The sequence below is a fragment of the Heterocephalus glaber genome, unplaced genomic scaffold (assembly GCF_053883595.1).
Source record: "Heterocephalus glaber isolate CG9 unplaced genomic scaffold, H.glaber_assembly_v1.0 deba00001504, whole genome shotgun sequence".
Taxonomy (NCBI): Eukaryota; Metazoa; Chordata; class Mammalia; order Rodentia; family Bathyergidae; genus Heterocephalus; species Heterocephalus glaber.
The window spans coordinates 32,970,617-33,036,641 of NW_028258324.1; the positions used below are offsets into that span (position 1 = coordinate 32,970,617).

Sequence of the window (66,025 nt, forward strand, 5' to 3'; positions counted from 1 at the left end):
ATGGGCTTTGGTAGCTGCACTTTAGCACATACTAGCTGTATAATCTCATGTTTTCATTTGTGAAATAAATAAACAAAGAAACAAACAGTCACAAAAGGTGACATACAAGGACAAAATGAGATGCTAAGCTCCCATTATTGTGTGTTTAACAAAAACGTTCCATGTAAGAGCATGAATGTTGTTTTTCCTATTCTTTACCTTATCTTTGATGAATTCTACTACATTTGGAGGATGCAATCACTGTGGCTCTGGTAAAATATGCTATCATCCTGAGGATTTAAAAACATTGGGTACTAGATGCTACCACACAAATCAGGAGCCTCATCAATACTGGATCTAGTTCCTAACCTGGAGGAAGAATGAGGAATGTAAAAATAACCTGTAATATATAAAATAATAGTTTTCAATCATGATTCATAAAACTTAAAATAATCTGTGTTAATGATTTTCATGGTCTGTAGCACAGCATTTCCCCAGAGGTTTAAGACAAATCAGATTTGGTGATAAATATACCTTTGCCAAGGGGTAACCTTGGCAACGAAAGAGCTAATTGCTCAGAAACAGCTGCCTTGTGGTAAAAAGGGAAGATTTAAAAAATGAGAGGAAGTATCCCAAATGGTTCTGAGCAAGGCTATGGACCAAACCCTTACAGGCTGTTAATGAGGAGAGGTATCCCCAGAGCATCATTTTCTTTGGATAAAGCCGAACTATGAAACACATCTAGGACAAGATTTCCCCAAGAATCAGTTTCTTCTTTAAGTCTTGTCAGAAACATTTTGAAATAGGAGGTGGACTCATCTACACTTTAGAAAATGAAGAGTAGTGAGACATTTGACGGCCTGAAATGTCACTTCTCAGGGCAAGTGTTATCTGCAAGCTCACTTGAGAGGCAGTGCAGGCTGTGGGAAGACTGTGATGTGAGGCTATGATTTTACCAGTGAACTAGAAATGGGAGACTATCTTGACAGCCCCCAGGGTTAGGAGGAGATTATACCTAATCAATGAATTGGAAATCCTTCAGTGGGAATCAGGCAAAGGAAATAACCTTCATGTTGATAGGGAGGTGCCACCCAAGTGTTGACCATTGACCGACTGGTAATGCCGATCATATCAGGGTGGCGTGTGTGTGTGTGTGTGTGTGTGTGTGTGTGTTTGTGTATGTATGTATGAAGTTACAACTGAATAGACATGTGGAGGAATTGTAAGAAAAAAGGAAAAGAATTCTTTTCAGTAGTATTTTTAATTAAAAGAAATGTAAGGAATCATGTGAAAACATAGGAACGTATAAAGAAGAAAATTTAAATCACACATAATCTAACACCAAAAAAGTATTGCATGAGTGTTGATTGGAACTGGAAATGAATCATGGAAACATGAAGATGATTGATTTGTTAAAGTAGTAGGAAAGGAGATTTTTTTCTCTCCCCTTCTTTGGTTGTCTGGTTTGTAGAGGCTTCTTCTTGTCCTTTTTAATGGAAATATATAGGTGAAAGACAGAGAGGAAATATTGGTAAATTTAAGAAATTTAGATGGAAGTTTTCTTTTTTAAAATTTTATTTATTTATTTTTTCATTAAGCTTATTGGTACATTTTAGGTATACAATACAATTACATTCATTATTGGGATCTTGTACCTTTACATGATGTTCTTATTTTTCCCTCATTCCCCTGCTCTCCCTTCACCCCCTCCTCCCTTTCCTATTTACAAAGACTTTGTTTCCACTTTTTTCCTTTTCTCATATTTTTTCTTTTCCCTTCTTTTCTTGCCTCTACCTAGATGGAAGTTTTCTATGTTGCTTTGTTATTTGTTATCTTTGCCTTAAGCATATTGTAAGCTTTTCCCTTGTGAATAAATGTTTTTTAGAACATGATTTAAATAGCTCCTTTGTATTCCACCATGTGAATAGATCATAATTGATTAAAAATTCCCTATTGTATACTTTTAGTTTATTCTATTTTTTTAGTATTATAAATAACTCTGAACTTAACATCCTTATACATCAAGTTTTCTTGGATCTCTGTTGTTTCCTTGATGTAAATACTTTGGAATAAAATTACATGATCAAGTGTCCACATATTTTTCTTGCTCCTGATTCTTTTTCTGGGTTGCACTTTGGATATATTCTATAAATTGTACTCCAAGGGGAAATGTTTGAGAAGGGGCAGAAAAGGAGAGTAAGAGTGAGGGGAAAATGACTTCTAGAAAGAGATGTGGGTGTCTCTGAAAAAGGCCTAGAAAGGAAAGGCGGTGAGAGGATTCTCAGGAAAGACCCCAGGGATAGGATCCTGGACCAGCAATGTGAGCAGAGTGTAGTACTTTATCTAGAAGGGCAGGTTAAAGAAAATAATGCATATGAAAAATATTCATTGAATTATTACAGGGTTTACAAAATTTTCCTAAGATAGCTTATTATCATTCTAGTCAATGATGAGGAAATTAAGTGACTTTGTCACCATCACACTAATAAAAATGGCAGAACACAGAGTCAAAAGGATATCTTCTATTCCAAATCCCATGTTTTTCCAGTCAACTTTTTCTATACCCTTAAGTAAGGAAAGAGCTTGGCCTAATGTTACCTCTTTTGGTACTTTGTGATGAAGTGGGATGTCCTACTTCATCTTTAGGGCATGAGAAGATCTCACAAGGGTGGCTGAAATGAGAATGAATGAAGCTGATAATGATGAACAAAAAAGGGACAATTTCTGCAAAATAAAATAGCTCTTTTAACCATTTTATATGTTGCTGCTATAAGCATAAAAGAGATTTTTACAAGGCTTTTTTCAAAAGGATTACTCAGCTCCCAATCCAGATCCATAAATTCCAAGTGATTGTGAGGTGCTGTGACTGAGACTCGACAATTATGTAGCAAGTAGCAACAAGCCAAGTCCATCGGGACGAGCCATACACGCACATACAGTGCAATGCTCTGTTGAAGTGCTTAATTAAAACTTGCATTATTTCAACACGAGACATTTTTCCCAAGCTCACCTTATTAAAATGGCCAACAGAAAGAAATGTTTGGTTATAGGATTTCTTGTATTTTTATGGACTGACTTAGACGCTCAAGTTGAAGAAAAGAAAGAAGAACAGACCTGCAGGTTGCTGGGCAAGTTTGATTTGAATGGCTATGTAGATGCCAAAAACCATACAATTGTTATTGGAGGACTGTTTCCTATACACTCCAGGACTATCCCAGCAAATGAGTCTATTTTGGAGCCAGTATCAGCAAAATGTGAAGGGTAAGCCATTCTTTTAGTCTTCTTTCTATACCAATTGTAGGTAGTGAGGGAGGTGTGGTAAGTATGGGGCCAGAACCCAGAACTGGAGCAGGATGCTAACTCTGACTCTGACACACTCTGTTTGACACAGAAGATGTTTCTAGGCCTCAGTTTCTCCAAGGTGGAAATTATAAAAGTGATTAGAAACTGGAAAAGTTTGATGCCAAGTGCATCTTTTTCCACTTCTATATTTCAGACCGAATCAAGAAGGGCTCTGTATGGTGTAGGATGGTGCTCCTCAAAGGGTGGTCAGTAGGCCAGTAGGATCGCCATCACCCGAGAGCCTGTTAGAGATGTAAAATCAGGGTCTCTATCCTTATGAATCTACATCTTGATAAGACTTCCTATTGACTTATGAGCACATTAGGGTTTGAGAACAGTGGCACAGCGCTGTGCAGTGTTGTAGCTTTATTATTAACTGTTATAGACTAAAACTTTCTTCAACTGAAACACTCCATGTGGGAACACTGATTTATTTCTAAGCTAATGTTGATGGCAAGAACCCTTCAGCTGCCAAAAGGCTTCTGCTTCTTCTCTCACCTCCAAGTTGTCGCATCAGATTATCAGGATCCATATCTGATAATCTGACTTTGCTAGTAATCTATTGTAAGAAAAGCAAAGATAGGTTAGGTGGGCATCACACACACACACACACACACACACACACACACACACACACACCCCATATGCAAACATGCCTGAAATTAAAAGAAAGAAAAACAATTATTCACTATTTTACTGCCATAACAGAGCAGCTTTTTTTCATTTTTCTGCATCTTTTCTTGACCCTTTTTCAAATGCATCTGTACTAAATAATTGTGACCACAGCAAAGACACAATTCAATATTGTGTGTTTTACATTGTATCATAAGCTATGACGCCGCAAATAATTATAGTTGTTAATTTATGTTGAGAAAATTTTAACAGCTTCTTACACCATTACATCTTTACTGATCACAACTTCTTTTCTTTGATCATATTTCACGCTCCATATTTGAGATGTCACTAAAGAGAGAAATCAATCGCAACGTCTTTGGCAAAGGGAAAAGATTGCCATGAGTCACTACTTATATTTTTCATGGACTTTTAACTGCCATTTTACAGTGAAGTGCAGGGAAGGAGAAGGGCTTTTGCTTATAGCTACATGACAGAGTCAGTTCATTATCTCAGAAGTTCTCAGTTCTCTTTTTTTTTTGGTACAGGCAATCGAGCTCGGGACCTTGCACTTGCGAGGCAGGTGGCAGAACCACTGAGCTAGATCCCTGGCCCAGTTCTTTAATTCTTAATGACAAAATGAAGACAGTTTTCCATAATGCAACACACTACTGTTTCATACATGGAAGCATTTAATTTGTTCTTTACTCTTCACTGGAACTTCTAAAGGTTATTTTCTAGAAAAGTTAGATGGGAAATCCAATATACATATTTTAAAATATAAATTCTTTTTCCCTTAAAAATAATTTGGCAGAACTACTGTGGCTGAAACAGCAGTGAGAAATAAGTACATCTCATTTGAAAAATAATTCCCTTATTAGGTAATTTTGGGATTTGTCTAATCATTGCAATCAGAGTTTGAGTGACTACTAGTTTTATAAATTTTTAAAAATGTATTTTTTCAAAAATTAGAATTATATATTTCATTTCACCAGTAACAGCCAACAATTCCTCCAATATTCTCCAGGACTCCATGTAACCTTGCCTCTTTTTCATCCTCCTAGGAGGCCTGGCCCATTTGTGATTCAGAAGCTGGCCCAAGCCTAATCTGATAGTAATTTAATTTTGGCATCATTAACTTGGAACTTATTCAGAAATTCAATTTTTAGTGGACGAAATCTCATTCTCCACAATTTTAACAAGATGATAGTTTTTGTTGGCCATCAGATAAGGTATATGAAAGAGGAAATCTTTCTGTTATTTTATAAATGTTACTTAAGCCAGAGAAATACAATGAAGTGGAATAGAAAGCTGGTATTTTAATTTTTATTTTGGTTGATTTATACAAAGGTAAGTTTAGAGAAATTTTTCCTTCATTGGTTATAGATTTTTTAAAAAAATTAATTTTATCAGTACATTTTAGATATACATAATGATCACATTAATCATAGGGAATTTGTACCTGTACAAGCTATATCTTGATTCTTCCTTTTTCCCCAACTGCCTCTCCTTCCTGCAACCCATCTTCCCCTCCTTATTTACAAAAGTTTTATTTCCTTTTTTTTCTATTCTTTTTCATTTTCCCTTCTTTTCTCTTCCCCTTTCCCCTCCCTGTTCCCATTCCCATTTAAATATTTTCTTCCTATTTCCCAATATCTATTATGCATTTTGGTCTTTATCTATCCTTTTGGTTTCTCACACCAGAGAAAGAATGCAAAATTTAAACATGTGTGTTCGATTTATTACACTTGAGTATGGTCTCACAGTGCATCCATTTAAGTAGAGATGTCTCAAGTTTATCCTTTTTTATGGCAGAGTATTACTCCATTGTATAAAAAAATCCCACTTCTTTTTTTTTTTTTTGGTACGGGGGATCGAGATCAGCACCTCACGTTTGTGAGGCAGGTGGCGGAACCACTTAGCTAAATCCCCAGCCCCCCACATCTTCTTTATCTGCTCATTATTTGATGGGCATTTGGACTGTTTCCAAGATTTAGCTATTACAAACTGTGCTGCTATAAACATGAGTGTGCATATATCACTGAAGTTTGATGCTTTTAATTTTTTTAGAGAAATTTTTTGAGGAAAAAGGGTATACAGTGTATAATGATATTGGAAAATCATGATGAATGAAAAAAATTATCCCAAATTCTATCCTTCCAGTAATTATCCTCTGCCATTTGAAAACATTTCCTTATTCAGCCTTATCCTAACATTCATATGATTAACATATAGTTTTAATTGTAGAAACAACTTTGCATACTGTTTCATTTAATATTATATTCATACTACTGTTTAATTTTAAAAATTTATTTTGTAATGAAGGGAAAATGTTTCTACACAGTCAATGTATTATCACTAGATATGTAAATTCCTTCCAATTTTTCAGTATCAGAAGTCTATAATGAAGAATTTGGGGCAGACAGCTTTTTCCTTTGGGAAGAGCTGTCTTTAGATAACTTCTCAGGGGTGGAATGTCTAGCTCTTGAAATGTACTGTTATGTTACTTTAAAAAGGTATTTTTTTCCCTCTCTCTCTATATATACATATATATATTTCAAAAATTTATATTGCCACCAGTATAAATTTGGAATCCAAGTATCTTAGGATGGATAAGACTCTCTGTATTCTCGAAACTTCTAGTTTTCCACTTTCTTCTTTCATGGTGCTGCACTCACTTTCACTCTGTCTCCTCCAAACACACTGATCTTTCCATTCTTTCAATGTTACATGATCTCCTGTTGTGATGTATTTACACATGGGTTGCTTCTGCCTGTAGTCTTGTCTGCTGTTTATATGTCATCTGTGTCAGTCAGCTTTCTGTCGCTGTGACAAAACACCTGAAAAGAATGACTTAAAAGAGGAAAGGTTTGTTTAGACTCACAGTTTCAGAGGTTTCAGTCCATAGTCACCTGGCTCCATTGTTTCTGGGTCCCTAGTGAGGCAGAACATCGTGGCATGAAACAAATGTTGGAGAAGAATGGCTCACTTTATGTCAGACAAGAGGTAGATGAAGGAGAGCCTGAGAGGAAAGGGCTAGGGGCAAAATATATCCTTCAAAGCCATCCCCACAGTGATCTTCTTCATCCAAGTAGGCGCTAACTCCTAATAAATCCAATCAGCTAATGAACTCATGAGATTACTCCACTTGATGAAATTAGAGTTCTTATGGTCCAATCACTTCCTAAAGTCCATCAGCGGGCAACCAAGTCTTCAACATAATGAGCCTTCTGGGGGGACATGTTGTGTCCCAACCACAACATCATCCTTCAAACCTTATCATGGCTATTAATTGATCCAAGGCTGGGTGCTCCTGCTTTGTATTTCATAGAACCTACACTGACCTTCCCCTTTAATTATTTTGTGCTATAATTTTCTGACTACATTTCTATTTCTTTGCCTAGATAATACTGTGTCTGTTTTGTTCACTGTTGTATTTACAGTGTCTTGGAGGAATTAAAAAACTACATATTAAATTAAAAATTAAAAAAACTAAATAAAAAATCCAGGTAGCAGGGCTATTTGCTATTAGATATTTAATTCAAAAATACTTATTAAGCAAAAGATATGGAATTAAATACTACACCTACAGAAGCTATTAAAAGAAAAAAATCATTTGGGGGTACTTGCTGTCAAGTAGGATAAAATTTGGTTAAAACTCAAGAAAGAAAGAAGGGAATAAAATAGTTATTGTTTTAATGGAGAAGGAATTGAAAAAAATGGTGGCAGACTGAAAGAGAAATACTTCCTCTTTCACAGTTGGGGAATAGAGAGGAGGAGGCATTGTGTTTATGGTTATTTAGCAGAACAGGAAGAAGTAGCCATTTTCAATTGAACATCTCTCAACATTAATAATCAAATCGTGAAAAAAATTATGTACTTGAAGTCATAGCCTATAACTGTGACTTCTTTACATAATATAATTCTATATACTAACATAAGCATTTTCATGTATTTAGATAATTTTTATAATTATAATTAATGTTCAAAAAAATAAGAGAAGGAAAAGAGGAGAGAAAGGAGAATTATTTGGCATCAGGGGCTTTCAGTGAATGGGGAAAACATGTATGCAGGGGTTATTTGGTACTTGGTTTGGTGGAGGGAATTATGAAAGAAAAGTGTTTTTGTGAAAACATTGCAGTTAGGAAGAAAGGATGTGTAATACATATACAGGGCAAGAAAATATTCAAAAATTGCTCCTCAAGATAAACAATGAACAATGACTGTGAATTTGAATCTTGAAATTTGAATTTTTCAAGTTTGTAATATCATTTATAAAAACTAACATGCTTAGACAAGTGAGTTGCCTCTGATATTTTGGTAAAATATTGTTATTCTCCCCAACTAAAGGCTCCTTTTCCTTCCAAGGACCTTCCAACTGATTAAGGCCTTACAAAAACTATTTTCTTTTCAGGTTTAACTTTCGAGGATTCCGCTGGATGAAAACCATGATTCACACGATCAGAGAAATTAATGAGAGGAAGGATATTTTGCCCAATACAACTCTGGGCTATCAGATCTTTGATACCTGTTTCACCATCTCCAAAGCAATGGAGTCAGCTTTGGTTTTCCTTACAGGGCAGGAAGAAAACAAACCCAATATTAGAAATAGTACTGGAGCGTATCTGGCAGGAATTATTGGATCAGGTGGATCGTCCTTATCAATTGCTGCTTCAAGAATTCTAGGGTTGTATTATTTACCTCAGGTATCTCAGAATATTATGCTGTGCATTAACTTATAAAGAAATACAAATTGTGTTTATAGAAGTTGCAGCAATTAACAGGGTGCTCAGGGGAGGTTAGTCTAAGTTCCAGAGTCTAACAGGGGTGGTGATGCTGCTCCCCTGTGTTCAGTCAGGCAAGTGTGAACTGATGCCTACATTGGGGCAATTTGAGACTCGCTGTATCCCAGTTACCCTGCTTTGATTTTTTTTTTTTTTAGTATTGGGGATCGAACTCAGGACCTTGCACTTGAGAGGCAGGCAATGGAACCACTGAGCTAAATCCCTGGCCCCTCCTGCTTTGATTTTTGACTGGGATTGTGATCAGTGATTTTCATGTTGACATCTCACTAAGCATATTATTTTAGCATTGTCTGGAGCACAATGTAGGGCATCAATAATTACTGGTAGGTTGACTGGTAGGTGGAACACACAGGTATTCATTTTGATTTTTGTTCTATTAATGACTATTATTCATTAGAAACTTTTCTTTTTTTTTGGTACTGGGGATCAAACTTGTGTTCTTGCACTTGTGGGACAGGTGGTGGAACCACTGAGCTAAATCTCCGGCCCTATGACTATTATTCATGACCGTGTTAGTTCACACACTAATATACTGAAATGGACCTGGAAATTTCACAAGGTAGATAGAATTTTGAGATGCTCATTTACAGATTATTTTAAATTCAGAGAGAATTCAACAAAAATATTCATTCATCATTTCAATATAAGGATATATATTAGTAGGAAGAATGTAATACTAAGAAAATATAAATAAAGCTCTTTAAGTATTCCTAAGTATGGGTCATTAAAACATCAATAGTTAGGATTTCTTAATGTGAATAATGATTAACATTATTTCTGTTATTAAAGTAATGGGATAATTTGAGATAATTATAAAAAGTATCACTTATATAGTATTATAATGCTACAAGTTCAAATGTAGGAGTACAGTAAAGTACCGAGAAACATCTAAGAGGAAATGTTAGGAGACTCACCACATTAGCTATGGGCTTCATGTAGTTTAGACAAACTGCTGGTATCATAAATTCTATCTTCCACCAGGCACCATCAGTAATCCAGACATAGGCTAGACACCTCTGGATAGATTTTCTTCTTAAAGCCTTGTAGTAATTCTGCAAAGAAAGTAAAGGAAATCTACCACTTTCACATTTTGTTATTTCATTTACTAAATCGAGCAAACTTAAAGATCTAGATTTTCATTATCTTAATTTCACCAATGAGGAAACCAGTGTTCAGAAGGTTTAAGTAACTTGTCTAAGGTCTTATACATCTGATCAGTTATCTAGCCAGAATTAGAAATGAGATGTCTTTGCTTTTTAAATGAGATTCTTTCCTACGTATGGCTTCCATGTTGTTGCTGGTTAGGTGGTTCTAAAGAGGAATGCCAACTTTAGCCAGCGGAGTAAGAATAAAACAAAAGGTAAAGGAAAAAGAACATAGGGATAGTCTAGTGCTCGTGAAAGAGAAGTATGGAATTGTAATGTGGAGGATCCTACCAGAGATGATGTGTTAATCACATGAGAGGGGATGTGAGAATATGATGTGTGTTCTTAACTGTAGAGTGAGTGAGGCTGAGGGTGAGCTACAGCAAAAATGTATGTAAAATGGTCAGGAATTCCTGATCATCTGATCACTATTCTTCAGGTCGTACTGATGGGAAGTACCTACAAGGATTACTGAAAAATGAGGGAAAAAGTACTTCTTCATTTATCTAGACATGTGTATATAATATGAGGGTGTATAAAATGAAAGTAACTTTGTGAACAATAAAGCTTAGACCTGAGGTTTTGAGCTAAGTCTTTGAACCCGCATCCTGCATCTTAAAAGTTCTGGCAGAGGGAGAGAAAGAGAAGAGATAAAGAGAGAAAGTAATGGACAAGGAGGGAGATGAGAGGGATAAAGAAGTAAAGAAAGGAGAAAGGGAGGGGAAGAAAGAGGGAGAAGGGGCGGGAGAGGGAGAGGGAAGAAAGAGGGAGAGGAAGAGGAAAAAGAAGGGAGAGAGAGAGGGAGGAGAGGACAGGGGGAGGAGAGGAGAAGAGAGAGAGGACTGTATGAATGAGATGTTAGACTTGAAAAACTAGGGGAGTCACTTTGTCTCATTCAGTGCTATGACTCCACCTGTGAAAAGTACTGCATTAAATGTAATCATTTTAATAATTAGTTCTCTAACCCTCTTAGGGTGGGGTAGGAAAAGAATTGCCAGGGAAGACAAAAGTGATCCCTTAATAGTTCTCACCCACTGAATAGGTAGAGGAGAAAAATGTCCTTCTGTCTATGAAAAGATGTAAGAATAAGGGAAGAAGAACTGCTACATTACCTCCCTCTCCAATAAGCATGTTCTCAAATTGTGTAATTTAAGTTTTGGCTATTGTTTTCTAATAATTGCACAAATATTTTCAATTGTAGGTGGGCTACTTCTCTACTTGTTCAAGTCTTAGTGACAAATTCCAGTTTCCATCTTATATTCGCACAATAGCCAGTGATAAGTACCAGTCCAGAGCCATGGTACAACTTATCCAACACTTTGGTTGGGTCTGGGTAGGCGCTATTGCAGCTGATGATGATTATGGTAAATATGGAGTAAAAGCTTTTAAAGAACACATGGAGGAGGTTAATCTCTGTATTGCATTCTCTGAAACCATACCCAAAGTCTATTCCAATGAGAAAATGCAAAAAGCTGTTAAAGCTATAAGGAGTTCTACCGCCAGAGTCATTGTGCTTTATGCATCTGATATTGACCTCAGTCCTTTTGTGCTAGAAATGGTTTACCATAACATAACTGACAGAACATGGATCGCGAGTGAAGCATGGATTACCTCAGCCCTCATTGCAAAGCCTGAATATTTCCCATATTTTGGAGGAAGTATTGGATTTGCAATACCAAGAACTGATATACCAGGATTAAAAGAATTTCTTTATGATGTCCATCCTAGCAAGGATCCAAATGATGTCCTGACCATTGAATTCTGGCAAACTGCATTTAACTGTACTTGGCCAAATAGTAGTGTTCCCTACAATGTTGACCACAGAGTGAATATGACTGGTAAAGAAGACAGATTATATGCCATGTCTGATAAATTCTGTACTGGAGAGGAGAAGTTGGAAGACCTTAACAATACCTATTTGGATGTGTCTCAGCTCAGAATTACAAACAATGTCAAACAAGCTGTGTATGCTATGGCTCATGCCCTGGATCAACTAAGTAGATGTGAAGAGAGAAGGGGGCCATTCTCACCGGACTCGAGTTGTGCATATTTACCTGACTTTGAGCCTTGGCAAGTAAGTTTTTTTAATTCAACCTGACATTATAAGATATAGCTTAATGAAATGACATGCCTTGAGAATCTATGCTATTAAAACTATTGATTTGCCTAAATCAATTGATTTGCCACATGTTCACCTAAAATAATGGGTTGCTTGTGTAGCATAAGTGCACATTATTTTAGTTTTCATCCGTTAACAATTATTATTAGGTTTGTGTTTAGTGATATGGAACTTTCCAAAACAAGATATTCCTTAAACAAGATATTTTTTCCTTCACATACATTAAATGGGAAGATACATATTCTAGGACTGAAAGAGTAGCACAGAGAGCCAGATTTCTCCTATCTTGTTATTCTACCATCTACAGTATGGGGATATCACCCTGTAATCTAAGGTGGCTATTTTGGCTTCAAACATGTGTCCATGTTTTAACTAGTAAGAAGGAGAAAGGGCAAAGACAAGCACATCCCTCCATTTAAGAATCTTTCCTGGACTACAGTTCTCCTTACATCTTAGTAGTCAGACTTTTGTCATATGGTCATATCTAGCTTCAAGGGAAACTGGAAAATGTAGTCTTTGTGCAGTGTGGAAGAGGACACAAGAGCATGAATGCCAGGAGATATCAGGAGCTATCTTGAAGATTTGCTCCCACATCTCCTGTCTTTGGTCTGATGTTGAACAACTGATATTCGGACATAGTTACCTGAATGGTCTTACCAAGATGCACACCTAACCAGAATGCTTTCCTGAGTACATCCTTCAGTACCTCCTCTGTTATCTTGAAAAGATAGTGTAGGATTATTCCTGGCCCAGCACTGTCACCTCTCCTTAACTCTCTGATTTTGCCTCCTCTCCTTCTCTGATCTCACCACTTTACTCTCTTGCAACACTAATTCTTCATCATGCTCAAGGGTCCACAGTGGCTGGAACCACTGCATCTTTAGTTTTATTTTCAAAGTGATCACATATTGCATTTAGTTTTGTGACTTCTTAGTCTGTCCAAATCTGTAACAGCTTTTCCTTTCCTCATTTTTCAATTTTTCAGCCTACTGGGCACATATTTTTAGAATTTTAAAATTTGGATTTGTGTAATTTTTTTCATAATTAGGTTGAAGTTATGCATTTTTGGCAAAAAGTGGCATAAAAGTAATAATATTGTGTCCTTGTCTATGCCTCATATCAGGAGATATATGATATAATTGTCTTGAGTAATTGATGATATTAACTTTGGCCACTTAATTACAGTGCTATCATTATGTTTTTCTATTGTGAAGTTACTCTTTCTTTGGGACTAGTAATTATTCTGTGGGGCAATATTTTGGGAAAATGCTGTGTTTTCATTATACTTTCCCCCACCAATTTTAGTGTCCACTGATGACTCTTCTTGTCTTAAGCACTTAATTACCACGTTGTTTGAAAAGCAATGATTTTCTTTTTACCTCATTCTTACTACATTTATCAACTAGAATTCTACTCCTCTTTCACTGATTTATTTATATCAATGCAGATTCATAGATATTTATTTCTATTTTGTGAGTAATAATCCATAATTATTATTTATTTTGTTGCTCAATGCTTTTCAGATTTGTCTAGCAGGAGACACTTTGAGTTGGCTCTTGTTTCCTTTTGATGTATTCTTATGATTTCTAAGCACTTCTTTAGTTTTTGGAACCTTAATGTTCCCAGGGTGCTCTTGTACTGTAGTCAGCCATTTCTTCAGAAAGCCCTGTTTACATTTACTGAAGAATGGAATTTAGACACCAAAATCTGAGTGCTAGGTTTATTTATTGGTTCTAAAGGAACTGTAATAAACTCAAAATGAGAAATTAAAGTATATTTTAAATGCCAAACAAGAATCTTTTCTTCTTAAAAGAAGTCCTCTGGGTATGTCTTTTGCAATAGACAAAACCTTTTTGTATGGTGAACAACCATTCTGTGATTGATTATTTGAACATTGCAATATTAAATTTAAATTAGTGTAAAGAGCAACAATTATGTGTTAGAATATTAGAGTGAAGAGCTTTAGGGATGGTTCAGGGAGCACATAATGTCAAGGAGAATGTTAGGTTAGTCTGTAACATGGTTCATTCTCTTCGATATGTTCTTCACAAGTCAGCAAGTCAAGATTGTAAAAAGCAAGACTTCTCATTAGAGAATGTTAATACACCCATTTAAGAAAGCCTCATAGATATATCAAGATTAAAATCATTTATTATTTAAAATAAAAAACTGTATACTTTATACCATTTTCTACCTTACTCCATTAGTAGACTTGGTCAGAAAATATATGTTGGGAAACTCTTTTAATCTCGTGGTAATACTGGACATTTATAAATTATTTTTCTGTACCTGGTGGTAGGGACCTGTGTCCTACCCATCTACTGATGATAAATAGATGGAATAATGGAAAAGTTTTTCTAGGGAGTGTTCAGGGAGGGGAAGCCTCCTTGCTTTACTCTTCTGAAAATGAGGAAAGAGCAAGAAAAGCCCTTCCCCAAACATGTCAGTTTTCTGTCGTTGTGACAAAATACCTAAGGAAAACAACTTAAAGGAGGAAAGTTGTATGCTGGCTCACAGTGTCAGAGATCTCCTTTCCCAGTACTTGTTAGGCAAATTTTTACTCATCTTTTTAAACTCAGCTCAAGTGATCATTTCCAGGAAAGTAAAAAAATTCCAATCTTGCAATTAGCCACCCCTTTGTCTATTCCCTTTCAACACTCTTTCCACTATACCAACATAGACGATATTGAATTTTACTGTTAGTACCTGTTTGTCTAGTGTCACTATATCTCTAGCACCTGACACCCAGAGCAGTGGTAGTGGTGGTGTAAGTAGTCTGGTATGTATAAGTAGAAGAAATCTAGGACAGAGGTAAAAGCATTTTCCTTTCCTATGAAGGTATTAGGACATATTTGGCACCACTATGCTTTAGTATAAACTAGTATTATATCATAAAAATACACAATTTTAATATACCACACAAGTAAGTTAAACTTTTCTAGTGGTCAAATTAAAAAATGAAAAAAAAAGAATTAAATTTAATAATTTATTTAACCTGATATATACAAAATGATTCTTTTAACATGTAATTATAATCTAATATGAAATAATCATATGAAATTATTGAGATAGTTTACATTTTCATTTTAAAAATTAAATCCTTACAATTCAGGGTACATTTTACACTTATAACCTAACTCAATTTGGCCAACCACCTGAATTACCACACATGGCGAGAGTTGTCTTACACAGCAAAGGTGTAGAAGAAAAGAAATACAATTCCATGAAATAAACGAGTTTGAAATTCTTTTCTTTTCTTTTTTTGGGTACTTGGGATCGAACTCAGGACCTTGTGCTTGTGAGGCAGGCGGCAGAACCACTGAGCTAAATCCCCAGCCCTGAAATTATTTTCTTTATAAAACTGTTTCCTAGACAATTGAATTTTACAAATTGCTTTTCTCCCATCTTGCTTTCTAGTTAATGTACTATATGAAGATGGTTAGATTTGAAACCCATGATGGAAAGATAATAAAATTTGATAGTAATGGAGACATGTTTGGACACTACGATATTCTAAACTGGCAACTAGATGATAATGGAGAAGTTGCCTTTGTGAAGATTGGAGAATATAAATTTAAACCAAATAAGATTGAACTTGTTTTGGAAAAGAATTCGACGATATTTTGGAACACCGAATCATCAGGGGTTAGTTGTTCTGACATCTTATTTTGTATATATATATATATATGAATTTGTATATATATATTTATATTTACAATGCTATATTTTTTTTATGCAATGATGGAGTGCAAAACACCTAGAGATGTTTTCAAATTCCAAATCAATTTTCCCAAGTACAGTACATACCTTTTTTATATATGGATTCAGATTTTTTATTTAATTTTTTTGAAACGTTTTCTTGGATTGCAGTATTACATTTTAATTTCCTTATTTTGTTTTGTTTATTCAAGTACTCTGGTGACATTTACTTGACCTCCTTTGTCTGCCTTTCATTTCATCCACTTTTCTTGACTAGTTTTTGTTTTTTTCTCTATGATTTTTATTCTTTGTATTTTCCTGCTTTTATTTGATGACATTTACTATGTTTTCATTGAAATAAATTATTTTTAACCCCTTTTTACCTCTATCTTAATTTCTGAAATGGATTTTTTTTTTCTAAGTAAAATAAACTTTAATTTTATGTCATGTATTTCTTACTTTTTAATTTTTTTTTTTTGGTATCGGGGATCGAACTCGGGTCCTTCCGCTTGTGAGGAAGGCGGGGGAACCACTGAGCTAAATCCCTGGCCCCTTACTTTTTAAACTTTTTCCTTTGCTTTTTTAATATTTAAATTATTTTCAACTCACATATCATGTATTTCTTCCAATTTTAGATCATGTATTTCTTACTTTTTACATTTTTTTCTTTGCTTTTTAATATTTAAATTACTTTCAATTCACATAAAAACATAAAAATTATATGTATTTATGGAGTTCTATGTGATGTTTCCATACATATATATTATGCAATGTTTGGGTCAGGTTAAACATATCTATCTCATCAAACAGTTATCATTTCTTTATGGTTAGAACATTCAAAATCTGTTCTTTTAGCTTTTTGAAAAGTAAAGTACATTATTGTTACTTACAGTCACCCTACTTGCAACAGCACACCAGCGCTTCTTACTCCTGTCTAAATATAACTTAGTACCTGTTGACCAATCTTTCCTCATCCTTCCAACACACGCAGTTGCCCCATCTTCTGATAACCACTGTTCTATGGTCTCCACTTCTAGTGAAATCAACATTTTTAGATTCCATATATGAGTGAGATGTAATACTTGTCTTCTGTGCCTGGCTTATAACATTTAACATAATGATACCCAGTTCCAGCTATGTTGTTGCTGATGACAGGACTTCGCTGTTTTAAAATTTAATTTTATGGGACGGGGATTCAGCTCAGTGGCACTGGGCCTGCCTTGCAAGTGCAAGGTCCTGAGTTCAATCCCTGGTATCAAAAAAATAATTAATTTCATTAGTATATTTTTAAAGTACATGAAGTTTACATTCATCTTAGGGAGTAGTACATGTACTTAACATATCTTGATTCTTTTTATTCCCTTTCTCCTCTCCACCTACCTCCCTCCAGCCACCTCTAGATTTCCTTTCCTCATTTTCATTATTATTGTTATTATTATTATTTTAGTTCATGTTTGCAACAAGTAATGATTACATTCATTGTGGATATTTGGAGCATGTATATGATGCATCTTAAATATTTGTTACTTTTCTCCTCTCCCCTCCCTTCACTCATAGTCTCTTGGATCCCTTCCCATTTGCAAAAGATCTAGCTCCCTGATTCCTTTTATAAGTCTTATTTTGCTCTTTATTTGTACTTTGCATTACTCAAATGAGAGGACCAGATGGTACTTACACTAGCGTGATGTATCTCATTTAACATTGTGTTTTCAAAGTGTTTTCATTTTTTTACAAATGTCTTAAATTTTTCCTTCTTTATAACCAAGTAGTATTCTGTTATACATAATTTAGCTATTATGAATTGTGCTGCTATAAACATTGATGTGCATGTATTTCTGTAATATGATGTCTTTAGCTCTTTTGGAAAGATACCTAGAAGGGGAATAGTTGGGTCAAATGGAATTTCTATTTTTATCTTTTTGAGAAATCTCTGAATTGATTTCCATAATGCTTGGACTAGTTTACATTCCCACCAACAATATGTAAGTGTTCCCTTTTCACTGCAGCCACGGCAGCATTTGTTATTGTTTGATTTTTTGATGATTGCCACTACTTTTGGTATAATATGAAATTTTAGTGTTGTTTTAATTTTCATTTGTCTAATGGCCAGAGATGCTGAATATTTTTTCATATCTTTATTGGCTCTTTGTAATTCTAAGAAGTGTCTATTCATTTTACTTGCCCAGCTTTTGATTGGGTCTTTTATTTTTGGAGGTCTATTTTTTTAGTTTTTATATATTCTAGATATTAGGACTTCATTCTTTTCATGGCCAAATAGTATTTCTTTTTAAAAATTAATTTTATTGGTACATTTAAGGTATACAATATAATGACATTCATCACTGGAAATTTGCACCTTTACATAATCTCTCTTGGTTCTTATTTTATCCCCATTTTCCTGTCCTTCAGCCCCTTCCACCCCTCCCTATCTACAAAGACTTTGTTTCCATTTTTTCTTTTTCTCATATTAATTCCATTCTTTCTTTTTTTCCCCTACTCCTCCCACTTCCCCTTCCCCATTGCACCTTTTCTTCCTATTTCGCATTATCTATCATACTTTTTAGTCCTTATTTACATGTTCAGTTTCTCACACTAGAGAAACTATTCAGTATTTACATATGTGTGTCCTATTTATTTCACTTAAGAGTATTACCTCAATGTGCATCCATTTAGCAATAAATGCCTCTAATTTCTCATTTTTTATGGCTGAGTAGTACTCTATTTCATTAAAAAATACTTTTTCTTTGTCCAGCCTCCAGTTGATGGGCAATTGGGTTGCTTCCAAGTTTTAGCTATCACGAATTGTGCTGCTATGAACATGGATGCACCTATATCTCTCTGGTATAATTCTTTTAATTCTTTTGGGAAGATACCCAGCAGGAGAATAGCTGGGTCAAATGGGACTTTCAATCCTAGTTCTTTGAGGTATCTCCATACCAATTTTCACAGTGGTTACACCAGTCTACACTCCCACCAGCAGTGGAGTAGGGTTCCTCTTTCTCCACAGCCCCACTAGCATTTGTTATTGGTTGTTGTCATGATAGCAGCCATTCTTACTGGGGTGAGATGGAATTTCAGCATTGTTTTCATTTGCATCTCTCGAATGACCAATGATGTTGAACATTTTTTCATATGTTTATTAGCTATTTCTACTTCTTTGTCTGAGAAATGTCTATTCATTTCAGATGTCCATTTTTGGATTGGGTCTTTAAATTTGGTAGGTCTGATTTTAAAAAATTCTTTATAGATTCTAGATAGTAGACCTTTGTCTGAGGGACAGCTGGTGAAAATTTTTTTCCCACATTGTGGGTTGTCTCTTCACACTGCTGGTGGTTTCTCTTGCTGTCAGAAGCTTTTTAGTAAGAAGAGATCCCACATGTTGATTGTTTGTGCTAGTTCATGGGCAACTGAGGTTTTGTTCATAAAATCTTTTCCTATGCCAATGTCTTCCAGAGTTCTACTTAACCCCTGTTCCAGCCGGTTCAGGATTTCTGTTTTAATATTTAGATCTTTAATCCATTTCAATTTTAGTTTAGTGCATGGTGAGGGATATAGGTCTAGTTTTAATATTTGGCAAGTTGAAACCCAATTTTTGCAGCACCATTTATTAAAGAGGCTATGTTTCCTTCAGTGAGGGTGTTTGGCTCCTTTGTTGAAGATGAGATGGCTGAGTGTGTCTGGAGTTGTTTCTTCATGTTCTAATCTGTTCCACTGGTCCTCAGGTCTGCTTCTTTGCTAGTACCATGCTGTTTTTATCACAGTAGCTTTGTAGTATAGTTTCAAGTTGGGGATTGTGATACCTCCTACCTTGTCTTTATTGCCTAGCATTGCTTTTGTTATTCGAGGTCTCTTCTTGTTCCAAATGAATTTTTGGATTGTTTTCTCAAGGTCTGTGAAGTATGGTGCTGGGATTTCAGTTGGGATTGCATTGAATCTATGTAGAAGTTTTGGAAGTAGGCCAAATAGTATTTCATTGTGTATTTGTGGCACATTTTCTTTAATCATTCATCAGTTGATGAACATATAGGTTGTTTCCATTTTGTCACTGTTTTGAATAGTACCACAGTAAACCTGTGAGGGCAGATGTCTCTTTGACATATTAACTTCATTTCCTTAGGGTATATTCTCAATCTCCTAAGTTATGGGATTGCTGGATCCTATGGTGGTTCTATTTTTAATATTCTCAAGGACCTCAATACAGTTTTCCACAGTGATTTTAGGGTGTCTCTTCACCATAGGTTGTTTCTTTTGATATACAGAAAATTTTTAATTTGATGTAATCCCATTTGATCTATTTTTGCTTGTGTTTCCTGTGCTTTTGACTTCTTAGAATAATATCTTGCCTCTGATTAAGGCTATCTATGAAAAACCAACAGCCAACATCATACTAAATGGTCAAAAACTGAAAACTTGAACACTAAAATCAGGAACAAGACAAGGATGCCCACTATCACCACTCCTGTTCAGTATAGTTCTGGAAACATTAGCCACAGCAATTAGAAAAGAGAAAGAAATGAAAGGAATAAAGATAGGAAAGGAAGAAGTTAAACTGTCATTATTTGCTGATGATATGATACTTTACATAGAAGACCCAAAAAACTTTGCCAAAAGACTTCTAGACTTAATTGACAGATTCAGTAGAGTAGCTGGATACACACTGGTCAACACTCAAAAAATAATAGCCTTCTTATACACAATTTCAGACTCACTGAGAGAGAAATTAGGGAAACAATTCCTTTTACAATAGCATAAAAAAAGAAATATCTAGGAATCAATCTAACAAAGGAAGCAAAAGACCTCTACAATGAAAACTACAGCTCTCTGAAAAAGGAGATTGAAGAGGATATAAGAAAATGGAAAGACATCCCTTGTTCCTGGGTAGGAAGAACCAATATAGTGAAAATGGCCACACTTCCAAAACTGGTGTATATATATAATGCAATGCTGATTGAAATTATAGCAAAAGCAAAAATAGCAATTCTAGGCAACAGGAACCTGGCTGGGGGTATCACAATCCCCAACTTGAAACTATACTACAGAGCTACTGTAATAAAAACAGCATGGTACTGGCAAAGAAACAGACCTGAGGATCAGTGTAACAGATTAGAAGATGCAGAAACAACTCCAGACATGCTCAGCCACCTCATCTTTGACAAAGGAGCCAACCACCCTCATTGGAGGAAAGATAGCCTATTTAATAAAAAGTGTTGGAAAAACTGGATTTCAACCTGCCAAAGATTAAAACTAGACCCATATCTATCATCATGCACTAAACTAAGATCGAAGTGGATTAAAGATCTAAATATTAAAACAGAAACACTAATCTTGCTGGAAGATAAGTTAGGTAGAACTCTTGAAGACATCGGCATAGGCAAAGACTTTATGAACAAAAACTCAGTAGCATGGGAACTAGCACAAAGAATCAACAACTGGTATCTCATCTGATTAAAAAGCTTCTGCACAGCAAGAGAAACCACGAACAGAGCTAATAGACAACCTACAATGTGGGAAAAAATTTTTAGCAGCTGTACCTTAGACAAAGGACTACTATCTAGAATATGTAAAGAATTGAAAAAATTCAACCCCCCCAAATTCAAAGACCCAATTAAAAAATGGGCAACTGAAATGAACAGACATTTCTCAGACAAAGAAGTAGAAAGAGCAAATAAACATATGAAAAAATGTTCAACATCACTGGTCATTTGAGAGATGTAGATGAAAACAACACTGAGATTCCACCTCACCCCAGAAAGAATGGCTGCTATGAAGAAATCAACCAATAACAAATGCTGGCAGGGGTGTGGGGAGAAAGGAACCCTTCTCCATTGTTGGTGGGAGTGAAGACTAGTGCAACCACTATGGAAATCAGTATGGAGATACCTCAAAGAACTAGGAGTAAAGGTTCTATTTGACTCAGCTATCACCCTCCTGGGTATCTTCCCCAAAGAATTAAAAGAATCATACCACAGTGATATATGTACACCCATGTTTATAGCGGCACAGTTTGTAATAGCTAAAGCTTGGAAACAATCCAAGTGCCCATTAAGTGGAAACTGGATAAAGATGTGGTCTTTTAATAAAATGGAGTACTACTCAGCCATAAAAATTGAGAAATTAGAGACATTTATGGTAAATGGATACACATTGAGGCGATACTCTTAAGTGAAATAAATAGGACACACATGTGTAAATACTGAATAGTTTCTCTAGTGTGAGAAACTGAAAGTGTAAATAAGGATTAAAATGATTCAAACAAATAATTGATAATTTGAAATAGGAAGAAAAGCTCCAAAGGGGTAGGGAAAGTGGGAGGGGAAGGGGAAAGGAAAGAAGGGAAAGGAAAAATTATGAGATAAGGAAAAAATGGAAACAAAATCTTTGTAAATAGCGAAGGATGCACAGGAAATGGGGAAAAAATAAGAACCAAGATATACCATGTACAGGTACAAGCACCCAATGATAAATGTAAGTGTATTGTATATCTAAAATGTACCAATAAAAGAATTTAAGCAAAAAAACCCCATCTTGCCTATAGAAGCATTTATTCTGTGATTTCTCCCCCTCCCTGGCAGGTTCATTGTTTCAGGTATTAATCCATTTTGAGATGAATTTTTTTGTTTTCCTTTTGTTTTTTGTTACCAGGGATCGAACTCAGGTCCTTGTGCTTGCGAGGCAGGTGGCGGAATCACTGAGCTAAATCCCTGGCCCTGAGCTGAATTTTTTAACTGGGGAGAGATAGTCTAATTTAATTTTTCTGCATGTGGATATCTATTTTTTTCAGCACCATTTATTGAAAAAACTCCCCTTTCTTCAGTCAATGATTTTAGAACCTTTGTCAAAAATAAGTTCATTAAAGGGCCAAGGATTTAACTCAGTGGTTCCGACGCCTACCTCGCAAGTGCAAGGTGTGGAGTTTGATGCCCGGTACCAAAAAAAAAAAATACATTAGTTTGTTATAGATGCTTGGGTTTACCTATAGACTTTCTGTTTTCTTCCATTGGTCTATGTGTCTGTTTTAATGCCAATACCATACTGTTTGATTCCATAGTTTTGTAGTGTATTTTGAAGTCAGATAATATAATGCCTCTGCTTTGCACTTTTTCCTCAAGATTGCTTCGGCTATTTGGGTGTTTTGTGTGTGTGTATGTGTGTGTGTGTGTGTGTGTGTGTGTGTGTGGTTTCATATGACTTTTAGTTCTTTTTTCTAGTTCTGTAAAGAATATTGGTATTTTGATAGGGATTGCATTCTGTAGAATATCTTGGGTAGTATGAATGTATTGATTCTTCCAATTCATGAATGCAGAAGTTTTTCCATTTATTATGCCCTTTTAAATTTCTTTTGTCAATACTTTATGATTTTCATTGTAGAGAACTTTCATATCTTTGGCTAAATTTATACCTTGGTATTTTACTCTTTTGGTAGCTATTATAAATGGGATTGTTTTCTTGATTTCCATTTCAGAGAATTGGCTATTGACTTACAGTTGTGCTGCTATAGATTTTCGTGTATTGATTTTGTGTCCTGCAATTTTGTTGAGTTTGTTAATTAATTGGTGAGGTCTTTAGTGTTTTCTGTGTATAAGATCATGTCATCTGTAGTAACAATTTGATTTCATCTCTTCTAATGAGGATGTTCTTTATTTCTTTCTCTTGTCTGATGGCTCTGATTAGGACTTCTAGTAGTATGTTGAACAAAAGTGGTGAAAGTGAGCATGCTGATCATTCTAGATCTTCAAAGGTGTTTAGTTTTTCACCAAATAGTATTTCATGGCCAATAGCATGCTGTTAGCTGTTTGTTTATTATATATGGCTTGTATTATTTTAAGGTAAGTTTCTTCTATGCATAATTTGTCCAGAGTTTTTGTCATGAAGGGATGTTGAATTTTATTAAATACCTTTCTGGAACTATTGAGATGGTCATATGTTTTTTGTCTTTCATTATGTTGATGTGTTGTTTCATGGTTATGATTTGCATATTTATTGAAACTTGCATCCCCGGGATGAATGCCACTTGATTGTGATGAGTAGCTATTGGATGCACTTTGTTAGTATTTTGTTGAGACTTTGTGTATCTGTGTTTGTCAAGTATATTGGCCTGTACCTTACTTTCTTTGTTGAGTCCTTGTCTGGCTTTGGTATTGGCCAATGCTGGCCCTGTAGAATGAGTTTGGGAGACTTCTTTCCTTTTCATATTTTGGGAATAATTTAAAAAGTATTGGCATTAGTTCTTTAAATGTTTGTATATGTGCTGCCAAAGTGAGCACTAGTTCTTTAAATGTTTGGTATAACTCAGCAGAGAAGCCACTTGGTCCTGAGCTTTTCTTTGTTGGGGGGCTTTTTATTACTGTTTCAATTTCATTACTCATTAGAGACTTATTCAGTTTTTAAATTATTTATGATTCAATCTTGATAAGGTATATATGCGCAAGAATTTACCTATTTCTTGTAGATAATTGAGTTTATTGGAATATAATAGTTTGTAATAATCTTTTATGATCCTTTGCATTTCTGTGGTGGCAGCTGCAATGTCTCCCTCTTCATCTCTGATTTTTTTCAATCTTCTCTGTCTTAGTCTAGCTAAGGGTTTGTGAATTTTCTCTTTTTGAGGAACCACACCTTCATTCTGTTGATCTTTTGAATTCTTTTAGTCTCATTTATTTCTGTTTTGATCTTCATTATTTCTCCTTTTACTAATTTTGGATTTGATTTATTCTTGTTTTTCTAGCTTCTTGAGATTCAGTGATAGGCTGTTTATTTGATATATTTCTGCTTCTTAATGTAGGCATGGCTTGCTGTAGACTTTCTTCTTAGTACAGCATTTGATTGTACCATAATTTCAAAATTTATTTATTTATTTTCTTCTCATTTTTTGTTCTTCTCCCCTCCTCCTCTCCTTCTTCCTATTTTTGTGATGCTGAGAATTGAATTTGCGGTAAATTAGGTAAACATTCTAGGTAAACACTCTATCACTGAGCTCTGTCTTCAACTCCTGATTTTTAAATTTTGAATTTAAGATAATTTTGCATGCTTCAAGTGCTTTTCTGAGCATATTTAATTGTGTTTTAATTACAGTAGCTTTCTATTGCTTAATAGCTGTGCATGTGTTTGCATTGTGTGTGTTTTAGAGGGGAATATTAATCTGCTGGAACGTTTTGATTTTTGTTTTCTGCTTACAGTGCAGTTGTATAGAAGCACAATTCTGTTTTTGATAATTTTTATGGACAAGTATTAGGGTTTTGGGTAGTTTACAAGTTCCTTATTTCAAGATGGCCTTCTATTAGGATAGTGAATATACTTTACTTAAGGAAACTTTTTTGTGGTAAGAGACAACTTAATATATCTTTTGACTTTGTGGTCCATGCTTGTTTCTATAGGATCCTTAACTTCTCCCCCCTACTCTTTCTCTTTCCATCTATCTCAAAGAGAAACTTCTTTATGTGGCTTCTGGTCACCCTGGAGTGGTGCCTTTCTGAAACTCACCTTGAGTCCTTCCCAGTCCTTTCCTGATAGCCAGGGACGTCTCTATAAAGTTTGAGATCTGTTTTAAAGTAGAAGATTTTTTTCCTCCTAGGAATGATTTCATCTGCTCTCCGTCAACCTTAGGTTCTCGGCTCCCCCTTACCTTTTTCTGCATCATTCTTTCTGGATTAGCATTATTTTCCATGCATCCAGGATTGAGGGAGGACTTCCAGAGACATCCTCCTGGAAGTCAATGACTAAGTTTCTACTCTTAAGTACTTTGAAGTTTGTAGCATTCATGGATCATGTGTGACTTCATTTTCTTCTCAGTTCCTTAGTTACATTAATCATGTCCAGTGCTCAACAGCCACACACAGCCAGGGGCTACTACGTAGGGGAACACAGATGTGTAAAGCTTCTATTATTGTGGAAAGAACAGAATTGCTCTAAGCCTAAAGAATAAACTGTCTTCTGTGGTCCAGAGCTCTCTCCTTGGATGGTGAACTACTTAATGGCTTGTTTTGAGACTTCCCGTCTGTATTCCTTGTGGCACGTACATAGCAGGTGTTCAATGCAAGCTTCTACAGAAAAAAAGAAAAATGTTATTGTTTGACTATACAAGATTCACAGAATGCTTATTCTACTAAAAATTGTAAATTTAGTGATAAATGCCTATTTTAATAGTGTTTCAGTAGAGTGTGATAATTTTATTTTTCTTATCTTTGGTATTAAGTTGAGATTATATTTGTATAATGAAACTGCTTCAAATGTAATTTACCACAAACCTATTAAATATTCACTGTAAGTGGTACAAAAAGCTTACTGCCCCCAAATTGCCTACAATCTGAGCCTATAAATATTAATTAATTTACTGAGCAAATATTTATTGAGTACAGTAGTACATGTGCATAGGAACTGGGGATACATCAGTGTACAAAATAGAACAAACCCTTGCCTAAAGTATTTATCATTTCAGTGGGAGGAAATAGGCATAAAACAAATTAAACACATAAGTTACACAGTATCTTAAAGGATAATAATGCTAGAAAAAAATAACAAGGATGAGATAGGAAGTACTAGGGACAGTATTGTACTGTAGTTTCAGTGTTGGTCAGGCTGTGACATTTGAGCAAAAGTCCAAAAGGAAGGAGCTGGACACGGTGGCACACACTTGTAATCCCAGCATCCAAGAGGCTGAGGCAGGAGAAATGCCATGAGTTTGAGGCTAGCCTGAACTACATGGTGAGACCCTGTCTCAAATAAAGCAGAAACAAAAACAAGAACCAACAAAACAAACAAACAACCCCAAAAGGAAGTGAATCCATTCATTATCAAGGGAAACACATTGCATTCAGAGGTTCATCAACTTCTGAACCCTGAGGCATGGGTATAATTAGCATTCTAGAGAGATAGTAAGGGATCAACGTGCCTGAAAGAGTGGAAGAGAGGGAGCATAGGAGAGAGGTGACAGAGGTAAGAGAATACCAGGCCAGGTGGCAGCTTGGTGGCTACTGGAGGTTGGATTTGGCACTGAATAAAAAAGGAAGCCATGGGGAGGGGGATTTAGCTCAGGGGTGCCACCGCCTGCCTGGAAAGTGCAAGGTCCTAAGTTTGATCCCTGGTACCAAAACAAAACCAAACCAAAAAACCAAAAACAAAAAAAAGGAAGCCATGGAAGAGTTTGACAGAAGAGAGTCACAATCTGATTTAGGGATGTTAAGGATCATTCTGTCTGCCATGTTGCAAACAGACAGAAAGCTTGGCAACTGGATGATGGAGAGTAGAACCAGGGATACTGTGAGAAGACTGTAAAATCATCCCTCCAAATTAAGGAAGTTTGAGCCAGAATCTATGTGAGGAAAGTGGTAAAAGTAGTTAGATTTTGGATGTCCTATAGGTACGGGGCAAATTGGACTTGGAAGTGTCATGCACCAAACAGCTGGAAGATAGTATAGGGTGTGATTTAAGCCATGATGATGACCCAAGGCTGGTGTTTGGGGAGAAGATGAGTCTGGGGTTGGGGAGAATACATATAGGCAAGTAATAGAGTAGAAAGCTGGAGATTATAGGTAAGAATGGTGACATGGTAGAAATGATGATGCTCATAACAGAAATGTGGAAGTTGGGAGCAGGAATAGGGTAGTTGGTAATTTCAGTCATGTTGAATTTGTTGTGATGGTGGTCTCAAAGTAGGTTGGAAGTTCAGAATCTAGAATGGAGAGAGGTCAGGGAGAAGAGGATGGTGTTAGAGATCAAGATTTGGGAGTCCTTCTGGAGATGCTGATTGAAGATAAGAGACTGAACAACCTTTTTCAGACCAAGGAACAACAGAGGACCAAGGAACAAAACTAGGGAAATGCCCAGAGTGGTAAGGAAGGTAGAACAAATAGAACCAAGAAAATAAATAAAGGGAGACAATGGAAGAAAAGGGAGCTTTCATTTAAAGGAGTTTATCAAGAATGTCACATAGTTAAAGGAGATGAGGGAGAATATGTCTAGAGATAAAACTATTAGACATGGCAAGTTTTGTAGTGATGAGCAAGTTGGAAGCTAGATTATAAGGTGAGAATGAAAAGGATATGGAGAAATGGAGCAAAAGGCATAATTTCATCATTTATGATGCCTTTAAAAAAAGGGATATGAACTGGGAAATGGTGTTGCATACCTGTAATATCATCACTCTGGAAAGCTGAGGCAGGAGGATTGCATGTTTAAAACCAGCCTAGGTAATTTAGTAAAACTTTGTCTCAGAAATCAATCAATCAAACAAACACAAAAACAAAACAGTACGTAGAGAGCTCTTCCTAGAAGACTGGATTAAGAAAGGAAATCCATTTCATTCAGTGATGATGTCACTATTTATCTTTCAGAATTTGACAAGGCCTTGCTGTCACTTCTTTCTGTGATAGCTACTCCCCAAAGTACTTTGAAATATTCTCTCTTTCTCTCTCTCATTTATAGGAAGAAGCCTATGTGATGAGCATATGATTTCTGTAATGTTATATACCATAACCTTCTCAGAGATTTCTAATATCTTCTTTTATCTAATTCAGATTTATCCTGAAAAACTCAAAGTATGACCATTCTGAATTCCAAAAAGAAAACTTCCCTGTTAGTTTAAGATATAAACTAATCTACAAAATTGCGTTTACTTTGATTTCAAAGTGCACCTGTGTGAAGGATATAAAGGAAGGCTTGTGTTTACTACTGAAATTTCCAAACTCATTTAGCAGGAAAATATTCCAGGACCATGCCTTGTCTGATTTTTCTTTCCTAACTTTTCCAATATAAAAATCTGCCCCCACTGTCCTCCCTCCCTCCCTCCCTTCCTTTCTTCCTTCTGTTTATGACACAACTTTGACTTTAAGTCTATATTGAGGTGACCTTGCTGAGAAGTATTTTTCAGGCCCTCAAGATAATTCTTAGGATCACAGGTCCCACCAAAACAGGTACAGGTGTGTTAAATTGTCCCATCCCCAGAGTTGCATGGGCATGGAACCTGGTCTAGATTCGGTTAGAAAGAACTAGCTCTATAATTTGTTTTGCATTTCTAGAATCAACCACAAAACTATCCATATTATTGTTCTCTTTCTCTATTATCTTTGCCCAGATATCCTAGATTTCCCAGAATATCACAAAGTTTACACAGAAAGCCAAATACGAATTTTCTCAGTCTCATAGGTGGTGGAGAGGAAGGCCTTGTTATAAATCCATTGTGTTTGTCTTTGCTAGCTTCCCCACTCAGTGTGTACTGATGTGTGTCCTCCCGGAACGCGGAAGGGGATTCGTCAGGGGGAACCAATATGCTGCTTTGATTGTATCCCATGTGCTGATGGACATGTATCAGAGAGAGCAGGTAGAGATGATAATTTTCTCATTGAGATAAGAATGCAATTAGATTAAATGTGTTTTGGCAAAGAGGTCCTTGGAAACCTTCTTTATAAATATGTGTGAACAACTCAACAAAATAATTAAAACCTATCCAATTATTAGATGTCATATAAAATACAAAAACTGTAATTAAAAAATTTTATTTTTTATTAATACATGTTTGTAATACACAATGAATGCATTCATTATGGGGAATGCATATATATACAACATCTTAATCCTTTGAAAAAACTGATACTGAGTTTCAGTTCTCAGACTGCTATAGTTGGGAAAAGACCTGTGACCATGAAGTTAATCAAGAAAATACAAAACAAAATATGTGAAATGTGAACACTGAAATTCACAAAAAGTATTTGTTGCTGAGATAAACAAAACATTAATTATGTTCATAAATGGGGAAAAAGGTGACTTACAGTTCTTTGTTTTACTGAATTATCTGTAATTTGGAACTATAAGATCTAAAATTCTATCCTTAAAGACAATTGGCTGAAAGTTATTAAATTGTCGAAGTTTAGAGCACATGAATTCTGTAACTACTGCTGCATGAAGTACTCTCCACAGCTTGCTAAGTTGTTGCTCTTCCTGAGCAGAATTTTAGTTAGGCCTCATGTGCTTAGTCCATTAAGCAGTTGGAACAGGGTTATTTTTATTCCTACCTTCTGTTAAAGATAACACAGATTGTACTTATCTTTTGTCAAATGGCCCTCAACAATGATTCATTTAAAAGAGAATTTTTAAAATGTAAAAATTTTCCCTAGATGTAAAACAGGCACAGTGTAACCTGAACAACTCCCTGACCTCATGTGGCCAGGTCTCTGCGCTGAGTGACACCTCCAGGAGGCCAGTCTAGCAGTCAGAAGTGATTAGAAGGGCATTTCAGTCATTATCTGCACCTTTCAAACAATGTTAAAGAGATTCATTTCATAATCTACCATACACTCAATCTCAAACAACTTTTTCTTGCATGATATTTTCTCTTAGAGCCTGTTTTTGGACAAATGAAACCTTTCTCAGTCTCAGGCAACAGTTATTGTTTTTGTTTCCCTTCTTAGCTTCAGTCTTCCTCTTCCTGTTCCTCAAATCAGGATCTGAATGGTGAGGAGGGGAAAAGCTGACTGGGCAAGGCCAAAATTCTCTTCCAAGGGACTGAAATTGAATGGAAGACTGAAAACACTAGTATATTAACCAACATTATACCAGCCACAATCCTCTCATTTGTTTTACCCCAGTAGTTTTGATTTTCTCATTTATGGATTATTGTTGAGTTTATAATGATACAGTAATACCTCCTTTCTCAGTAGACAGTTGGAAGAGAAAGAAAGAAGCGTGCTATTGGAAAAAGCCAATGCAAGAAAGGCTGAAATTAAGAAAGGAAACTAAATTTTTAAAATTGAAAACAATCACTCTGTATGTATTATTATCAACACTATTTTATCACCACTTTTTTGAGATGTTATCTGTATTCTGTGTAAGGAATTTTCAGTGAGTTCTTACTCTAGCCTTTGCTCCCAGCTGTTCACAGTTAAAGGGGACAACTGGATTCTCTTGCAGTCATTTCTGTTTTTTTTTTTTCAACAGGTCAAAGGGAGTGTGACCAATGTGGTGAAGACTATTGGTCAAATGAGCAAAAGAGCATGTGTGTGCTGAAAGAGGTGGAATTCCTGGCTTATGATGAGGCTCTGGGATTCACCCTGCTTATTCTCTCCATCTTTGGGGCCCTTGTGATCTTGGCAGTCATGATTGTGTATGTGATATACAGGCAAACTCCTCTGGTGAATGCCAATGACCGGGAGCTGAGCTTTCTCATTCAGGTTTCTCTTATCATCACTGTGCTGTCATCTATTCTCTTCATTGACAAGCCGTACAACTGGTCCTGCATGGCCCGCCAGGTCACGCTGGCCCTGGGCTTTTCTCTGTGTTTATCTTCCACTCTTGGAAAGACTATATCATTGTTTTTTGCCTACAGAATTTCCATATCCAAAACCCGATTCACATCCATGCACCCCCTTTTTCGAAAAATCATTGTTTTGGTCTCTGTTGTAGTTGAGGTTGGCATATGCATAGCCTACTTGGTATTACAACCCCCACGGGTATACAAGAACATGGAATCTCAAAATATAAAGATCATTTTGGAGTGCAATGAAGGTTCTATAGAATTTTTGTGCTCCTTGTTTGGGATTGATGCCTTCCTGGCCTTTCTATGCTTCCTTACAACTTTTGTGGCTCGTCAGTTGCCAGATAATTATTACGAAGGAAAATGCATCACTTTTGGGATACTGGTTTTCTTTATTGTCTGGATTTCTTTTGTCCCTGCTTACTTGAGCACCAAAGGCAAATTCAAAGTGGCTGTGGAAATATTTGCAATCTTGGCATCCAGCTATGGTTTGTTAGGTTGCATATTTGCTCCCAAGTGTTTCATTATTTTGCTGAGGCCGAAGAGGAATACTGATGAAACTGTTGGTGGGAGAGTCCCCACTGTAGATAGGAGCATGCAGCTAACTTCAGCATCAGTGAGCAGTGAGCTTAACAATACCACAGTGTCAACTGTTCTGGATGAATAGTGTTGTGGGTTATATGTAACCTTGAAATTACAATTATGATATGGTTCAATGTTCCCTTTCAGATTGTTCCTAAAGCAGCTGCCTGAAGCTCTAGGTGTAATATTAAGGATTTGTGTTCTAGAGGTGTAGCCTTAGCACAGTATATGATGTCTCATTCTCTAAGATACTATTTAGCGTGAGTTAGAATACCTCTTATTGAAACTGTAAACTATTTTATTAAAATATTTCATAATACTTTCACATAAGGATTGTTAGTAGAGAATATGATAGGCATAAATTTATCTAAAATAATAGCACACAAGTGGTTCTTCAATATATTTTGTTCTTAAATCATGGGTCTCTGACCTAGAATTCTGTATTAAATAAAATCATCTAGCAAGGACCAAAAAAGACATTTTGTTCTACATTCTATTAATGCCTCTCTGAAATAGTTTTCTGACTATCACTCATAAATTTTCCCTTGGAGCAGGAAGTTTAGAGAATTCTTAGAAGATGATTATGTTTCAAAGGACTCTAGCATATAGACAATATCAAGGAAATGAAATATTGACAAAACTGAGCTCCTTCTTGAATTCATAATGGGAATATCCAAGTTTCTCTCAGAGGGAAGGCAAGACCTATTCCCTGCAGACTTCTCTAGAGGAGAATAAGTGGCAAAGTATCTGAGTTTCATAATATTCCCCTGCTTGAAAAGTAAAAGCAAAGGTGATAGGAGGTTAGCACAACAGTTAGAATATATAGTGAAGATCTGAAAGAAAAAAAAAGCAAATGTTTAATGAAAGTGGGTATTATAATAGAATTAAAAAAAATAAACTGAATGGTTGATAGTTGCCCTATGAGTATACAATTAAATGGAATTTAATTCCCATGTGGAAATGTTATAAAAATGTTTTTAATCTACTAAATATGAAACTTTGAGAATGAACTATCTGTATTTATGTATATATGAATTAAATATGTGGAAAGAAAGATTTTGTGGAAATGCCAATAAACAAAAAATGTATGTGTTTATTTCACTCTAGAAATCCAATGTCATAAGAAAGAGATCTCTCTTTAAGAGAATTTAATAAGGTTTGGGAATCCTGCTTAACCAAACTGGTCAGAGATTCATGCAGGCTTGTGGGAGCAGAACCCTGAACCATGACAAATGACTAGGTTTAGCAGGGCAGGTCATTTAGAAACTTATTTACTGGTTTTAAAGAAGGATCTTTCTAGATCAGACAAAGGGGATCAGTTTCCTACAATTCAAATAGGGAGTTTATGTAAAGGTTTGGCAAAGCTCCAAAGTGATCACATTTGTTGGCGGGATAACGGTACCCCAGTATTCTGGGCAAGTATCTATTCACCTATCTGTCTCCAAACACTGTGCACCACACCCCTTATAATTATTAGATGAGAATCTACATCATAGACTGAAGAGCAGGGAAATTATCTTCTTTGTCCATTCATTCATTTCATTTTTTATTCATTTGGCCCTTCATTCAAAAGACTGTACTTTGGAAAAGGAGAATGATTTGTCAAAGTATAGAGCAATAGACTCAATTCCTTTTTCAGTTATGCACATAGCTTGAGCATTCTCAATAATCCATCTTGAGATTTTAAAAAAGCTGAAAGATGGCTCATGTCTAGTAACTTGGCTTACTTTTGTATTCAAAAGATTTCAATCTTAGTGTAATCAATTTCTTTTTTGAGATGTTGATTATTGAACATATAGGGTCTAAACATAATTTCAGAAGTCCATATGGTTAATATCAAAGACTTTATGATCTTTTATATCACATTGCTCAATAATAGTCTCATCAGACTCATGTTCATCATAATTATTTTTCTGGTTAGCAATAGGTTTGGAAATTAGAGAAAATAAATGTTATCAAAAGCAAAATATCAATTGACATTGCATGTTTGATGATAATGTTTACTTATGCAACTTTATACTTTAAAGGAACAACTTTTTATCTAAAATAGTGTGAAGTTGTTACTTGATTTGATACACATGCATTTTTAAAGAAACTGGCTTATTTCAGTTAAAATAAAAAATATATGATTGTCAAAAGATAATAGTCTAACTTGCAACATTGTTTTATTCTTTGTAATTAATTTCTTACCAAGTATTAAAATATTTCTTATAACATTGGAAGATATTTTCTCTATGGATGAATGTGTCATTTATAAATTATTGGTAGTGGGAAAATTTACTGAAATCTCTGTTCACATATATTGCTTTGTAAGAGAATCTTACAAAGTGTAGAAGTCATTACTGACACTCCCTGCTGTGGGTGAACACTTGCTGGTAACTCAGGCTGGGCCTTGGGGAGCTGCTCGGAATTAATTTCAATGTGTTGCATCAAAATTTTGCAGTTGCTGTTATAAGGAGTGGCATAAAGATTAATTACTTGAACCAAAAAAAAAAATGGCAAAACAACACTTTATTCAGAGCTGAGCCGTACACACAGAAAAAATTGACCCTTTGGTAAAGAAATGTTTATCAGAGCTGCTCACACTCATTTTATAAGATCAATCCCTTGCATTAAGGCAAAGACAATTCCTGATAGAAAGCAAACATATTATCAAAAAGGGTGAGATATTCCAGCTGCCAGCTTAATCTTAAAAGCATAGCTCCGATCTCACTTCTCTCCTGCTCCACAGCTCTCAGTGGCTCTTCACTGTCTGGGAAAGCAGCAGTCTTGCTGGCTTAGCTTGACATTAAAGATCAAAACTGTTTTCATCTTTTATTTTCAGCAGTTGTCACCTATCACCTTTTGCCCCCATCCTTTTAACAGCCCAATTGTACGTTTGCAATTCTTTGAACCCACTTAGTTCCCTGTTGATCACACTATTACCTTTTACCTTTAAGTTTTACTAGTACTCCATCTGTTCATCCATCCACCTATCGTTGAGGGCTTGATGTGCATCAGACGGTCATCTTCCTCTTCCTCCTCCCCTTCCTCATCTTCCTCTTTCACCTCCTTCTCCTCATAGGAGATTTGCAGCAGCATTAATTAGAATTAGCCAAACAAGCAACCACTCTCATTTCCAACAACAGAAGAATTAAGGTGTACTCAGTCAATGGAATATTGTAGAGGAATGAGAATAAGTGGGCTACTTGGTGGAAAAAAGACTGTAGAGTGATAAGATTGAAAGCTGGAAAGTGATTGGAATTTGGAAATCATCTGGGCTAGAGATCATGATGACTCAGACCAGGAACACAGCTCTCAGCAACCTGGGGAAGTGGAACACTGTCGCAGTCAGGTTTGTTGATGCACTTTATTTGTTTTTGTTTTTGTTTTTTGTTGGTACCTGGTATCAAACTCTGGTCCTTGTGCTTGCGAGGCAGGAGGCAGAACAACTGAGTTAAATCCCTGGCCCTGTTGATGTGCTTTAAACATTTGACAGTTGCATATTTGAAGTATGTTCAATGGAAAAGGGAACATACTAGAATGCTTTAAGCCCCTAACTAATCTTATTATATTAAACTAATTTTCACTTACCCTCTGAAATTCTGATTAATAAAGGGAGTCACTTAAACTGATTAATCCACCCCCAAGAAAATAACTATCTCAAAGTAGTTGTTAGGGCTCACTAGTAGTTGAAAATCATGAATGAAAAATTTCCTGCTTCTTGTTTCTCATTTAAAAGTTTAAACATCTGTAGGTAAATTAGACCTTCTCTTCTGTTTTTATTTTGTGTAGTAATTCTTTCACAACCGTTGCTAGAGAAGTTGACCATGTATGAAGTGTATTACAGGAGAATAAGAATGAATGTGAGTTGCGGACACCATTTCTACTCTTTGAAAATCCATGACTAACACAGCAACCATTATTTGGTACCAAAGTGTGCAAAACAGAAAGGCACCTATACATCTGATGGTGTGCAAAAAAAAAATTAGGGTTATAGCTTAACCAGCACATGCCTTTCTTCCCTCCTCCCAAAGACACCAGTGTTGGTTTTTGCCTATTTCTTTGAGCCTCTCTCCACAGTGTCCCACACTTAGGCCTCGAATACAGTATCCTGATTTATAGATCAAGCACAAGGTTTCCTGAAGGCACAGTGCAAATCTCTTTTTAAAAATAAGATTTAAAGAAAATTTTGGATTTATCAACTTCAGTTTAAAAGTAAATAACCCCTGGGCCTGGGATTTAGCTCAGAGGTTTTGCCGCTTGCTCCGCAAACACAAGGACCCGAGTTTGATCCCCGGTACCAAAAAAAAAAAGTAAATAACCCCATGGTGCTTAATAGATTGGCAGAGGACTTTGATTAAGGAAGACCAAGACACAAAGATTAGCTTTGGTATCTTCGAACTTGTTTGAAGCAACAAAGCAAATGACTAAAAGCAAAGAGTTTGGAGAAGAAGTTTGGGATCAATAATTCTTACTGTGTAATCCTAGGTAAGTTGGTTTAGCTGTCTGAGCACAAAGTCTGACACCTAGTTAACATTCAGTAACTGTTAGCTAGTTATACTAGTTCTTATACTTAAAAGAATGTAACTGAAAACTATTAGTATTATTCGGCAGTTGCCTCCTGTGTCTGTTTATCCAGCCCCATGGATTGGACATTTTAAACTCCAGTCCGGCAGCAAGTGTGCTTCTATTTCTTTTGACTGTTAGCAGCACTTCTGGACCACATAGCCTTTGAAATCTGGGAACCATGAGCAACACTTTCTTTTCTTCTGTTGTCGTCTTCTTCCAAGCCCTATATATAGCACATGTATGCACCAGCCAGCCAAGTAGCCACTAATTCCTGTCAATTCCCAACTCAGTAAGGCTCAGATTGGCCTTCTCCTCTTTAACGCAATCCATCAGCACCTTGAGGCCCCAGCACTCGTTGTCCCTTATGCTGCTTCTCTCTTTAACACTTAACTTCTACCAGACATATGATATATTTACTTTTTTAAAAAAATTAATTTTATTGGTACATTTTAGGTATACAATATAATGACATTCATCATTGGAAATTTGCAACTTTACATAATCTCTCTTGGTTCTTATTTTTTCCCCCTTCCCCTGCCCTCCCTTCAACCCCTCCATCCCTCCCTATTTACAAAGACTTTGTTTCCATTTTTTCCTTTTCTCATATTAATTCCATTCCCTTCTTTCCTTTCCCCTACCCCTCCCACTTCCCCTTCCCCTTTGCCCCTTTTCTTCCTATTTCACATTATCTATTATACCTTTTAGTCCTTATTTACACTTTCAGTTTCTCATACTAGAGAAACTATTCAGTATTTACACATGTGTGTCCTATTTATTTCACTTAAGAGTATCGCCTCAATGTGCATCCATTTAGCTATAAATGTCTCCATTTTTTTATGGCTGAGTAGTACTCCATTTTATAAAAAAACCCACATTCTCTTTATCCAGTCTCCAGTTGATGGGCAATTGGGCTGCTTCTAAGTTTTGGCTATTAAAAATTGCACTGCTATGAACATGGGTGCACATATATCACTGTGGTATGATTCTTTTAAATCTTTGGGGAAGATACCCAGCAGGGAAATAGCTGGGTCAAATGGGACTTCCAGTCCTAGTTCTTTGAGGTATCTCCATACTGATTTCCACAGTGGTTGCACCAGTCTACACTCCCACCAGCAGTGGAGTAAGGTTCCTCTTTCCCCACAGCCCTGCCAGCATTTGTTATTGGTTGATGTCATGATAGCAGCCATTCTTACTGGGGTGAGGTGGAATCTCAGCGTTGTTTTCATTTGCATCTCTCGAATGATCAATGATGTTGAACATTTTTTCATATGTTTATTTGCTCTTTCTACTTCTTTGTGTGAGAAATGTCTGTTCATTTCAGATGCCCATTTTTGGATTGGGTCTTTAAATTTGGGAGGTCTGATTTTTTAAAGTTCTTTATAGATTTTAGATAGTAGACCTTTGTCTGAGGGACAGCTGGTGAAAATTTTTTCCCACATTGTGGGTTGTCTCTTCACACTGCTGGTGGTTTCTCTTGCTGTGCAGAAGCTTTTTAGTGAGAAGAGATCCCACTTGTTGATTGTTTGTGCTAGTTCATGGGCAACTGAGGTTTTGTTCATAAAATCTTTTCCTACACCAATGTCTTCAAGAGTTCTACCTAACCTCTGTTCTAGCCAGTTCAGCATTTCTATTTTAATATTTAGATCTTTCATCCATTTCGATTTTAGTTTAGTGCATGGTGAGTGGTATAGGTCTAGTTTTAATCTTTGGCAAGTCGAAACCCAATTTTTGCAGCACCATTTATTAAAGAGGCTATGTTTCCTCCAGTGAGGATGTTTGGCTCTTGAAGATGAGGTGGCTGAGTGTGTCTGGAGTTGTTTGTGCATCTTCTAATCTGTTACACTGATTCTCAGGTCTGTTTCTTTGCCAGTACCATGCTGTTTTTATCGCAGTAGCTTTGTAGTATAGTTTCAAGTTGGGGGTTTTGATACCCCCTGCCATGTCTCTGTTGCCTAGTATTGCTTTTGATATTCTAGGTCTCGTCCTGTTCCAAATGAATTTTTGGATTGTTTTCTCAAGGTCTGTGAAGTATGGTGCTGGAATTTCAATTGGAATTGCATTGAATCTATGTACCAGTTTTGGAAGTATGGCCATTTTCACTATATTGATTCTTCCAACCCAGGAGCAAGGAATGTCCTTTCTTTCCATTTTCCGATATCATCTTCAATCTCTCTTTTCAGACTGGTATAGTTTTCAGAGAAGAGGTCTTTGATTTCTTTTGTTAGGTTGATTTCTAGGTATTTCAGTTTTGTGGATGCTATTGTGAAAGGAATTGTTTGCCCTATTTTTCTCTCAGTGAGTCTGTTGTTCATGTAGAGGAAAGCTATTGATTTTTGTGTGTTGACTTTGTATTGAGCTATTTTACTGAATTTGGCTATTAAGTCTAGAAGACTTTTGGTGGCATTCTTGGGGTCTTCTATATAGAGTATCATGTCATCTGCAAATAATGACAATTTGACTTCTTCATTTCCTATCTTTATTCCTTTTCTTTCTTTCTCTTGTCTAATTGCTGTGGATAATGTTTCCAAAACTATATTGAACAGGAGTGGTGATAGTGGACATCTTTGTCCTTTTCCTGATTTGAGTGTGAAGGATTTCAGTTTTTAACAATTTAGCATCATATTGGCTGTTGGTTTTTCATTGATGGCCTTTATCGGATTGAGGTGGAGACTGTCTATTCCAATTTATTGTAGGGTTTTTATCATAAATGCATGTTGGATTTTGTTGAATGCTTTTTGTGCATCTATTGAGATGATCATATGGTTTTTGCCCTTGGCTCTATTGATATAGTGTATTACATTGATTGCTTTGAGTACGCTGAACCATCCCTGCATCCCTGGGATGAATCCCACTTGGTCAGGGTGTATGAACTTCTTGATGATCTTCTGCATTCTGTTTGCCAGTATCTCATTGAGGATTTTTGCATCTATGTTTCTTAGTGAGACTGACCTATAGTTCTCTTTCTTGGTTGGGTCTTTCTCTGCCTTTGGGATCAAGGTGATGCTTGCTTCCAGGAATGAATTTGGGAGTATTGTTCCCCTTTCAATTTCACTGAAGAGTTTAAATAGTAGTGGCAGTAATTCTTCTCTAAATGTCTTGTAGCATTCAGCAGTGAAGCCATTGGGACCTGGACTTTTCTTCATTGGTAAATTTTTTTTTTGGAACTGGGGATTGAATGTGGGACCTTGCACTTGTGAGGCAGGCAGTGGAACCACTAAGCTAAATCCCTGGCCCTTCCTTGGTAAATTTTTAATTACATTTTCAATTTTGCTGATTGACTTGGGTTTTTTAGAATTTTTATATATTCTTTGTTCATCTGTGGTAATTCATATGTATTCAGAAATCTGTTTCTCCTGTGTTGTCCATCTTATTGGAGCACAGGTTCTCAAAGTAGGTATTGATGATCCTTTGAATTTCTGCTGGGTCCATTGTAATTTCACTTTTCCTTCCTAATTTCATGGATTTGGGCCTTTTCTTTCCTTTTTTTGATAAGGTTGGTTACAGGTTTGTCAATTTTGTTTATTCTTTCAAAGAACCCACTCTTTGCTTCATTGATTTCATTCTCTTAGTCTCCATTGCATTGATTTCTGCTCTGATCTTTATAATTTTCTTCCTTGTATGAGCTTTGGGTTTGTCTTGCTCTTCTTCTTCTAGAAGGTTGAAGTTCAGCATTAGGTTTTTATTTGAGTTTGCTCCATTTTCCTAATATGAGTATTCACTGCTATGAATTTCTCTCATAAGACTGCTTTCATTGTGTCCCATAGATTTTTGACAAGTTGTATTGTCATTGTCATTTAATTGTAGGAACTGTCTGATTTCTTCTTCTATTTCCTCTGTGACCTATTGGTTATTCAGAAGGGCGTCAATCAGTTTCCATGTGTTTATGAAAGTCTTGTGGTTTCTTTTGCTATTGATCTCTGATTTCATTGCACTATGGTCTGATAATATACAGGGGATAACTTCAATTTCTTTGCACTTACTTAAATATGTACTATGAGAGACTATGTGGTTTATTTTGGAAAATGACCCATGTGCTGCTGAAAAGAATCTGTATTCTGATTTTGTGGGGTGGAACACTCTGCAAACATCTGTTAAGTTCATTTGTTCAAGTGTTTGATTGAGTTCTAGTATTTTGTTGCTTATTTTTTGTCTAGTTCATCTATGTATTTGTGACAGTAGGGTGTTAAGGTCCCCCACTATTATTGTATTAGTGCTTATATGATTTTTCATGTCCATTAGTATTTGTTTTATATAGTTGAGTGCACTACTACTTGGTGCATATACATTTATGGTTGTTATCTCTTCCTCTTGAATTGTTCCCTTTACAAGGATGTAGTGTCTTTCTTTGTCTCTCTTAAACAGTGTTGGTTTGAAATCCACTTGATCTCCAAAGAGGATAGCTACTCCTGCTTTTTTTGGGTTGCTGTCACATGGAGTATTGTTTTCCACCCTTTAACTTTCAGTCTATGAGTTTCTTTTTGAATTAAGTGTGTTTCTTTTATGTTAGATCTTGCTTCTTGATGCATTCTGCCAGTCTATTTCTTTTGATTGGTGAAGTGAAGCCATTAACATTGATGGTTATAACTCATACATATTGTCTTATCATTGTCATGACTTTTTCTTTTTGTTGGATTCTCCCCCTTTGTGTTCAATTTCTTTTCGTGTCTGATGGATTCATTTTGCTGGACTTCCTGGGATTGTGATCCTCATTATCTTTTCCTAGGATATTATCTAAAAGTTTTTGGAGTGCTGGTTTGGTATTCATGAAGTTTCTAAGGTGCTCTTTTTCATGAAAGTATCTTATTTCTCCATCAATTTTGAAAGATAGCTTTGCAGGGTACATCAATGTGGGTTGGAGGCTGTTTTCCTTTAGGGCTTGAAATACATCACTCCAAGCTCTTCTTGCCTTGAGGGTTTGTGTTGAGAAGTCTGCTGTGATTCTGATGGGCTTTCCTTTGTATGTGATTTGTTTCTTTTCTCTCACTGTAGAATGTTCTTTTTCTGTTGGGTGTCTGGAATCTTAATTGTTATATGGCTATGTGTAGTTTTTTTGGATCAAGGCTATTTGGAGTCCTATATGCCTCACTTATCTGTATGTCAAGTTCTGTTCCCCTGCTTGGGAAGTTTTCTGCCATCACTTCTGTGAACAGTTTTTTTAGTGTCATCTGCACTCTCTCCTCTTTCTTCATTGACTCCAATCAGTCTTATGTTATTCTTCTTTGCATTGCTTAGCAGCTGTTGGATTGATTTCTTGGGCTCCCTTACTATTTTAAAGCAATTTTTCTTTTCCTGGTCATTAATTGCAATCTTATCTACCATATCTGAATTTCTGTCCTCACATTGGCTCATTCTGCTGCGTAAACTTTCAATGGAGTTTTTCGTCTCCTGGAAATCTGTTTGCATCTGTTTTGTGGATTCCATTTGTTTCCTATGTTGGGATTCCATCATATTCCTCAGCTCCTCTATTTTTTTTTTATCTGTATCCTCTCTAGATTAATCATGTCTTGCACTGTGGGCACAATCTCTGCTGTCATCTGAGAAATTATTTCTGATTTCATTTTTTCCAGACCCTCTTTCATTGCCAGTTCAGGGAGTCCAGGTGATTGAGTATCAAATTGTTCCATCTCATTTACTTTTGGGGTGCTTTAGGTTATCTGGAAATCTGTTTTTGAGACTTGTTTACATGTCTTCTCATTTCAATGTGGGTGAGGGGGTGGGGTGAGGGGAGGGGTGTGTGCTGCTGGCACCCATGTGTCTCACCTCCTTGGTGCTGGGGGTGGCTCTGTTCCTTGGCACTTGGGACCTGGAGCTATATTTGACAAGTTAAAACATACTGCTTCAACATAGGGCCTGAGCGTTGGAATTTGTGAATGCTCTCTGGGTGTTTTTAGTGAACATCAGGGCTGATGAACACTGGGACTGATTGATTGGTTGATTGAGGAGCTTCAGTTTACACAGGTTTCAGTCCATAATCAGCTGGCTCTGAAGCTGGGATGGCAAAGAGGCATCACAGAGTAGAAACAACATGGTGAGCCCAAGGTAGCAAAGGCAACAAGAGCTATATTTACTTTCTTTCTATCTCCATTGCTTACTGCCAAATTCCCATACCTAGAACAGTGTCTGGGGAATGTTATATGGATTTAGATAATACCTGTTGAATGAATGAATGAATGAGAATAAGTAAATGAATGACAGAATATATGCTCAGGCCACTCTCCTTTTTTAGACCAATATCACCTTTATGTGTATTGCTACAGCTGTCTCCTAATGGTCTACCTCTCTGGCTTGCTTTCTACATTTTATTTCTTGAACTGTAGCAAAAGGCATTTTTCTAAGGTGCAGTAACTTATTCTGCCACTTTCTGGTTAAATTCTCTAGCAAGGGTGTTCCCTATTTATCTTTCATTTCCTCTGACACTCTTCTCTGACCCTCTCCTTCCATCCAGATTGTTTACATTTCCCTGAATTTGTTGCCTCTGAGAAATGTTGGCTGCTTCTTCCTGTAACATTCCTCCCATCTCAGTCCCTCATTTGTTAGCTGTCTCCTTCAAGTCTTGAAGACCTAGGTAATGGATATGGATCGCTTCCTTGTGGAAGGCTTCCAATCAATTGTTCTTAGCTAAGTTGGCACTGGGCAGCTTCCTGAGAGTGGCTGCAGCACCCCATGGCCTCTCTGATGAAAACATTTACTGTCTGTGCAGCAATAGCCTTTGGAAGAAGGAAGTACTATGAGCTTCGGGTGATCTGTATTGTTCATTTCTGTATTTCCTATTCCAGAGCAATTGACACATGATAGGTGCTCAATAAATGTTTTCTGAATATCACTATACAGTATTAGGTGTCTGCTGAACTCTGAAGTGTTTTGGGTCAGTGTAATCAAGATACAGAGGGACCTATATTTGATCACCTTTTGTTGATTTTAAAAGTTCCTAAGCAATATTGGCATCAAGTCCATGGTTGTGGCTATAGTAGTACTTCCTGGAACACAGTCTTGCTTTCTAATAAATGCCATACGAAGGGGGTAATTTTGACACCTTTATAGAATCCAAAATACTTGTCTCTAGAGAACAGTCTCAAGTCTATGAACTCAGCCACCATAAGCCACAGTCATGCATCAAGATCACACAGCATGTCATAGGCTTACAGCCTTATATCCACTAACCTAGGCCACAGCAGGTAAGGCTGGCTTAATATGAACCTCTACACACCACCAAGATCAAAATGTTTTGCCTACCCAGCACAGTTCAAGGCTCACAACTGCGTATACTGACACTGCTGAAAGTATCTCTGCATGAAGATTTTGCCCTCCCCTGTTTTCTTGCTTAATTTGTAGTATGGGAATTTTCAATTCTATGTTTATGGGATGCTTCAAACAAATTATATCCTTCCCATTTTTTTGGATTTAATATAAAACAGAAGATATGTCAAAGAGTAGCAAATGAAAGTCCAAAATGCTATCTTTATTATGCTAAACATTGAGTTGAGGTTGTAACTTACTTGGAGAGTTAAGTAGGCTTCTTTAATCTGATCCCAAGAATTAAGTAGACTAACCTATCCAGACACAGGTATGAGCAGCTGCCCAGGAAAGACTTGAGTAGTGGGAAAGCAAGTGAAAACTTGCATTCTGTGGGTAACTCTCTCCCAAAAAGGATAATTGATAAGATGTGTCATTCACCTTTCCTTCAGGAATGAATGAAGCAGTGGAGAGAAGCTAAGGGTGTGATGCTAATTGAACTCTGTTAGGAGAGAAAGCATCAGGTGTAGGGAAGAAGCATTCCCTCCCAACATCATATACCACAATAGGGACTCAGATATATATTGTGACATAATGAACAAAACACATTAAGAGCTACCACTATTTCATATTAATGTTTTGTACATTGGTGTGTCTGTAGTTGCTTGGTGCATAGGAATATAAACGGCAAAGCATAAGGCAATTCTACAACAATAAAGAGAAGACTGAATAAATCATTTGTGGATGGCTTACCATGAACTCTAATGAGGGTCACATAAAATATCTGCCATATTTCTTGCCTACAGTATAATGCAACCCATCACAACATAATCTGAAGAGGTTTCTAAGCTTAGAAGCATGAGAAAAGATAAAGGTAACCCACAGAGGACTGTAATATTAATTATGCCCAGAGCAGGCTGTGAAAAGTTAACCCCACAATTGGCTTGTTTACAGAAGTGAGTCTGGCCGAAGCCTACGTGCTGAGGTCAGAGTAACTCGCAGCCAAATTCTGTTCCCACAACTAAACTTTCAGACTAGAAGGATGATTTTCTAATTATAACCATATATTTTGTCTATTCTGTTCCTAACTTGAGAATGCTTTGTCTTGTCCTTTATGAGCCTTGCTTACGTTAATTTCCATAGAAACCACACGTTGTCTTTACCCCAATTGATTGTTAATAAAAGTCAGTGCCTGGAACTGTCCAGCGCCATTGTCGGTTGCACTGACATTGGTCATCCTGGCACCCCACTCTCTCTCTCTTAGTTCTATCTCTTAATGTATTCTTTTTCTCAGGCCTGCATCACTCACTGGGTGGGTGGGTACTGGAACTTGACTACAGGGGTCTCCACCAGTAACCTTTTTTGATAAATTGACTCAATTTATTTTCAAACTGCAATCTCCTTTCAGACTTCAAACTTAAAGGCCAGTAATGGATACATAGCTTTGACCTGAACACATTAATGTTGCATTTTAAAAGCAAAGTAATATGGACCCATGTGATGCTTGTCAAATTTAGAAGCTTGATCACTTAATAATGTCATGGACCCTATCAGTATACAGTATCAAGTGGCCTCTTGAACCAGAGGCTGGTGTTTTGGGTTAATGTAACCAAGATACAGTGGAAACTGGTGAGGATAACTGACCTTTCAGAAAGTCTGAGGATCTATGGTATAGAAATATGCCAGCTGCCAAGATCATCTGCTCATGGCTCTCAAAAAAACCACAGGGATAGAGAAAGGACAAAATACTGTACTATTTGCCTGTTTATGATGAGTGGCTATTTCCCTGGCAGAATGGGAAATAAAACCTGGAGTTGGACCAGGTGACTCATAAAGTCTCCTTTGGCTCTTAATGGCAAGAGTTAGAATTCTACTGATCTGTTTGAAAAATCACCTTAGTACTTACTAATTTGCTGTGACCCACCAGTGAACTCTGTTTCCAGTGAGGCAAAAGAAAAATGGAGATAAGAGGAAACTGTGGAAGAATGAAGACACAAGTCTTATCTTGAAGACTGACATTCGAGCCAGGAAATAGAAACGCACACAGTCATTGGAAGAATGCTAAAAGTTTGGTCAGTAAAAAAGACAGTTTAAGGACTTACAAAGTACTTTAGTCACATCATTTACTATCTTTTATCCTTTCTGGTCTCAATTCTTCATTTTTTATGCATGTGGATACTTCTAGAGTTAAGAGAGAGTTATAGTGAGATAAACATATAATGTTTATACACAGCATCTGGGAAATAAATACCTTTATGAATATTGGTTTTAAAATACTACTATTAAATGCCTTGTGCTGTTAATTAATTGTAAAGCAATGTGGAGGAAAACAATAAAGGGGCACCTATGGGAGGAATACTTACTACTGTGGGACACCGAGAAAATGTATATAGCACATTTCAGAACTGACATGCAAAGGAGAAAAGAAGCTACGTTAATTATCCACCAACTCTGATCACTCAGAGTGGCCTTCCTTAACACTGTTCCAAGTCACAAACTTTCCTACACCAAGTATTTTCCAGCATGCCACCCTGCTATCTCCTTTATAGCTTCCGTATCCTCAGAGTTATTTTGTTCACTTCTGTGTATTCTTTTTTTTTTTTGCACTTTATTAAATTCTTTTATTGGTACATTGTAGGTATACAACACAATTACATTTCTCATTGGGAATTGTACCTGTACATAATGCATCTTTGTTCTTATTTTTTCCCCATTCCTAGCCCTCCCTTCATGCCTTCCACCCTTCCCTATTTACAAACACTTTATTTCCATTTTTTCCATTTCTCAGCATTTTTCCTTTCCCTTCTTTCCTTTCCCCTGGCCCTCCCACTATCCCTACCACTTTGGACCTTTTCTTCCTATTTTGCATTATCAATTATTCATTCTAATCATTGGTTCATTTTAGGTATACAATATAATGACATTCATCATTGGAAATTTGCACCTTTACATAATCTCTCTTGGTTCTTATTTTTCACCCTTGCCCAGCCCTCCCTTCCACCCCTCCATTCTTCCTTATTTACAAAGATTTTGTTCCTATTTTTCCATTTTCTCATATTAATCCCATTCCCTTCTATCCTTTCCCCTAGCCCTCCCACTTCCTTCCCCTTTGCCCCTTTTCTTCCTATTTCACATTACCTATTATACATTTTAGTCCTTATTTACACTTTCAGTTTCTCACACCAGAGAAACTATTCGGTATTTATACGTGTGTGTCCTATTTATTTCACTTAAGAGTATCGCCTCAATGTGCATCCACTTATCTATAAATGTCTCTAATTTCTCATTTTTTATGGCTGAGTAGTACTCCATTTTAAATTCTTATTTATTTATTGCCTGTCTTTTCCCAACCAGAGACTGAGCCCCGGGAAGGCAGCGTATTATCCATTGAGCTCACTGGTATTTCCCCAGTATCTACAACAATGTCTAGCATTTAGAAGGCTCCTAATAAATATGTGATGAATGAATGAATTCATTAATTCAGATTTCAAATGTCCAAAATGACTTCCCCTGTATCCAGACACTGCCTTGGGGCTTTGCATTAATCTCTCTAAAGTAGACATTAATCATTCAGTTTTTGGTTAAGAAAATGGAGGCTCAACAGGCTTATGTAACTCAAATAACTTACCTAGATTTACCAATCTTACAAACAGAGTTAGGGTTCAGACTCCAGATCCAATTCCATGCCCTGCACTCAAGTCCCTCCACCCCACCACAGGTGTGATGCTGTGAGGATGAGGAGGAGAGTTACTGATAAAATATACACATTCTGATGGTGCACAATGCATAATTTAAGGGGATTTAATTATAAGAAATAAATATTTGTTAGAAGTAGCATTATTATAATTTTCAGGTGTGAAGTAAAAACTCGTAGAAACTTGTGGTGAGAGATCCTTATAAATTCTATGGGAATAATTAGAATCATACATTCTGGAGTCAGGATACATGGGTTCTGTTTCTGGTTCTGAGGCTGATTAGCTCCATGATCTTGGGCAGGCCAGGGAGACTCAGTATGGTTGCTTCAAGGAAAGGGAGTCAGGTCCTGGGATTCTGGATGTACACACACTCTTGTTTTGAAATTTGGTAAATTCTATATATGATAAAGAAATGAACTACCTCATTTCATCCAGACAATGGCAACCATCCAGTGTAAGTCAGCTAATAAAGAAATGAAAGCCCAGACCCACTCTTTCCATTAAAATGTTTCTATTGCCATAGATGAAAATCTAGTCTTATAATTTATTTATTTATTTATTTTTCCCATTAACTTTATTGATACATTTTAGGTATAAAATACAGTTACATTCATCATTGGGATCTTGCACCATTACATGAATCTCTTGGTTCTTATTTTTTTCCCCCTTCCCTTGCCCTCCCTTCACCACCTCCACCCTTCCCTATTTGCAAAGACTTTGTTTCCATTTTTTTTCTTCTTCTCATATTTTTTCCTTTCCTTTTTTTCCCTTCCCCTACCCCTCCCAATTCCCCTGCTCTTTTAGACCTTTTCTTCCTGTTACACAATATCAGTTATACATTTTTTAAATTACAATATTAAGATCTAGGAGATATTACCACAGATTTTACAGAATTTAAAAGGATATAGAAAGCATATTTCAAAAATCTGTTTTGAAATAAATTTGACAACTTCTAAGAAGTACCTTAGAAGACAAATTAATGAAACTAACTCTGGAGGAAATATAAAATTTGAATAGCACCTATTCAAGAAAGTATATTCCTAGCTTGAAAACTTACCTATATGACAATAGCAGGCTCATAAACATTTTAACTGATAAATTATATCAAACATTTAAAGCAGAAAAAAGAAGGAACACTTCTCCTCTCATTTTAGGAAATCAACATTGTGCTAATCCTAAAACTGGATAAAGATAATAGAAGAAAAAAGTATGAACATAGATAGAAATTTGTTTAACAAAACAAACTCTTAGAAGTCAGATCTGGCAGTATGTAGAAAGTGGTTTTGTTATAGGGATGGCACTGTTGGTTCAGCATTGGAAGATCCACCCCCAAAAGTCATCATTTTAACAGAGGAAAGGAGAAAGCCATATGATCCTGTCACTAGTTGGAGAAAGAGTATTGGACTAAATTCTACAGCTGTTCATGGTAAAAGCTATCAGGAGACTAGAAGTAGAACAGAACCTTCTCAACAGATCAAAGACATGTACTCCATACTTCCAACAAAAACTCCTTCTATGAATGGAGATGATACAATGCTTTCTCCCTAAAGTGGGGAACAAGGGCATATATGCCTACTCTTCATCTGTCCATTAGACTTTGAAACATAGGTCTAAACCAAAATAGTCTGGCAATAAAATGACACAACTAGGATAGGATTGGCACAGCAGAAGCAAAATCTTTATATGTAGATGAAATGATCATCTACAGAGAAAATACTAAGAAATCTCTAGGAGCCCCTAGAACTTGTACTTGAATTTAGCAGGATTAGAAAACACAAGGTATATATAAAAATTCAGGTCTGTGTATACTTGCTATAAACAAGGAATGGGATATTGAATTTTAAAAGTTTTGTAGGAGTACAAAGGACCCAGAAAAGCCAAAAACAAAAACAAAACCAGTGTTGGAAGACGTGTAGCACCCGATTTTAAGACTTCTTCTAAAGCTACAGTAATCAAGGCAGTGTTGATGTAAGGAAAGTCATATAGATCATTGGAATAAAACAGAGAATCTAGAAATAGAACCACACATATATAGTCCACTGAGTTTTGAAAGATTATTTAACATTAGCATTTTAGAGAATATAAACTCAATTCAAGAGCCGAGGAAGAGATAGTGTCTTTAGTAAACGGCACTAGGACACCTGGTATCCATATATAAAAAATTAACCTCAACCCTTTTCTTCCATACATGAAAATAAGTTGAAGGGACCTATGAACCTAAATAAGAAAGCCTAAAAGTGTAAAACTTGAAGAAGAAATTATAAGGGAAAATATTTATGAATTCAGGGTAGGCAAGAGCTACCTAGGATACAAAAACCATGATGTATAAAAGAAAAAAAATTGATAAATGAGATTCCATCAAAATTTAGAACTTTAAATGACATCATTAAAATGAAAAGTAGTCCTTAAACAGACCATATTTACAATACACATAACCTATGACCAGAATAGATAAAGAATTCTTAGAGCTCATTAATAGACAACCCAATTAAAATGTAGACATAAGAAGATGATAAATAGCCAGTATAGCACAAGGAATGGTGTGCAACTCTAGACTCAGAAAAATACTAATCAGTACAATAATAAGTTGGAATTATACACTCATTAGAGAGATGAAGTCAAAAGTTTTAAAAGCCTTGTCATGACTTTTTCTTTTTGTTGGATTCTCCCCCCTTTGTGTTTAATTTGTCATGCCCAATGGATTTATTCTGTTGGGTTTCCTGGGGTTGTGATCCTTATTGTCTTTTCCTAGGGTATTGTCTAAAATTTTTTGGAGTGCCAGTTTGGTATTCATGAAGTTCCTGAGGTGCTTTTTATCATGAAAGTATCTTATTTCTCCATCAGTTTTGAAAGATAGTTTTTCAGGGTACATCAATCTGGGTTGGAGGCTGTTTTCCTTTAGGGCTTGAAATACATCACTCCAAGCTCTTCTTGCCTTGAGGGTTTGCATTGAGAAGTCTGCTGTGATGCTGATGGGCTTTCCTTTGTATGTGATTTGTTTCTTTTCTCTCACTCCTTGTAGAATTTTGTTCTTTGGTTGGATTTCTGGAATCCTAACTATTATATGCCTAGGTGTAGATTTTTTTTTGATTAAGGCTATTTGGAGTCCTATATGCCTCACTTATCTGTATGTCAAGTTCTTTTCCCCTCCTTGGGACGTTTTCTGCCATCACTTCTGTGAACAGTTTTTTTATGTCATCTGCACTCTCTCCTCTTTCTTCATTGACTCCAATCCGTCTTATGTTATTCTTCTTTGCATCATCTAGCAGCTGCTGGATTGATTTCTCATGTTCCCTTACACTTTTAAAGCAATTTTTCTTTTCCTGGTCACTAATTGCAACCTTATCTTCTATATGTGAAATTCTATCCTCACATTGGTTCATTCTGCTGCACAGACTTTTGATGGAGTTTTTAATCTCTTGGAAATCTGTTTGTATCTGTTTTATGGATTCCATTTGTTTCCTATGTTGGGATTCCATCATGTTCTTCAGATCCTCTAGTTTTTTTATCTGTGTCCTCTCTAGATTTATTAATCATGTCTTGCACCATGAGCAAAATCTTTGCTGTTATCTGAGTAATTATTTCTGATTTCATTTTTCCCAGATCCTCTTTTGTTGCCAGTTCAGAGAGTCCAGGTGGTTGAGCATCAGAGTGCTCCATCTCGTTTTCCTTTGGGGTTGCTGTAGGTGATCCGGAAGTCTGTTTTTGAGGCTTGTTTATGTGTCTTCTCATTTCCACGGGGGAGGGTGCTTCTGGTGCCCATGCGACTCACCTTCTCTGCCCTACGAGCTTGGGATGGCAGCGGGGAAGCTTCCTTCCGGGTGCTGGGACTGGCTGAGCTTCACTGCCCTAGGAGCCTGGGATGGAGGCAGGGAGCTTCCTTCTGGGTGCTGGGACTGGCTCACCTTCTTGGCCCTAGGAGCCTGGGATGGAGGCGGGGAGCTTCCTTCCGGGTCTAGTCTTATAATTTATGATGAGTGTTTTAAAAAGCAATTTGCAAAACAGTAAGCAATGTAATAGCTTTTTCACTTTGTTTTTTAATGTTTCAGTTAGCTTGAAGCCACAATGATTTTTTTTTTTTTTTGTGGTACTGGGGATCAAACTAAGGACCTTGTGCTTGCAAGGCAGGCATAGTGCCACTGAGCTAAATCCCTGACCCTACAATGATTTCTTTTTTGGTACCGGGGATTGAGCTCGGGTCCTTGCGCTTGCGCAGCAGACTGCAAAACCACTGAGCTAAATCCCTGGCCCCACAATGATTTCTTAATATTTATTTAAAGTTGATTTCTTATATTTCTTAAAGTGTTGTTTAGAAAGAATTTATTCTTTATACTGTAAAATCAAAGGATTCTATTTTATTTTCTGTTACTGGTATAAAAAGCCCTATTGGGAAATTTATCTCATTAGGTAAACAAATGAAATTTCCTGTTTATTTGTTCTTGAATTATTTCTAAAAGGAGGTACTAGAATATCTAGATTAATTTTCTTTTCCTTTGTGGCTTTGTAATTTAACTACTATTTCAGGATGCATCAGAAATTTTAAAAAAGGATTCAGTTGATTAATAAGAAAAGATAGTTGCACCACAATTTAAATTCCATGAAATTTTTGGTCATTAATTGAACATTTGGTGGCCCTTTGCCATTCCCACAGGTTTAGAAATCCGCCAAACCTGTGATTGTTGTAGTATATAGGTAATAAAGATGCTGTCTCCCTTCTCCCAAGGGTGCCATGTTACCCTCCCACCTCCAAGGAAGACAGTGAAATGGAGAAGGGAAGAATTTCTGCAAAAAGAGCCCTGGACTAGAATTCAGCAGTCCTCAGTTCTATTTTTACCTTTCCCAGGCATTTGCTGCTACTTTGGGCAAGTGATCATCTTTTTGGGGGCCTTTCTATAAAAGGAAGATTGGAGTAATATATTCCAAGACATTTTTTGCATCTACTAGTCTGATTTTATAGTTAATTTTGGGGGACATATAGGGTTTGGAGGAGACTTGACAAAGGGTGAGGGATTGCTTAAAGGAGCTGGCTCAACGGGGACTACTATGAAGAAGGAATATGTGAAACAGAAAGACAAGGGCCCACTGTGACAGAGTTCTGATGGCTGTGCTTGGAGTCCTGCCCTCAGATCTGTTCTGCTGAGTCCCTTTTGGCTGGCTGTGTATTCTAGGTAGGCAAGGCTATCTGTAGTATTTCTGAGGCCCAACTTCCAGAGAAGTAAGCAGAGGACTTGAATCTGATGGAGGCTGTTTGACTAATTGCCCTTGTGGAGCTTGTCCTGGGAATAGCCAAACAAGAACCAGTTCCCCCAGAAGGAGAGGAACTATTTGTACAAGCAATTATATTTAATAACACAAGACCTCCTGGGACAGAGATTGATACAAGAAGATATTATTCATTCTCCCTTCACAATCTAGAGTGTCACATGCTTCTAGGTCAAAGCTGTGTCTTTATTTCCCACTGATTTTAATACAGATACTATCTATTTTAGTAACCTCCAAGAATCCTATCCCTTAAGGAGAGAATGTAGAAAGAGGATTTGTTAAATGCAGACTACCACAGGGTGGACATGTGTCTGCACACTTCAGTTCATGTGTTAAGCTTTCCCAGGTGAATAGTTGGGTTCCTAAAGTCATAGTCCTGTTTTTAACCTATCTGAATGGAAAGAGGAAAACAAGGTCTGTCTTCAGAACTCCTTAGGTTACATATTTTCAAATTATTTTTTCATGGAGCGTGCTGCAGTTTTTGTACATAGGGAGGGGAGGGGCCTTGAGGGGGGAATGGGATAAAATAAAATAAAATTCATTAAAAAATAAGTGTTCAGATAGTAGCCCCATGAAGTTTAGACTTTTAACCTATTTGTTATAGGATAGTCATGGTAGAAGAGGTGGCCTGGAGTGCCCTTCAAAGACTATCTAATCAGTTGTGTGCTGGTAAACTGGCTCTATGAAAACAAAAGTCCAGGTTTGTAGTATCAACTAATTACTGTAGTGTAAATATTTTTCCTATGGCTAAATTTCCAGGTATAATGTGATGTCATTGAACATGTGTTTGGGAAGAGATACACAGAATCCTGTGAGAGCCAGTTTCAGTGCATGCATGAATGCAATCAAAATGAAGGCTGCAAGACTGAGCAAGCCCAAGTTTCTGGAACTAAATCTCTTAAACTCCACTTTAGGCTTGTAGACAGATAAGAAAAAGCACTGAACTGCTGAGAAATGGTTATTTGTCATAGGATAAAGAAGGCATCCAAAATCAGTGGGAAAATATATACATATTAATTACATATTTATACTGTATTTATTTTATATGTTTATTTGCTCTATGTTTTATGCCATTATGTAGTATTATAAAAATTCATATGGTTTATGAATCCTCATTTTCTCTGAGAGCAGAAAACTTAATCTGGGTAAGATTAAGAAAACTTAGTCTATGTGATTCAGTTACTTTTCATATAAATTTACCCCTTAGGGTTTTCTTTTCTGTCTTTTCTCTCACACTGGGCTCACATCTGGTTCCTCTGGAGGGTCAGGGTTGGCCATAACATGGGGAGGGGTGCATGTTGACTCCACTAAGGTGTAGTTTGCACAGCTCATCCTGGATGTTGGCTTCTCTGTCCACAGCATCTGTTCCTGGATAAGGAAGCTGTTCTCTGTCCTCCCAGCCACAGTTCTCTATGAGTGGGGCTGTCTCTCTTGGCTTCGCTAAGCCAAGCACTTAGCTTAGGCCATAGTCCCCAATACAGGCCACCCTGTCCCCAGCAGTAGTGAGCCCTCAGCAGCTGATCTGGCCTTTGACTCTCAGTTACTTTCAGCACATTTCTTAAAAGCCAATGGAAGACATCCAAATCTCCCTTTCACTCCATCAGGAGCCATTTTGGAGGGTGCTATTTTTAAACCAAAACTTGCTACCATTTCTATTTTTGGGAAGCTTGCCCAAGTGGCTCAATGCTTACAGAATTTGCTGTTCACAGACTTACGTGAGGTTCTATCCCATCACAGTATCCTTGTGATTAGCTCCAAGCTCCTCCCAGGCCAGAGAGGATTCTTATTTCCACCTTCATGGAATCTCACTTTCTCATGTTTCTCCACTTTCTGGTTCATGGTTTAAAATCTGTGTTCCAGATCTTCTTGGTGCTTTGGAACCCAAAACTTTTACCTTTCAGAATGTGCAGATCTTAAAAAAAATCCAGAGGACTTTGACTTCAAGATTACTATTTCTACAGATCTTTTGCAAATGGGAAAGGGACCAAGAGATGGAGGGAAGGGAGAGGGGAGAAGGGGATGTAGAAAGAGTGAATATGTACATGTGCCAGCCTCCCACAGTGGATGTAATCACCATGCACTAAAAACAGTTTAAAAGATTGCTGTTTCTGCTCTGAATTCATAATGCTAGTTTTTGTATTCAAAGCCAAGAACTTGATTTTTTTTATCCTTTTGCAATGAAAAAATCATTATTTGTCTGTTTTGGGATCCTCCCTTTCTTGGTGGAAGGAATATGAATGTGGATTTTTAGTGTTAATTAATAAAACTTAAGGAAACTTAAAGAACATACAGGTCAACTTAAATGTCTCATCTCAGGATGAAAAAGATGTTTTCCTAAACTTAAAAGTAATTAAAAAATACAAGAAAAATAACAATAGTTTTGATCACACAAAAATTAAAACTAATTAATGTTTAAAAAGTACACAATACTAAGAAAAAAATCATAGGTTGGGAAATTCTTCCCATAAATATAAGATACAAATGATTATTAGTACCCTTTATATAGAAATAATGCATATTAATCAATAAAAATATGAATGCAACATAAAAATAAATGATCAGAGTATTAAAGTGAAAAACAGATATTAATGACTAATAAAATCAGAAATCAAATATATGTAACTTAAAAGAAAAATACATTAAAATTGAGAATACTCAGTGCTGGTTAGATGCCTTTTAATATTACTAAAAGGTGTGCAAATTGATATAATCCTTTTTTGGGAATCAAATTGAAACCATGATCTTTGAGAAAATTCAAATCATTTAATTTTATAATTTTATTCCTAGGAAGTAGGAAGTTTTTACTTTTTCTTTTTCTTTTTCTTTTTAGTACTGGGGATTGAACTTGGGTCTTTGCACCTGCAAGGCAGGGGGCAGAACCACTGAGCTAAATTCCTGGCCTGAATAGGAAGTTTTTAAAAAATGGACAGACACAAAATTAAAATTAAAATAGTGGTGAGATAATAGATCATAAATTATGGAACATTTGTTTGTAGAAATATTATATAACTCTTAAAAATATTTCTAGGGCTTTAAATGACTTTGCTTCTTAGTAGCAAAAAGAACAGAGTTTAACTGTATGGTATAATCTCAATAATATATAATATACTATAGAAAGAAAAGATTATAAAGATGTGCCAATAGAGGTTCTTTGGGGAGGATGGCATTATAATGGTATTTCCTTCTTTTCAAAAATTTCAAAATGGTCACATATTTGCTTCTATAATATGAAGAAAAGTATTCTTAGGCTAAGGGCAGGCAATTGTCTATTGGGCAAACTTTGATAAAGCTCCTATAAAGTGCTCTTTTCTTTCAATATCCCAGCTATAAGGCTGTTTAGTATCTTTTCAGAGAGAAATTTTATGATCTGTAAGTATACAATAATATAAAGTATCAACAACTGTACTCAAAAATTATTCAAGTGAAGGAATTTCCAAAAATTTAAAAATAAATATCTTTGAGAAGAGAGATGCCTTTGGCATCTCAAGTCTTTAGCAAGTTATCAAGCAACATGAGCTATTTATTAAATTGAACAGCATTTGTATTGTGGTTTATTTTTTACAGGGCACATACAGGGTCATTATCTCAGTTCTTGGTTAATCCTCACAACTCTCTGGGGCAAGAATAATTGCTAACCTTTCCAATTTTATTACCAGAGAGCCCAATCAGAGGTTAAGCAACCTGCTGAAGGCTAAACACACATCTTAGATGTTAGAAACATGGTTCTAGATTTTCTCACTCTACGTTACTGCTTATTTCATTCAGTTTGTGAGTAACCTTGTAGAGTCCTGGCAATACACAGAAATGGTAAAAAGAAAAAAAATAACAAGTTTTTTCAGAATCAAAGTTCTGTTTTAACATTTTAAAATGTGGTGCCATCTGGAAGTAGAATCCTGTTTTAAAGCTGAGAGTGATTCATGATTTCCTGACCCATATATATTGTTTACTAGTTTTATTCTTCCTTCTTCTCAAGATGCTCTCTACAGACCAGAGACAGATGGCTAAAACATTCAGACATCTACAGTTGCATCACTTCACAAGTTTAGGGGCTCCATTCCATCACAGTCTATAACACCTTCCGGAATTGTGCAGTTTATAGCCTTTACAACTATACAGCCCTTGCGACAGTTGGGAATTCTTCACCTCACTGTCATACTCAGCTCAGGCAGTGTTGGTCTGGATGATAGCAACCAGCCCAGGCATCTGAATCCTTGCACCCTAAATTTTGTTCCATGTACTGAGGCCATAGCACCCTGTCTGAGACTTACATGACAAAGCAGCACAAAGGATACTCCAAGAGAACAGATGTTTGATTATTATCTAAGCTACAATTACATTTGCCTAGCTCAGTGGTCTTCAATCCCAGGCACACTGGCAATGTCAAAAGACATTTTGTTTTGCCACAATTGAGGATCTAGTGTCATTGGCATATAGTGGTAGATACCAGGGATGTTGTTAAATACCACAAAGGGCACAGGAGAGCCTCTGACAACACAGAATTAACTGGCTCAAACTGTCATGAGTGAAGAGCCCTAAGTAGGTGTCTTTTTTAATGTGTTGGGCTGGTCCAATCCCTGAGGATTTCTTGGCTCATTCAGTCAGGTCTTGAATAGCAGCAGTTTAGGAGGCTACTTTCCTACAAGTTCACATCTTGTAGTTTCCTCAGAGAAAAAGAACCATAAGTCCTTCCTGCAAAGAGTTTTCCTAAGCCATTCATCCAATGCCTGTCTTTTTCTGTAAGTTTTGGTGCAGCGAGAAAGTATGAAATATTTCTTAGTGTGGTTAGAATCTCCCAGAGAACTACAAGCAGAGGGAAAGGACCTTACAACATAGTAATATAATCTGTGTCTTACTTAACTACAGAATTTTCCTGAGTGCATTTTGTAAGTGATAACAATTTATACATTTTGATATTATTATTTGATGATACCACTCACAAGTAGTGTAGAAAGACTTTATAAAAATGTAAAATAATGACACTTGCACTATAGAGGTTGGGGAAATGTTAAGTTCAGAAAGTTGAGGAGATCTGCTTTTGCTACTGTTGCCCAGAAGAATGAAGCCTTCTCAGTACTTTGGGGTGTATGTGATGGTGCCCCTCAGCCACAGAGCTGTGCCACCCTGCTGTCCTACCCTGCTGTCCTCACTGTGGCTATGTCAGTGAAGAAGTAGCTTAAGAAATTAGCTCCTGAATTACATGAACTTCGAGCTTTGCATTCCCTTCAGCAATGCAGGCTTTGTAAGGTGTATTCCGTCATGACTCCCACAACATTTCCTCCTACTGTTAGGGGTAAGGCTTTTCAGATCTTCTTTCTGACATCTCAGTTGAAGACAATTGAAGTTATATGTTGGGTGGATCCTCTTCTGCCATTTAAGAAAATGCCTCTTTTGAATCCAGGTGACCAGATCTGTTTTCCCCACACAGCTGCCTGGCTTGTGAAAAGGGGAGTAGGAGGTACTGACAATCAAAGCTTGAAAACATCTGTGCCTCTTCAGGCTCCTCCCTCTGGAAACGCTAGAAAGAAAACACAGGTCTAGTTAATCTTAAATCAGCTGGTCTTAAAGCTTTGGGTGGTGAGTGAGTCATTTGCTCAGAGGTTATCAATGTAAAATGGATTTACAATAGACCATCAACCCATTACTTCTTTGTAGTATAAACGTTCACATAGCTTTTACAAATGGACAGGCTCTTCTATTTGAACACCTCTCTCAGTACTGAATACTCAGGATACAGACTAATCTTACATTCTTTAGCCAATAACATGCCTTTGGGGATTTATAATTATGCAGAATGAAGTTTTATTGTACCAAATTTCCAGTGGTACTTACCAAGTATTAAAATATTTCTTATAACATTGAAAGATATTTTCTCTATGGATGAAGGTGTCATTTAAAAATTATTTCTAGTGGGAAAAATGATTGAATATAAAAAAGAGACAAAACAAGCCTGTTCTTTGGAAATGAGCAAAGAATAAATTAGTCAAGAATTATGCTCAAATATCAGTGAAGAGATTAAAAAATGATTATTTCTCATTTTTTCTTTGCTCCTTTTCCATGTTTTGCAATCCTTCAATGTTTTTAGCTTTAGATGTTCAAGATTAAAGGAATTATTTCTCTATAGTTTCTTGTGATTCTGTGATGAGTAGTTCTCTAGTTCTCAATCTAGTTCTTCACTGTTAGAGGAAAATTTGGCACTATCAAAACACAATATCAACAGTTCTATTTATGCATCTCAAATTACTGAAAATTTATGTGGATTCAGAGCTGATTTGTTGAATTTGGCCTCCAAAATCTAATATTAGTCCAGGAAGTCTGAAGTTTACAAGAACTATATAAACTTCACACATACAAACATGTTTTGCTTTTTTTTAAGTGTGTCCTCTGAAAAGGGTTCATATCAAATTTCCAGGAGTAGACAACAGCTGCTGCCCACTGCTGGAGCACCACTCCAGAGTCCAGTTTACTCACCCCCTTCATTTCATCTATTCAGACTCTCTTCTTTTCTTCTAGGCCTGTCCAAGTCATCACAGTCTGCTGCAGGCCTTAAATTTCCAAATTTGGAGTTGTAAATATTGGCTTCTGCTTTCTCCTCTTTCTACTCAATCCAATTAGTGACCAAGACCAGTTCTACTCCTGAAATGTCTGTTTAAATGTCAATTGTGCTCACATTAATACTGTGTACAGAAAGCTTTCAACATTCCATATTGTTCACATCATAAAGACTAGATTCCTTACCCTGGCATTGTAGAAGCTCCTTTGTAGACCCAAGCCTACATTTGGTCTTATATCTACTTTACCCAAATATGCATTCTATGTGTCCAGAAAACCATGTCTTTAGAGGTTTCTTGCTTAAAAGCAATACTAACTCATGCCAGTTTCTACCATTATCTTATGTTAATTTAAAAAATTATATAACAACAAGCTAGGTGTGGCACACACTTATAATCCTATTTACTGTGGAGGCTGAGATAGGAGGATCACAGGTTTTGAGTCAGCCTGGGGAATTTAGCAAGAATTTATCTCAAAATAAAAAGGACTGGGATGTCAGTCACTCATAGAGCACTTGCCTAGCACTCATTGAGGCCCTGGCTTAAATCCTAGTACTGCAAAAAACAAAACAAAATAAAAACATACAAACAAACCAACCACAACAATTACATAACATCATATGGTGATTTTAGAAAGCATAGAAAATACTCTGGGGAAACTGAAGAATATCCGACAGCTATGTAATATCAATGGATTTTCTAAGAGGAACAAGTAGATAACATGACCATGAATATCTGCAAATAAACCACAAAATAAAATTTATTCCAACTGCAAAGTCTAATAATATACCAGCAAAAGAGAAGTCCTTGAGAGAAAAAAAAATGCTGAATGGACTTAATAGTAATTTTGCCCTCAATGTGAAGATCTCATTTAAAATAAAATATTTAAATTTCATAGGCAACTCCTGTGACAATGAACACTTCCTTTATTTTACTGAATTCTTTTGATTCCTGGAAAGGAGGAATCTGAAACTTGTCCATATCCTTCTGGGATAAAGGAGACAAAATTATGTCATTCATAGATGATGAAAACCATCCTTGTAAGTGTTACCGTTTGCCAATTGTATCCAACTTTTCTATAAATATCATTCACCTTTTTTGGTTTGGACTTTCAGTTATGCAATGCTGTGTGTGCTAAACTACTTCACAACTGAGTGGCTTACAACAACAATAATATTGTACTTGTGAGTCTGTAACTTAGCCAGAGCTTGGCTAGGCAACTTGTCTCTGGTCCATTTGATGTCAGTTTTGGAAACTGAAGGTGGAGGCATGGAATTATCTGAATGTTCCCCTCTCACATGTCTGGTAATTAATGCTTAGAAGACTCAAACAGCTGGGTCTGGAGCAAAGGGGACTCCATGCCCAGCTGTCTCTATTTGTATGTGATCTCACCATTATTATGATGGCACAGTAGCTGAAATTCTAACATATGTCTTTCAGAGATTGAGAAAGCCAGGAAGGAGCTGTAGTACCTTTTCTGAACTATCTTAGCAGATAGTAAATATCTCTTTTGCTACATTCAAACAGTCAGGAACAAATCACTAACATCAACCCAGGGGAGGGAAATTAAACTCTACCTTCTGTGGAAGGGGTATCAAATAATTTTTTTAAATTACAGAAGTCTGGATGAGGGATAGTTTTCAGGAAGGGGGAGAAGAACTACCATGGTAGCCCTAATTTGGTTGTAGATTCTTTATTTTAAAGATTCTTACCAGATAAGACACTAAAGTGAAAGGGGGGAAAATAAGAAATAAAAGAGCCAACAACAGTAAAACATCATGACAAGGATGAGTCAATATCTCTCAATTATAACTATCAATGTTAATGGCCTCAATTCACCAATCAAAAGAAATAGACTGACAGAATGGATTAAGAAGCAAAACCGAGCAATATGCTATATACAAGAAACACACCTAACTCAAAAGGAAATCCATAGACTGAAAGTAAAACAATGGAAAACAATTCTCCACATGACAGGAACCCAGGAAAAAGCAGGCACAGTAATCTTATTGCAGACAAAGTAGATTTCAAACCAAAGCTAATTAAGAGAGACAAAGATGCTCACTACATACTTGTGAAGGGAACAATCCAAGAGGAAGAGATGACAATCCTAAATATATATGCACCAAATATGAATGCCCCTAACTACACAAAACAAATATTAATGGACATGAAAAACCAAATAAGCACTAATACAATTGTAGTGGGGGACCTGAACACCCCTCTATCACAAATAGACAGATCAATTAGAAAAAAAATTAACAATGAAATTCTAGAACTGAACCAAGCTATTGAACAAATGGACTTAATAGATGTTTACAGAGTGTTCCACCCCCCAAAATCAGAATACACATTCTTTTCAGCTGCACACGGGTCATTCTCCAAAATAGATCACATGCTAGCTCATAGGACATATCTAAGTAAATGTAAAAGAACTGAAGTTATCCCCTGCATATTATCAGACCATAGTGCAATAAAACAGGAGATCAATAATGTAAGAAACCACAAAACTCCCACAAACACATGGAAATTGAACAACACCTTCCTGAACAACCAATGGGTGACAGGGGAAATTAAAGAAGAAATTAGACAGTTTCTACAAGTAAATGATAATGCCAGTACAACATATAGGAATCTGTGGGACACAATGAAAGCAGTTCTCCGCGGGAAATTCATAGCAGTGAATGCCCATATTAGGACACCAAAGAGAACTCAGTTAAATAACCTAATGCAGAACCTCAAGCTCCTAGAAAAAGAAGAGCATAAAAAACCCAAAGCTCTTATAAGAAAGAAAATTATAAAGAATCAAGCAGAAATCAATGCAATGGAGACTAAGAGAATGATACAAAAAAAATCAATGAATCAAAGAGTTGATTTTTTGAAAGAATAAATAAAATCGATAAACCTTTAGCCAATCTTATAAAAAAAAGGAAAGAAAAGGCTCAAATCCATGCAATTAAGAACGAAAAAGGTGAAGCCACAACAGATCCAGCAGAAATCCAGAGGATCATCAATACCTACTTCAAGAACCTGTACTCTAATAAAATAGAAAACACAGAAGAAATGGATAGATTCCTAGATACATACAAATTGCCAAAATTAAATGAAGAAGATATAGAAATTCTAAACACTCCAATAACAATGAGTGAAATTGAAAATGTAATAAAAAATTTACCAACAAAGAAAAGTCCAGGTCCTGATGGCTTCACTGCTGAATTCTACAAGATGTTTAAAGAAGAACTATCAGGGGCTGGGGATTTAGCTCAGTGGTTCTGGTGCCTGCCTGGAAAATGTAAGGCCCTGAGTTCGATTCTTGAGTACCAAAAAATAAATAGACATAAAGAAGAACTATCGCCATTACTCTTTAAACTCATCAAGGAAATTGAAAGGGAAGCAAGGCTTCCAAATTCATTCCTGAAAGCAAGTGTTACTTTGATCCCCAAACCAGGGAAAGACCCAACCCAAAAAGAGAACTGCAGACCAACCTCCCCAATGAACATAGATGCAAAAATCCTCAACAAGATACTGGCAAACAGAATACAGAGTGTCATTAAGAAGATCACACACCCTGACCAAGTCAGATTTATCCCAGGGATGCAAGGATGGTTCAACATCCATAAATCAATAAATGTAATACACTATATTAACAGAGTCAAGGACAAAAACCACATGATCATCTCAACAGATGCAGAAAAAGCATTTGACAAAATCCAACACCCATACATGATAAAAATGCTACAGAAAATTGGAACAGAAGGTCTTTATCTCAACCTGATTAAAGCTATCTCTGAAAAAACAACAGCCAACATCATACTAAATGGTAAAAAATTGAAAACTTTCTCGCTAAAATCAGGAACAAAACAAAGATGCCCACTATCACCACTCCTGTTCAATATAGTTCTGGAAACAGCCATAGCAATTAGAAAAGAGAAAGAAAGAAAAGGAATAAAGATAGGAAAGGAAGAAGTGAAACTGTCATTATTTGCTGATGATATGATACTTTTCATAGAAGATCCAAAAAACTCAGTCAAAAGTCTTCTAGACCTTACTGATAGATTCAGTAGAGTAGCTGGATACAAGGTCAACACTCAAAAAACAATAGCCTTCTTATATGCAAATAGCAGGCCCACTGAGAGAGAAATTTGGGAAATAATTCCTTTTACAATAGCATCTAAAAAATGAAATAGATCCCAAGCTCCTACAGCAGAGAAGGTGAGCCGCTCGGGCACCAGAAGCACCCCCCCCCCCCCGCGGAAATGAGAAGACACGTAAACAAGTTTCAAAAACAGACTTCTGGAGCAACTACAGCAACCCCAAGGGAAAACGAGATGGAACAATCTGATTCTCAACCACCTGGACTCTCTGAACTGGCAACAAAAGAGGATCTGGGAAAATGAAATCAGAAATAATTACTCAGATAACAGCAAAGATTTTGCTCATGGTGCAAGACATTATTAATAAATCTAGAGAGGACACAGATAAAAAAATAGAGGATCTGAGGACCATGATGGAATCCCAACATAGGAAACAAATGGAATCCATAAAACAGATGCAAATAGATTTCCAAGAGATTAAAAACTCCATCGAAAGTCTGCGCAACAGAATGAACCAATGTGAGGATAGAATTTCACATATAGAAGAAAACATTGCAATTAGTGACCAGGAAAAGAAAAATTGCTTTAAAATTGTAAAGGAGCATGAGAAATCAATCCAGCAGCTGCTAGACGATGCAAAGAAGAATAACATAAGACTGATTGGAGTCAAATAAGAAAGAGGAGAGAGTGCAGATGACATGAAAAAACTTTTCACAGAAGTGATGGCAGAAAACGTCCCAAGGAGGGGAAAAGAACTTGACATACAGATAAGTGAGGCATATAGGACTCCAAATAGCCTGGATCAAAAAAAATCTACACCTAGGCATATAATAGTTAGGATTCCAGAAATCCAACCAAAGAACAAAATTCTACAAGCAGTGAAAGAAAAGAAACAAATCATATACAAAGGAAAGCCCATCAGCATCACAGCAGACTTCTCAATGCAAACCCTCAAGGCAAGAAGAGCTTGGAGTGATGTATTTCAAGCCCTAAAGGAAAACAGCCTCCAACCCAGATTGATGTACCCTGCAAAACTATCTTTCAAAATTGATGGAGAAATAAGATACTTTCATGATAAAGAGCACCTCAGGAACTTCATGAATACCAAACTGGCACTCCAAAATTTTTAAACAATACCCTAGGAAAAGACAATGAGGATCACAACCACAGGAAGCCCAGCAAAATGAATCCATTGGGCCTGACAAATTAAACGCAAAGGGGGAGAATCCAACAAAAAGAAAAAGTCATGACAAGGCTTTTAAAACTTTTAACTTCATCTCCCTAATGGGTGTATAATTCAATCTTGTTATTGCACTAATTAGTATTTTTCTGATTGTAGAGTTGCACACCATTCCTTGTGCTGTACTGGCTATTTATCATCTTCTTATGTCTACATTTTAATTGGGTTGTCTATTAATGAGCTCTGAGGATTCTTTATATATTCTGGTCATAGGTTATATGCATTGTAAATATGGTCTGTTTAAGGACTACTTTTCATTTTAATGATGTCATTTAAAGTTCTAAATTTTGATGGAATCTCATTTATCAATTTTTTTCTTGTATACATCATGTGTTTTGTATCATAGGTAGTTCTTGCCTACCCTGAATTCATTAACATTTTCACTTATAATTTCTTCTCAAAGTTTTATATTTTTAGGCCTTCATATTTAGGTTCATAATTCCCTTCAATTTATCTTCATGTATGGAAATAAAGGGTTGTGGTTAACTTTTTATATACGGATACCAGGTGTTCTAGTGTCATTTGTTGAAAACACTATCTCTTCCTTGGCTCTTGAATCGAGTTTATATTCTCTAAAATGCTAATGTTAAATAATCTTTCAAAACTCAGTGGACTATATATGTGTGGTTCTATTTCTAGATTCTCTGTTTTATTCAAATGATCTATATGTCTTTCCTTACACCAACACTGCCTTGATTACTGTAGCTTTAGAAGAAGTCTTAAAATTGGGTGCTAAATGTCTTCCAACACTGGTTTTGTTTTTGTTTTTGGCTTTTCTGGGTCCTTTGTACTCCTACAAAACTTTTAAAATTCAATATCCAGTTCCTTGTTTATAGCAAGTATACACAGACCTGAATTTTTATATATACCTTGTGTTTTCTAATCCTGCTAAATTCAAGTACAAGTTCTAGGGGCTCCTAGAGATTTCTTAGTATTTTCTTAGTATTTCATCTACATATAAAGATTTTGCTTTTGCTGTGCCAATCCTATCCTAGTTGTGTCATTTTATTGCCAGACTATTTTGGTTTAGACCTATGTTTCAAAGCCTAATGGACAGATGAAGAGTAGGCATATATGCCCTTGTTCCCCACTTTAGGGAGAAAGCATTGTATTGTCTCCATTTATAGAAGGAGTTTTTGTTGGAAGTATGGAGTACATGCCTTTGATCTGTTGAGAAGATTCTGTTCTACTTCTAGGCTCCTGATAGCTTTTACCATGAACAGCTGTGGAATGTAGTCCAATACTTTTTCTCCAACTACTGACAGAATCATATGGCTTTTTTCTTTCCTCTATTAAAATGATAACTTATGGGGGTGGATTTTCCAATGCTGAACCAATAGTGCCATCCTTATAATAAAACTTCTTTCTACATACAGCCAGATCTGACTTCTAAGAGTTTGTTTTGTTAAACAAATTTCTATCTATGTTCATACTTTTTTCTTCTATTATCTTTATCCAGTTTTAGGATTAGCACAATGCTGAGTTCCTAAAATGAGGGGAGAAGTGTTCCTTCTTTTTTCTGCTTTAATTGTTTGATATAATTTATCAGTTAAAATGTATATGAGCCTACTGTTGTCATATAGGTAAGTTTTCAAGCTAGGAATATACTTTCTTGAATAGGTGCTATTCAAATTTTATATTTCCTCCAGAGTTAGTTTCATTAATTTGTCTTCCAAGGTGCTTCTTAGAAGTTGTCAAATTTATTTCAAAACAGATTTTTGAAATATGCTTTCTATATCCTTTTAAATTCTGTAAAATCTGTGGTAATGTCTCCTAGATCTTGATATTGTAATTTAAAAAATGTATAATTGATATTGTCTAACAGGAAGAAAAGCTCTAAAGGTTCAGGGGAAGTGGAAGAGGTAGGGGAAAGGG

General features: G+C 36.3%; 1 protein-coding gene across 2 annotated transcripts; it reads left to right on the forward strand.

Annotated features, from left to right (window-relative positions):
• The first annotated feature begins 2,998 nt into the window (after positions 1-2,998).
• LOC101720103 (vomeronasal type-2 receptor 1-like) lies at positions 2,999-31,612 on the forward strand. Of its 2 annotated transcripts, XM_087185967.1 has the most exons (8): positions 2,999-3,240; positions 8,348-8,639; positions 11,085-11,922; positions 12,423-12,440; positions 15,195-15,199; positions 15,420-15,647; positions 28,893-29,016; positions 30,630-31,612. In XM_087185967.1, exons 1-8 carry the CDS (start codon positions 2,999-3,001, stop codon positions 31,610-31,612), a joined length of 2,730 nt encoding a protein of 909 aa, XP_087042093.1. The 2 variants fall into 2 exon arrangements, with proteins under 2 accessions (XP_087042093.1, XP_004834556.2); XM_004834499.2 differs by lacking the exons at positions 12,423-12,440; positions 15,195-15,199 and having other exon boundaries at positions 11,085-11,957.
• Positions 31,613-66,025: the final 34,413 nt, after the last annotated feature.

Coding starts and splice junctions, on each gene's coding strand:
- LOC101720103 (XM_004834499.2), top strand. CDS start 2,999: ATGGCCAACAGAAAGAAATGTTTGGTTATAGGATTTCTTGTATTTTTA. Junction 3,241..8,347: donor GTATCAGCAAAATGTGAAGG/GTAAGCCATTCT, acceptor TTTTCTTTTCAG/GTTTAACTTTCGAGGATTCC. Junction 8,640..11,084: donor GGTTGTATTATTTACCTCAG/GTATCTCAGAAT, acceptor TTTCAATTGTAG/GTGGGCTACTTCTCTACTTG.